Source organism: Dendrobates tinctorius, unplaced genomic scaffold, assembly GCF_039654945.1.
Source record: "Dendrobates tinctorius isolate UK_male_01 unplaced genomic scaffold, ASM3965494v1 ptg000321l, whole genome shotgun sequence".
Classification (NCBI taxonomy): Eukaryota; Metazoa; Chordata; class Amphibia; order Anura; family Dendrobatidae; genus Dendrobates; species Dendrobates tinctorius.
Window position 1 is genome coordinate 2,158,075 of NW_027361988.1, and position 72,089 is coordinate 2,230,163.

The window sequence follows — 72,089 nt, forward strand, 5'->3', positions numbered from 1 at the left end:
CACCAGATTGGGAAGACTAGAGAAAAGAAAAAAATTTATGTGTTTGGATGTAGGCATATTTGTTTGCTGTGTGATGTCTGTGGTACATTGTTTTCTATGTGTTGTGTGTAGTGTGATGTGTTTCTGCGTTTGATGAAAAATTCTTACCAATTGTGAGCCCACTCCAGGTCTGTCCACCCCTTCCTTCTTCTTCTGGGAGCTCCTCTTCAGCTTGTGATTCCTGTTTTGAAATAAAAGCCAATGAATAGACATATATTACAGAGATGATGGATTTTGGAAATAAAAACTTCCCTCAAACGCTGACGATGCGAGGGAGGGCTCCCAGAAGAAGATGTGGTGTCCTCTTGCTGGCCAGACTCCATGGCTGTGGGTGGTGGTGCTGCTGCTGCTGCCAGTGCTGCTGCTGCTGCTGCATCTCTTGGGCGGCTGTTGAATAAAGAGAAACGAAGGGCCAATGAATATCTTGATATTCCATGGCCCTAGTTTTGAGGAATGGGGGATTTGATAATTACCGTCTCTCATCTGCTGGCGGACTCCCCTCCCGTTGTTCGGCATTCTCCCTTTGCTGCTCAATTTGTGGTGGTGGTGGTGCTGCAGTGGTCTCCTGCCTTCTCCTGCGCCTGGTTCCTGTCTTGGGTGGCATGTTGGGTGTGGCTGAGGGTCCCACTGTTATGCTTTTATATATGTGTGCTGTGGGCAGAGCTACTGAGCATGCTCAGACCCAAAAAAACGGATCCGGCCACCGGATCCGGCTTTCGCCGGTTCCGGCGCATTGCGGCGCTCATGGACTTTCATTGTGTGAAAAAGCCGGACCCGCCGGATCCGGTGGGTCCGGCTTTTTCGCCGAAGACAAAAAACGTTACAGTAGCCGTTTTTTCCAGACGCCGGATTGCGACACATTGCCGGATCCGGCGAAAACCGGATGAAACGCATGGCCATCCGGCGCGATCCGGCGCAAATGCAAGTCAATGGGGGGGAAACCGGATCCGGCATTGCATTTCGCCGGATCCGGTTTTTGTCAAAAGAGCCGGATCGCGCCTGACGGCGAAAACCTGATGTGTGAAAGAGGCCTTAGACAATCGTCCCTTCTCTATGTGAAATCTCAGAGAAGATCTTAGTTGTTCCTTCTCGTTATTTGTGGGATCAGCGCTTGTTTTTCTCTGTGCTGCTCTCTGATCGCTGTCTTTCTGCTCCTTACTATATTGTCCATTGCTATTAACACTACATTATTGCCTTTATCGGCTTCTCTAATAACAGGATCTTGGCAGTTTTTATCTCCTTCAGCGCTCGCTGTTCTTTTTTGTTACATTATCTGTTGTTTTTGTACAGCACTGCCTGTGTGTCTTTTACCCCTCTGTAAAAAACATAAAAACAATTAACCCGATCAGTAAACACCGGAAATAGGAAAAATGTGAGAATTGCCAAAATTACGTATTTATGGATGGCACAATTCCACAAAAAATGCTGTAACGAGCGATCACAATTGTACTAATAAAAACGTTATCTCGTCCTGCAGAAAATAATCCATCATACAGCTCCACCGGAGGAAAATAACAATGTTACGGGTCTCGGGAAATGGAGAAACTGCTCCAAAAATGTTTCTTTCCAAACCTCAGATTTTTTTTCTCCACTAAAAGAATAATAAAAACTGGACATGTTCAGTGTCACCGTAATCATAGTGATGAGGAGAATCATATTACACGGTCAATTTTACCACAAAATGTACAAAACCAATAGGGGGCGACTGGAGAAAGATCTGGTCACAATTAGAGACTAAATGGATCCGGCAATTAAATCCCTGAATCCCAATGGTGTAGATGAAGTTCTCAGCTTCTCCCCTTTCCTATAGGGGGTTTGGTGGAATTCGTTCTCTGCACTCTTTATTACATAGAACAGTTTTCTCTGATCTCAATGTGTCTTATTTGTTTCTTATTTCCCCATAATACACCGGTCACAAGATCGCCGATCTGCACTTTACTCTCCGATGGTGACGATCCTCTAGACATCCGGACAGTCAGGAGCATTGGATCCCATCTGTGTCTCCCCACTATTCTAACAATGGACGCTCTCTCCGCGATCATTTCCTCCTCTATACGGTTATTACGGGGAATGACGCTGTGATGACTTCTCTTCTGGGAGAGACACAGATCACAGGTGACTAATATTGCAGTGTGAAGAGAAACTTATATTTCCGGTATTTTTCTGCCCTTACATTGTGGGTTATGAGGTGTTTGGGGCTTGTTTTTTGTTCCGCCCTTTTCCCTTTGTTGTTATCTTTCCAGTTGGTAATTGGGATTCTAATATAAGCCCATATATCCCGGGAAGTGTCAGGTGCTGGGATCTCATTATATTATTAATAACAATTTCATTCCCGATTATTCCCGTCATTTATTGCTCGTTACATTCTCTCTATAAAATAACAGATTCCTCTTTGTTACACGTCCTAATACTGATCATTTATATCTCTATATTGTAGAGGAAACATTTCTAGGAGTGTATACACTTCACCACAAACACTTTCCATAGATTTTATTATCATCACTGTTATTAAGCTGCTTTTCTCTTTATATCTTTACCATATCACTGTTTATTCTCTTTTCTTACCCGTTGCACAGTTGCACTCTCACTGGTCACTTGGTGGGGTCACATTTGGCTCTTTTCACCTGCATTGTTTTGTTTCCAGACCCCCCTCACTATCACTTTACCTGACTGATCGCTACCAGATAGCTCTATGCAGCATTATTCATCTTGGTCTTACCAACAGGCTTTCATCCTGATCCTCCTGCTTCACTGGGGAAGATGTGACCAGGGAACAGCCCCAATTCCTTTAGGAACACCCCCACTTTACCCCAGAGTTACTCCCCTTGCCTGGATTAGTGCAGGACCTTGGTGTGTTGGAAACACTTATCCGTACCCTCTGAGGAAGCTGACGTGGCGAAACGCCCGTAAGAGGGAATAGTGGTGAATCTGCCATCTTTCTCTGTACACTCCCGGCATGTCGCCTGTAGGATCTGTAATCCCCATCTCTTGTTAGGATGGCTCCTCCTTTACACTATATGGGCTGTGCTGTATTCCTGGGATATCCCATATAGCACTGGCTGCACTTTATATCTCCTATTTGTATTCCAGGGATGTAATGCGCGGTCAGCTCTTTATTCTCTCACTATTTAGGCTAAGTGCACACGTACCGGAACTCTCGCGGAAATTACCGCGAGAATTCCGGAATTCCATTCCGCAGGAAAATCGCATTTTAAATTCCCGCGATTTTCCCGCTGAAAAACTAGCATTTTGCAAGCGTACAGTCATGGCCAAAAATATTGACACCCCTGCAATTCTGTCAGATAATACTCAGTTTCTTCCTGAAAATGATTGCAAACACAAATTCTTTGGTATTATTATCTTCATTTAATTTGTCTTAAATGAAAAACCACAAAAAGAATTGTCCTAAAGCCAAATTGGATATAATTCCACACCAAACATAAAAAAGAGGGTGGACAAAAGTATTGGCACTGTTCGAAAAATCATGTGATGCTTCTCTAATTTGTGTAATTACCAGCACCTGTAACTTACCTGTGGCACCTAACAGGTGTTGGCAATAACTAAATCACACTTGCAGCCTTTTGACATGGATTAAAGTTGACTCAACCTCTGTCCTGTGTCCTTGTGTGTACCACATTGAGCATGGAGAAAAGAAAGAAGACCAAAGAACTGTCTGTGGACTTGAGAAACCAAATTGTGAGGAAGCATGAGCAATATCAAGGCTACAAGTCCATCTCCAAAGACCAGAATGTTCCTGTGTCTACCGTGTGCAGTGTTATCAAGAAGTGTAAAGCCCATGGCACTGTGGCTAACCTCCCTAGATGTGGACGGAAAAGAAAATTTGACAAGAGATTTCAATGCAAGATTGTGCGGATGTTGGATAAAGAACCTCGACTAACATCCAAACAAGTTCAAGCTGCCCTGCAGTCCGAGGGTACAACAGTGTCAACCCGTACTATCCGTCGGCGTCTGATTGAAAAGGGACTGTATGGTAGGAGACCCAGGAAGACCCCACTTCTTACCCCGAGACATAAAAAAGCCAGGCTGGAGTTTGCCAAAACTCACCTGAAAAAGCCTAAAACGTTTTGGAAGAATGTTCTCTGGTCAGATGAGACAAAAGTAGAGCTTTTTGGGCAAAGGCATTAACATAGAGTTTACAGGAGAAAAAAAGAGGCATTCAAAGAAAAGAACACGGTCCCTACAGTCAAACATGGCGGAGGTTCCCTGATGTTTTGGGGTTGCTTTGCTGCCTCCGACACTGGACTGCTTGACCGTGTGCATGGCGTTATGACGTCTGAAGACTACCAACAAATTTTGCAGCATAATGTAGGGCCCAGTGTGAAAAAGCTGGGTCTCCCTCAGAGGTCATGGGTCTTTCAGCAGGACAATGACCCAAAACACACTTCAAAAAGCACTAGATAATGGTTTGAGAGAAAGCACTGGAAACTTCTAAGGTGGCCAGCAATGAGTCCAGACCTGAATCCCATAGAACACCTGTGGAGAGATCTAAAAATGGCAGTTTGGAGAAGGCACCCTTCAAATATCAGGGACCTGGAGCAGTTTGCCAAAGAAGAATGGTCTAAAATTTCAGCAGAGCATTGTAAGAAACTCATTGATGGTTACCGGAAGCGGTTGGTCGCAGTTATTTTGGCTAAAGGTTGTGCAACCAAGTATTAGGCTGAGGGTGCCAATACTTTTGTCTGGCCCATTTTTGGATTTCTGTGTGAAATGATCAATGTTTTGCTTTTTGCTTCATTCTCTTTTGTGTTTTTCATTTAAGACAAATTAAATGAAGATAATAATTCCAAAGAATTTGTGTTTGCAATTATTTTCAGGAAGAAACTGAGTATTATCTGACAGAATTGCAGGGGTGTCAATACTTTTGGCCACAACTGTATTTAGCTTGCAAAATGCTAGCGTTTTCCAAGCGATCTGGAGCATCGCTTGGAGAACTGATTGACAAGTTGGTCACACTCATCAAACAGTGTTTGACGAGTGTGACCAACTTTTTACTACTGAGGCTGCCTATGCAGCATCAGTAGTAAAAGATAGAATGTAAAAAAAAATAAAAAAATGGTGTTATTCTTACCTTCTGACGTCCCACGCATCCGTTCCCAGTAATCCTTTGTGAAAATGCCCGCGATGGCGTCCGTTCTCGCAGGATCGCGATGTCTCGCGGTAATTCGCGATGACGTCGCGCGAATTACCGCGAGACTTCGCGATCCCGCGAGAACGGATGCCATCGCGGGCATTTTCGCAAAGGATTACTGGGACCGGGAGCGTGGAGAGAGGCGGGAATGCTGCGCGGGACGCCGGAAGGTAACATAGTAACATAGTTATTAAGGTTGAAGGGAGACTTTAAGTCCATCTAGTTCAACCCATATCCTATCCTAACTTGCCCTAACATGTTGATCCAGAGGAAGGCAAAAAAACCCCATGTGGCAACAGTAAGCTTCACATTGGGGAAAAAATTCCTTCCCGACTCCACATACGGCAATCAGACTAGCTCCCTGGATCAACGCAATATTAAGGAGACTAGTGTATATACCCTGTAATATTATACTTTCCAAGAAAGGCATCCAGACCCTTCCTAAATTTTAGTAGGGAATCACTCATTACAACATCATATGGCAGAGAGTTCCATAGTCTCACTGCTCTTACAGTAAAGAATCCGCGTCTGTGAGTATGCTTAAACCTTCTTTCCTCCAGACGTAGAGGATGCCCCCTTGTCCCCGTCACAGGTCTAAAAGTAAAAAGATCATTAGAAAGGTCTTTGTATTGTCCCCGCATATATTTATACATTGTAATAAGATCACCCCTAAGCCTTCGATTCTCCAAACTAAATAACCCCAAATGTAATAACCTGTCTTGGTATTGCAGACCCCCCAGTTCCCTAATAACCTTGGTCGCTCTTCTCTGCACCCATTCCAGTTCAGCTATGTCTTTCTTATACACCGGAGACCAGAACTGTACACAGTATTCTAAGTGTGGTCACACTAGTGACTTATATAGAGGTAAAATTATGTTCTCCTCATGAGCATCTATGCCTCTTTTAATGCATCCCATTATTTTATTTGCCTTTGCAGCAGCTGCCTGACACTGGCCACTAAAATGTGAGTTTGTCGTCCACCCATACACCCAGGTCTTTTTCAGTGACTGTTTTGCCCAGTGTTTTACAATTAAGCACATAATTATACAACTTGTTCGTTCTACCCAAGTGCATGACCTTACATTTATCCCCATTAAAGCTCATTTGCCATTTATCAGCCCAAGCTTCTAGTTTACATAAATCCTCCTGTAATATAAAATTGTCCTCCTCTGTATTAATTACCCTGCAGAGTTTAGTGTCATCTGCAAATATTGAAATTCTACTCTCTATGCCCCCTACAAGGTCATTAATAAATACGTTAAAAAGAAGCGGGCCCAAAACTGACCCCTGTGGTACCCCACTGCTAACCGTGACCCAGTCCGAGTGTGCTCCATTAATAACCACCCTTTGTTTCCTATCCCTGAGCCAGCTCTTAACCCACCTACACATATTTTCCCCTATCCCCATTGTTCTCATTTTATGTATCAACCTGTTATCAAGAATAACAATATTTTTTATTTTAAATTCTATTTTTTACAGGGATATGGTACCCACAGCTCGGAGGACAGTCTCCTCTCCTCCGGACCGTGGGTACCATCCGCAATTGTTCTGCTTACTTTCCGCATGGTGCGCACAGCCACATGCGGGAAGTAAGCGGAACAATGCATTCCTATGGGTGCGGGATCGCCGCGATTCCGCAAATTAATGAGCATGCTGCGTTTTTTACTGTGAAGCGATTCCGCCGCGGTAAAAACCGCAGCATTAGCACAGCATTGCGGAATCCCATAGGAATGCATGGGATGCTTATTTTTCGCGTTTTCGCGGCAAAATCGCGCGGTTAAAACCGCCGCGGAAACGCGAAAAAAACGCCACGTGTGAACTCAGCCTTATACCCTTTGCTCTGTGTCCTCTCATTATATAAGCTATTCATCTGTAAGTGCACAGGATCTATTCCCCTTATACTCTGATATCCAGTGATAGATCTACAATCCGGTTACATATATCTATGTATGGATTTATCTTACACTCAATAAATACGGAGCACTTATCTCATCCCCACCTTGATAGTGACGCTCTCTTAGGATACATGTTACTCTATGATGGCACTTCTGCACATAGCCACTAGATGGAGCTACAACATTTGACATTTGCCTGAATTTTTATATCTACACATGGTTTACACAAATTATATTTTCTTGTCTTAACTCTATACTATTTACCATTAGAAGCTGTGTATTTCTGTAATTATTTGTATGTATACATGATTGACTACTAATTCTTTCTCTGTAAAAACAATCCCCTTTAACCCCTTTCTGACATCGGGTGTAAATGTGCTTCCTCCCTTTGATGTGGGCTCCGGTGGTGAGCCCACGTTTCCGGCACATGTCAGCTGTTTTGAACAGCTGCCATTTGCCCCTAACAGCCTCTGACAGCCGCATTTAATGCGCACTTCCAGCAAGCACTGGAAATCCCACCCATCGGTGACCCCGTCACATGATCATGGGTCACCGATGGGTTGGCATGATAACCAGAGGTCTCCAGCAGACCTCTATGCTTGTCACTGCCGGAATGCTATGAGCGTCGCCCGCTAGCCAAAACCACATGGACCAGGGATCATCCTGCCGAACTCCCGCTCTCCTTTTAACATGGGCAAAACGCTACTCAGACAACACAGGGTGAGGGTAACACAGTGTGGGCAATGCTTTATTCTACCACAGAACAGGCAGATAACACATAGAACAGTCCCAGCACAGCACCCAAGATGGGGCACATTACAGAGTCTCACCCTCCACTGACCCGCCGGGATAATAGCTGCTGTGACTACAGATCTTCCAGGGTCACTACCCAGCTGTGGCACAGACACAGAGAGGAGGTAATGACAAGCGTAGGAAGATGACAGTCCATACAAGACCAGCTGAACCGAGGATCACAATCTGGCTTCATCATCCAGGGTCGGTTACTCCACCTGTGGCACGCACACACGAGGTAACAATAAGTGTAGGAAGATGACAGTCCATTGAGTCCATACAAGGTACAAGGCCAGTTGATCCAAAGATCACAACCTGGCTTCTCCAAATGTATCCATGATTCAGTGATGGTCAATGGAGCAGATCTGTATTCTTCCAACCGAGGCTGAAAACCCCTAGGTTGTTTCCTATAGAATGATAGATCCGTGTCTCTTGTGATGATGTTATGGCTGCTGTCCTGTCTCTTGTCCTTTGGATGTATAGATGTCTTGGCAGAATCTCTCTGGCTGTTTCTCTCTCTCTCAGTCTCTTTATACAGAGGCATGTAACCTATTTTTAGACTTAACAAGTGTCCCTCATTCAGTATTTACATAAAGGGTAAGAATGGAGATGAGATTATTATAGCATTACTTGATTATTTAAACTATTTGCATAGTTTTTCCCTCTCTGCTTTAGAAGTCAACAAACTGGCTCCATAATACAATGTATAATTAGCATATCAGCAATCATCACTAGTGATCAAGGATAAGCGCACAATAAAGTCAATATTACCGGCTTACACAAACAAGTCTGTTTTCCTGACCAACCAGAAATCAACACTTAAATTTAAAGCCAACATACAGATAACATTCTATTATTCTCCGTTTGCTAAAAATAGTCGTTTGGTTAATTAAGATACAATGCTGTATGTCTTCACAATGCCAAAAGTAAAAACAAAAAGTTTTTAAAAATATAAAAGTTCAAATCACCCCCCTTTCGCCCCTTTCAAAATAAAACAATAAAAAATCAAACATACACATATTTGTTATAGCCGCGTTCAGAATCGCCCGATCTATCAATATAAAAAAGAATTAACCCGATCGCTAAATGGCGTAACGAGAAAAAATGTCAAAACGCCAGAATCACTTTTTTTGGTCGCCGCAACATTGCATTGAAGTACAATAAAGGACGACCATTTGATCGTATCTGCACCAAAATGGTCTCCATTAATAACGTCAGCTCGGCACACAAAAAATAAGCTTTCACCCAACCCGAGATCATGAAAAATGGAGACGTGACGGGTATCGGAAAATGGTGCAATTCTTTTATACTTTACCTAATAAAGAGGAGTTATTTTTACTGATACAGTGGGTATGGAAAGTATTCAGACCCCTTTAAATTTTTCACTCTTTGTTTCATTGCAGCCATTTGGTAAATTCAAATTCATACTATCTATTCCTGACACTGGAGGGGCTTATAAACTTCAGAAGTATATAGTTTGAGGTCTGGGATCTGCCAATATGTGGCTAGTTTTCTGACTGTTCTGAATAACATGATACATGATTTTAGGTTTTTTTTTTTTCTGTTTAGTCTCGCTTGAATAAAGGTCAATATTAAATAGTCTCCTGATGAGTCGCCTTTGGTGAGGACGATGAAACCCGTAGAAATGAGAGGCTTGGAGAGTGAGTGTGTAAATGTCACCTCACCCTATATACTGAGATGTGGGGTACATGTTTTTTCTATTAGTCACCTACTGACTAACCTTCAGGGGGTGAATTATGGGTATAGTTTTATATTTGCAATTAATAAGGTTTAGTTTTTTCCTTTCGTCAGCAAACATGAGGAATGACAAGAGACAACCCATTTAAGAAAATTCCATTTTGGTTAAAACTATTCCAACATTATGAATATAAAAAAGTCTTCTCCCCTATGTGACATCTCTGATGTTTATTAACAGTTGATTTCCAAGTAAAATATTTCCCACATTAAGAAAATGAAAAAGGCTTCTCCTCTATGTGACTGCTCTGATGTCTAACAAGAAGTGCTTTCTGGTTAAAATATTTCCCACATTCTGAACTGGAAGAAGACTTCTCCCCTGTGTGAGTTCTCTGGTGGGTAAGAAAACGTGATTTCTGTGCAAAATATTTCCCACATTTTAAACATGAAAAAGGCTTCTCTCCTGTGTGGATTCTGTGGTGCTTAACACAATCTGATTTCTGTATAAAACATTTCCCACATTCTGAACAGGGAAAAGGCTTCTCCCCTGTGTGAATTCTCTGGTGATTAACACAAGCTGATTTATTGTTAAAACATTTCCCACATTCTGAACAGGAAAAAGGCTTCTCCCCTGTGTGAATTCTCTGGTGGGCAACAAAATGTGCTTTCTGTGCAAAATATTTCCCACATTCTGTACAAGAAAAGGGTTTCTCCCCTGTGTGAGTTCTCTGGTGCTTAACACAATTTGATTTCATGTTAAAACATTTCCCACATTCTGAACATGAAAAAAGTTTCTCCCCTGTGTGAGTTCTGTGGTGCTTAACACAATTTGATTTATTGTTAAAACATTTTCCACATTCTGAACAGGAAAAAGGCTTCTCCCCTGTGTGAGTTCTATGGTGATTAACCAAATCTGATTTCTTGTTAAAACATTTCCCACATTCTGAACATGAAAAAGGCTTCTCCCCTTTGTGAGTTCTCTGGTGCTTAACACAATTTGATTTCTTGTTAAAACATTTCCCACATTCGGAACATGAAAAAGGCTTCTCCCCTGTGTGATCTCTCTGGTGCGTAACACAATCTGATTTTTTGTTAAAACATTTCCCACATTCTGAACAGGGAAAAGGCTTCTCCCCTGTGTGAGTTCTCTTGTGGGTAAGAAAATGTGATTTCTGTCCAAAACATTTCCCACATTCTGAACATGAAAAAGGCTTCTCCCCTGTGTGAGTTCTCTGGTGAATAACACATTGTGATTTCTGGTTAAAACATTTCCCACATTCTGAACATGAAAAAGGCTTCTCCCCTGTGTGAGTTCTCTGGTGGTTAACAAAATGTGATTTCCGTGCAAAATATTTCCCACATTCTGAACAGGAAAAAGGCTTCTCCCCTGTGTGAATTCTCTGATGTGTAACAAAATGTGATTTATGTGCAAAACATTTCCCACATTCTGAACAGGAAAAAGGTTTCTCCCCTGTGTGAATTCTCTGGTGGGCAACAAAATGAGATTTCTTGTTAAAACATTTCCCACATTCTGAACATGAAAATGGCTTCTTTGCTTTAGGAGCAGTTTGCTTTTTATTGCCTCTTTTGTGACTTTGATTTTCCTTAGTAGTCAGTAATGAATCAGAAGATGGGACCTGTTTCATAGGGTCAGATGACAGATCTTTGCTGTGAATGGATGATGATATATCTGGAGTAACAGCAATCACTTCAGCTGTATCTTGTAGGATCTCAAGATCATCAGATTTCAAAATTGAAGATGTCAGTTGTCCCTCTGATCTCCTGGTATAGTCATCTGCTAAGATAAAAACAATTATTTTTTAATAAAATATCCTTGAGTTTTATATTTTTGAACATTTCTACTTAAACTGTCCATAAAAATGGCAAGCTATGTAAAAAAACTTTAATTATTTACCAAGACAATGGATGGATATTGGATGAACCAGTGGTGTGCGGTGTTCAACTGTTTGTTCATTCTGCCTCCCAAATATCGAATAGAAAGAAACCAATCAATGTTATGTAGGCGAAAATAATACCAATTCTCATCTCACAAAAAACAAGTCCCCACTCAGGTCCATCATCTATCAGTGGAAAAACAGAGGTTCCCACACTATTAGTGGCTCAAAGGCTGTTGAAAAGCAACAAGGTTTCTATAAACCAATCCAGCAAAATCCGCTCTCACTTCGGAGTCTTGCAGTGTGCGCAAACAACATTTAGGATCCCTGTATTTAGCAATATTATAGTGAGAAGAACCCACTTAATTTTTGGTGTGTGTCTCCTGGAGCACAATCTGGGCACTATGTGCTGGGTAATAAAATGGCAGATGTGTAATTTTCACTCTCCAACATCCACTGCGTGTTAATTTCTGGAACGTGACTGTGGAGTCAAAATATTCACTCCTCCTAAGGATTATAACCCTCAGTGAATTAATTTATAACATGGAATCACTTTATGGGGATTTCGACTATTCTGGTTTTCTGTCATTTAGTTATATTAGGGCTTCTGCATATGGTGTGTCCAATCTCATCTGGGATCTGTTCCTGCTGTCCAGCTGGAGTAATCTGCTCCCTACTTCAGCCAATTGGAAAGTACCACACCCTACTAAAGCGCAAAGCACATGGCCGGAATCTGCCAGATACAGCGCTGTTCTCCTCTGGTTCAGTCCTCAGTGCTCAGCTTGTGGCTTGTGTATTTGTTTCCTCCTGTGACCATGGCCCGTTTACTGACTACTCTTGTGTCTTCTGATTCTGTCCTTCTGGTTCTGACCCAGCTACCTGACTATTCTTCTTGCCATCTAACACCACAGAATAGCAGGTAACACCATGGTCCAAGCCTAGGGGTCCCAGTGTAAGTCCAGATCCATGTAATTGTGTTAAAGGGCGATGAGCAAGGCAATCCTTGGGATATGGACAGCAGAGAAGATAGAGCCAAGCATGTTCATGGTGGACATCTTTTGAGCTGCCAGGTGACCATGAACAGTGCTCCCAATACATTGTGTCTGCAAACTATTCCAGCTAGATCTGCATTCAAATAGCTAAATGGCGCTCCTTCCCTTCTGAACACTGCCATGTGCCCAGACAGTAGTGTACAACCGTATGTAGGGTATAGTGCGAAGCTGGAAATAATTTGTAAGATCCATTTGTTTTCTATTATCCTTTGTGAAGAATTCCAAACTTACCACCACATAAAGTGACACACGTCAGATATTAATAATGGGGCCTGATTAGGAACTACTGAAATGATCAAACTCCACAGTCTCCATCAGTAATAAATGAGTAACTAGTGGTGAAACCTCTCTGGGGTAATTAGAGTATGGGTCTCGGAGACTTCACAATCTAAACTATCGTAAGCTCCAATATTTTCTGTCAGATGAGTTTCAAGAAGAAATATTAGGCATTTAAAGAGAACTGTGTATAAGGCCGGTTTCACACGTCCTGATATTTCCGGTACCGGAGACGTCCATGTGTGCAATACTTGTGGTACCCGTGTGACAACCATGTGCAGCATCAGTACCACATGGACGGCCGGCAGGGAAGAAGCGCTATAGTAAGCCCTGTTTCCCGGTGGCCGGTGCTGAAGACGCTCTCATCATTCTCCTCTGCTCTGCCGGCAGGGTGAATGATGAGAGTTATATTAAAGTCAGAATGATGACAGCAGGTGGGGGCTTTTGGGACTATTACTCCCTTCAACCTACACCTGCTGCTACTAAGAACAGTGGCAGCAGGAGCGGATGATGGGAGTATTCCTCACCCACTGCCTGCACTATAACTAAGTAAATGAATGAAAAAAACGGCATGGGTTCCCCTGTATTTTCTATAACCAGTCTGGCAAAACTCACAACTGGGGGCTGCAACCCTCATCTGTCAGCTTCAGCAAGGCTGGTTATCAAGAAAAGAGGGGTCCCCACAGTTTTTTTTATTTAATAATTTAAGAAAACGGCCTGGGGTCCCCTCCATTTTTGACAACCAGCCTTGCTAAAGCTGACATCTGGGGGCTGGTATTCTCAGGCTTGTAAGGGGCCATGGATATTAACCCCCCCAGCCTAAAAATAGCAGCACGCAGCTGCCCAGAATAGCCACATCTATTAGATGCTCCAATTCTGGTGCTTTGCCTGGCTCTTCCCACTTGTCCTATAGTGGTGGCAAATGGGGTTCATATTTGTGGGGTTGATGTTACCCTTGTATTGTCATGTGACATCAAGCCCACGGCTTAGTAATGGAGAGATGTCTATAAGACACCTATCCATTTCTAATACTATAGTTATATGGTAAATACACAGCCATAATAAACTCTTTTATTAGAAATAAAGCAAAACGCAGTTTTCGTTTTTTTATTTAAAAATAACCCACAGAATTCTCACGGTGATCTGCTGTGAAGTCACTAAGCTTAAACTGTGGTGACCTCATCACTGACTTTTTCCCATGGTCCTGAGGTCACTGCAGTTCAGCCTGGTTGGAAACCTCAATGTCACTGCTGGTCAATGATGTTGCGCTTACAGCAGCTCATTCACCAGTGGTTCTCAACCTGGACGGTCGCATCTTGGCACCAAACAGGTTGAAAACTAATTATCCCCCAGATAAAGATTACGGCGTGGGACAGAGCGACAGAAAGGTATGGTATATTGTTGTTTTTTATTTTTATTACAGGAGAACGAGCTCTTTGGTGGAAATAGGCGTTAGGTGAGTATAACGGTGTTTGTTGTTTTTAAATAAAAAAGGAAAACTGTTTTATTTTATTTCTAATAAAAGGCTTTATTCTGGCTGTGTCTTTATTTACCATGTAACTATGGGGTTAGTAATGGATAGACACCTTTCCATTACTAAGCCATGGGCTTGATGTCACCTGACAATACAAAGGTGACATCAACCACACAAATATGAACCCCACTTGCCACCACTACAGGGCAAGTGGGAAGAGCCGGGCAAAGTGTCGGAATTGGTGCATCTAATAGATTTGTCTTTTTCGGGCAGCTGCGGGCTGGTTATTGTTTGATCTGTATTTGTAGTTTTCAGTTAATGAGATTCTCGTGCTTCGGGGTGGGTTTGTGGGAGTGGCTGTGGGCGGGTCTTATGTGGTGCTCTACGTACATATTCATCTATATTGGCTTATGACCCTGATCCTTCAGTGACCTGCCCCCTATTTTACATAAAAAACTACATCCAGAAAAATGTCACCGGCAATGGCATCTATAAGTAAGAGATATTACTGAACAGGCGCTGCCAGTGTCATTTGCACATTTTTTGTCTAAGCCTCACAATAGCCACAATATTATAGGCATTATCACCAATAATATCAATGCTATTATATGTATTATGTAATAATGGGGGGCAGGTCAGTGAGGGATCAGTGATCTGTCATAAGCCAATACAGATGAATATGTAATCAGCGCACCACATAAAGCCCCGCCCACAGCCCCACCCCAGTGCCCCACCCACAGCCCCGCCCCAGAGCACGAGAATTTCATGAACTGAAAACTACAAATACAGATTAAACAACAACCACAAGACGGATTTCATCACCAGGTATCATTGTAATCAGTATAACGGCGCTGACCTGACAGTGTCTGTAGGTTACTGAGCACAATCCTGCTGACAGGTTCCCTTTAAATTTAGATCTTAGACATTTGGAAGAGGCGATGGAGAGATTTTTTTCAAGACTATCACGGAGTTACAGACTCACATTAGGCAGGAAGGCCGATCCCACCACAATCAAACTATCATACAGAAGGAACAGGTTAAAAAAAAAAAGACATAGAATAAAAAATGTTACATCCCCAACATCAACGTATGTACAAGGGGAGAACACTAAACTGGAGCTGCACTCATTTATGGTGGACCATTGGAGCCACTATGAGTCCTGACCAGAAGAGTAGAGAAAGACACTATTATTAACCCCTTCATGACCAAGCCTATTTTGACCTTAATGACCAGGACATTTTTTGCAATTCTGACCAATGTCCCTTTATGAGGTAATAACTCTGGACCGCTTCAATGGATCCTAGCGATTCTGAGAATATTTTTTCATGACATATTGGGCTTCATGTTAGTGGTAAATTTAGGTTGATAATTTTTGCGTTTATTTGTGAAAAAATCAGAAATTTGGGGGAAATTTTAAAAATTTCACAATTTTCAAAATTTGAATTTTTATTCTGTAAAACCAGAGAGTTATGTGACACAAAATAGTTACTAAATAACATTTACCACATGTCTGCTTTACATCAGCACTATTTTGGAAACAAAATTTTTTTTTGTTAGGAAGTTATAAGGGTTAAAAGTTGAGCAGTGATTTCTTATTTTTACAACAAAATTTACAAAACCATTTTTTTAGGGACCACCTCACATTTGAAGTCACTTTGAGGGGTCTATATGGCAGAAAATACCCAAAAGTGACACCATTCTAAAAACTGCACCCCTCAAGCTACTCAATACTACATTCAAGAAGATTATTAACCCTTCAGGTGTGTCACAGTGACTGAAGCAACATGGAAGGAAAAAATGGACATTTTAATTTTCCAACAAAAATTTTCTTTTAGCATCAATTTTTTCATTTTTACATGGGCAAAAGGATAAAATGGATCTTAAATTTTGTTGGGAAATTTCTCCTGAGTACACCGATACCTCATATGTGGTCATAAACCACAGTTTGGGTGCACAACAGGGCTCAGAAGGGAAGGAGCGCCATTTGACTTTTTGAATGGAAAATATGCTGGAATATTTAGCGGTTGCCATGTCGCGTTTGGAGAGCCCCTGTGTGCCTAAGCAATGGAGCTCCCCCACAAGTGACCCCATTTTGGAAACTAGACCCCCGAAGGAACTTATCTAGATGTGTGGTGAGCACCTTGAACCCCCAAGTGCTTCACAGAAGTTTATAACGCAAAGCTGTGAAAATAAAAAATCATTTTTTTCCCTCAAAAAATGATTTTTTAGCTTGCAATTTTTTATTTTCACAAGGGTAACAGGAGAAATTGGACCCCAAAATTTGTTGTCCAGTTTGTCCTGAGTACGCTGGTACCCCATATGTGGGGGGAACCATTGTTTGGGCACACATCAGGGCTCGGAATGGAAGTAGTGATGTTTTGAAATGCAGACTTTCAAGGAATGGTCTGCAGTCGTCGTTACATATGCCCCTGATGTGCCTAAACAGTAGAAACCCCCCACAAGTAACCCCATTTTGGAAACTAGACCTTCCAAGGAACTTATCTAGATGTCTGGTGAGCACTTTGAACCCCCAAGTGCTTCACAAAAGTTTATAACGCAGAGACGTGAAAATAAAAAAACATTTTTTTCCACAAAAATAATTTTTTAGCCCCCAATTTTTTATTTTCCCAAGGGTAACAAGAGAAATTAGACCCCCAAAGTTGTTCTGAAATTTTTCCGGAGTACGCTGTTACCTCATATGTTGGGGTAAACCACTGTTTGGGCACACGTCAGGGCTTGGAAGGGAGGGAGCACCGTTTGACTTTTTGAACGCAAAATTGGCTGGAATCAATGTTAGCACCATGTCGCGTTTGGAGACCCCCTGATGTGCCTAAACAGTGGAAACCCCTCAATTCTAACTCCAACCCTAACCCCAACACACCCCTAACCCCAACACATCCCTAACCCTAATCCCAACCCTAACCATAACCCTAACCTCAACACACCCCTAACCCTAATCCCAAAACTGACGATAACCCTAACCACAAGTCTAACCCTAATCCCATCCCTAACCCCAACAAACCCCTAACTCTAATCTTAACCCTAATTCCAACCCTAACCCTAATTCCAACCCAAACCTTAACCCTAATTCCACCCTAACCCTAATTCCATCCTAACCCTAACCCTAATTCCAACCCTAACCCTAATTCCACAATAATCTTAATTCCATCCCTAACCAGAATTCTAACCCTAATTCCAACCTTAACTGTTGTGAGCTCATCTGTTCATTCACCTTTTGTGTCCGAGGATCTCCCTCTTCTGGTGAAGGAAGGTAGTGAGGCTGATTTGGATGAAAGAAACCAAACACCTGATCAGGTGGATTGTGACTGGGTAACAGGAACTTCAGACTGGATATAAGGCAGCCGACGCCCTTCTGAGTGGCTGGTGATTTTCTCTGCTGGATTCTTGGAGACCAGTCTGATTCCTGCTTCCCAAAGATAAGTTTTTGCTCTGCTATTGAACTTATTAGTTTTGGTTCTGTTTACCTTGTTTTTTGAGTTCAGCCATCCCTGGCCGGGGGTGTGCTGGATTCTTAATCCTTGATCAGTGTTCTCTTTTGCTCTGCTTTCAGAATATTCTGAGTGCTGATATAGGGTTTGAAGTCTAGTGACTTCAGGGTCCTTTTTGCTTATCAGTTGTGTTGGTAATATTTTTAGCAGGGTTTTGTCGGATTGCAGACAGCAGCTTTTCTGTCCTGTCCTTTTTAGTTAGCTTGGGCCCCATCGTTTGCTCAACCTATCTTTCTATCTGTGTTAGTGTTTTCATCTTGTTTCACCGTCATTATATGTTGGGGGCTGCCTATTGCTTTGGGGTCTGCTCTGGGGCAGTCAGTTTTTCCCTTTTCTCTCTTTAGGCTTATTTAGATCTCCGGCTGTGACGAGGTGTCTAGGATCACCGTAGGAACACTCCACGGCTACTGCTAGTTGTGTGATAGGATTAGGGGTCTGCAATCCGCTAGTTTCCAACCTCTCTGATTTTCTGGGCTGAGCTTGTGTTTTGTTTTTTCCTCCTCGGTGACTCAATCATAACACCTAACCCTAATTCCAACCCTAACCCTAATTCCACTCTAACCCTAACCCTAATTCCAACCCTAGCCCTAACTCCACCCTAACCCTAATTCCACCCTAACCCTAATGGAAAAATGAAAATAAAAATGTTTTCTTTATTTTATTATTTGTTTCTACCTATGGGCGTATAGAGGGGGGGGTTTATTTACGTTTTATTTTATTTTGATCACTGTGAGAGTTTATCACAGTGATCAAAATGAATGAATCGAATCTGCAGCCGGCAGATTTGAGCGGGCGCACTGCGCATGCGCCCACCATTTTCCAAGATGGCGGCACCCATGATCCGGGACCGCGGGACATCGGGAGCAACAGCGGCACTCGGAAGGTACCGGGGGTTGGGAGGGGATGTGATCGGACTGCGGGGGGAACGGAGGGAAGGCGGGGGGAGCAGATGATGACAGCGGAGGCAGATCTGTCATTCAGTGGCGTGGGGGCAGATCGCCGGTGTGGGGGGGTCGGATCGGTGTCTCCAAGCATGCCCGATGCTACTGCAGCATCAGCCATGGCTGGATTTGTAATATTTCATCAAATTTCATTGATGAAATATTATTATCGCTCTGATTGGCTGTTTCACTTTTAACATCCAATCAGAGCGATCATAGCCACATGGGGGCGAAGCCACCCCCCCTGTGGTGAAGTACAAAGCTCCCTGTGTGTGCGGGTGTGACGACTCCTGGAGTGGACCCTCTGGGTCATGGCACCAACCCTCCCAGGGCGAGCTGGCCTAGTGAGAACCACCCCCTATACAGGGAGTGTCAGGAGCAAGCCCCAGGGGATAAGATACCACGACTGCTGGCACCAGGCGGCCGGTTCACAGGAGACACGAGTGAGTGTGTCTGAAGGAAGGTGCAGGATACTAGGGAATACCAGCTGGATACATGGGTGTGCGCTAAATACAGGATAGTGCAAGACGGGTACAAGTGGGCACAAATGACGTGCAGCGACCAGTACGTCCGGATGTGAGCAAAACAGGACGCGTGCCAGAAACACGACAGAGTACTGAATTGAGCAACAGACGTGCCAAGAGGCGTAACAGAGCACAGGGACAGAGTGAGTGCCCGGAGGCACGGCTGAGCATGAAACAGAGCACAGGATCAGAGTGTGTGCCAAGAGGCACGACTGAGCATGAGACAAAGCAAAGTGAAAGTTCAGAACGTGTGCCAGGAGGCACAATAGAGTACAAAGCAGAGCAGAGGACCTGAATACAGCGCACAGCCAGGCAGGGACACAACCGACTAGGCCAGGAAGCACAACAATAATCAGGGACCTCCCATAGGGAGAGGTAGCCTGATATAGCACATGACCAGTACAGCTTCCGGGTCAGGTCCTAATGCCTGATAGCACATGACCACTACAGCTTCCGGGTCAGATCCTCCTTTACCATAGAGAGGACCGACCTGGAGACAGACCAGACAGGAGCGCGCACGCACAAGCGCGACATGGAGGGAGTGGAAACCTGGGTATGAGAAGTGCGCGTGCTCAGCCGACGGGGCCCCCTGAGCGGCCGCAGTGAGCGCGGCATGACAGCGGATAGGGTGACCTTTCAGTGACCCCGGTCACTCGACCCGCAGGAGGGCAATTATTTCATGACGCCACATAGGCGTCACTGGTCATATTGGCACGGCTTTTCATGATGCCTATGTGGCATCATTGGTCGGGAAGGGATTAAAGAGAAATGAATATTCAAGGCCCTCCAAGCCCATGGGCGTGGAATGCAGTGAATATTCATTTCTCTTTAGCAGTGGGAACAGGAGTTAGCCGCAGCCACCGGCTCCAGCCTCCTGTGACCCGCTGCTCCGCCAGAGCCGGTACATCCGAACTATAAGATGCACCCCCCATTTCCCTCCAGATTTTTGAAGGAAAAAAGTGTGTCTTTAGTCCAAAAAATATGGTAGTTTTAATACAAATTGAAAAGTCAGGATAAAGGGAAACTCTGCTGTTATTGTACAGAAATTCACACTTGGCCTCACTGCACATTTACTATTGTCGATTTTAAAAGGGAAGTTTGGCCAGAAAGACTGGACCTGGTCTTGTAGGGACCATGAGACATTCAGCAGCACAGAAGGGAGAGAAGAGTCATCCGATAAGATCTCAGGGATCTAGGAAGCCAACAGCATCATTACCCTCCGCTTTCTCTTACAGGCCCAGCATAATATTTTTCTTCAAGTGATTTTCTAACCTGTCAGCACATTCTACGTACGCTGTCATTTGGCTTTATAGTTTACAGATCTGGGCAGGTAACGGTCAGCGTCTCCTCAACCCAGGGAGTAGGTGGCTCCTCCAGGTTGTAAGGTCTATAGAAAAGGGCTTTCAATGCCCAAAGTCATTTGCAGTTTTGGTGGAGGAGAATGTTGTGGTCTAGAGGCAAAATGGTGATCATGGTAATACGGCCGGACTACACCACCGATAAAGCAGCCACAGCCGGTGACTGAGAGGAATCTGTGACGTCTCTGCATTCAGTGGTTACTACTCACCTGGGTAGTCATATGTGGCACTCTCCTCTTTACACCACTCATCATCTCTCACATATGTCTCTGTAGTATTAATATGGGTCAGATCTTCACCCTGAAACAAATATTGTAAAAGTCACCAACAGATGGAGAAGTCCCATCTATGATCAGCTCTAATCCTGCCATCTCCACTGTTCTCATCACACAAGTATAAAACATATAATACTGGTGGTTAAAACAAGACTGAGCACAAGACCTTCACAGCCGTCTACACATCAAAGGGGAGATCTCCTGACACCTTCTCTCCATCTACCTGATGATCCTGAGGAGCACTGGGATCTTCTTGTTTACAGTCCTGTGGAAGAAGAGGATGGGGACATCTCTCTGGTGTTGTCCTCTTACTGGATAGATCTGGAGGAAACACATACAGGGACTAAATTCATTCTCTACATACAGATAATTATAGGCCGTGTGTATTTAGTCCTGTCTATTACCTGGTGATGTGAGGGGCTGGGGAACCTTCATTATGACATTCTTGTACAGATCTCTGTGTCCTTCTAAATACTCCCACTCCTCCATGGAGAAATAGACGGCGACATCCTGGCACCTTATAGGAACCTGACACATACAATGATACCGTCATCCCCTGATCCCTTCATAGCGTTACTGTATAATGTCCCAGCATTCCCAGCAGTGTCACCTCTCCAGTCAGCAGCTCAATCATCTTGTAGGTGAGGTCTAGGATCTTCTGGTCATTGATGTCCACATGGATCTGGGGGTGAGGTAGAGGCCCTGTGATTGGGCTCAGGGGTCTTCTCCATCCCTCAGACATAGGGTCCTGACAGCGATCACTAGAGGTCTTCATCACCACTGTGTAATCCTGGTAATGGAGAGACACATTAATAAATCTCACTACAGACATTTCCAGAGTCTTCTCCAGTTCTGTCCATCTGTTATTCCCATAGATAAGAATGATGTAATGTGACGTCATCAGAATCTCTCACCTCTCCAGTGAGACGGAAGAGGATCTCTAGGGTGATATGTAACATCCTCTCCACCATCTTGTCTCTGTCCATATCCATCCTTGATGGGTAAATCAGGAAAATTCTCTTTTGTAGAAGATCTTCACTGAGAGGATCCGATATTGTAGAGACCTGAATGAGAAGATGATGAGCCAATGTAACATCATAAGAATCCTGTGTAATAATACAATTACTGGCGATAATAAGGGAAACATATGAGATTTATTATTTTACAGTGTTTAGTTTTGTTCCCTGACATCCCCCCAGTTCCATCACTCTCATTCCCTTCTTTTGAGGTCCATACCATCAGACTCTTCCGTCCCTTCTCCCTCACAGTAGCGGTCATATACCGGCCTCCAGGCTCACCCACGTCTGTTGTGAGTACATTTGCCCCTTCACCTGTGATGTCTGATGAACTCCCTCTGCTGGTGAAGGGAAGTAGTGAAATTGATTTGGATGGGAAGAACCTGTCATCTGAACAGGTGCAGTGTGATTGGACATCCGGAATCTCTGAGTGGATATAAGGCAGCCGACGCCCTGCAGGGTTGCTGGTGATCCTTTCTGCTCTGAGCTCTGGCATCCAGTTTAGTTCCTGTCTACTAAAAGCTAAGTTTTTGCCCTGATATTATTCCATGAGATTTTGTCTGGTTTACTTAGTGTTTGCGTTCAGCCAGCCCTTGCTGGGACTGGCTGAATTCCATTTTTGTCTCTGATCAGTTGATCTCTTTGCTCTGGTTTTCAGAATATACCTGAGTGCTGATAAAGAGTTTTTGAAGTCTAGCGACTTCAGGGCCTTTTTTCCTATCAGACTGTTGGGACATTTTTGGTAGGGTTTTTGCGGATTGCAGCCAGCATCTTTTCTGTCCTTTCCCATCTAGTTAGTTGGGCCCCATCGTTTGCTCAGCCTGTCTTTCTGTCTGCGTTTGTATTTTCATCTGTTTTTCACCGACAATACATGTTGGGGGCTGTCTATTGCTTTGGGGTCTGCTCTGGGGCAGTTTAGATTTCCTCTTTCTTTCTTTAGGCTTATTTAGCTCTCCGGCTGTGACGAGTGGTCTAGGACCACCGTAGGAACCCCCCACGGCTACTGTTAGTTGTGGTGAATAGGATCAGGGGTCTGCAATCCGCTAGTTACCAACTTCTCAGGTTTTCTGGACTTAGCTTGTATTTTTGTTTTCTCCTCCTCCGGTGACTCATTCATAACAGAATCACCAGCCATACCGCAGATTCTAGGGTACTCAATAGCAGGAAAAAATTGTTTAAAAAAAAAAAAGTGTCAGAATTTTTTTTTTGTGTAGATTTTTTCCTCTATTTCTCTGAGGCCGTAGAGGGATTTTTTTCTTAATGGTGATTAAGCAATTGTCTGATTGTGTGGAGCAGCTCGCTGCTGAAGTGCGGGGAATTTCCGCCTATCTTGCTCATTCACATGCTGCTGAACCAAAGATCCCTACTCCTGATGTGTTTTTTGGGGATCGGTCTAAATTTTTGAATTTTAAGAATAATTGTAAATTATTTCTTGCCTTGAAGCCTAACTCATCGGGGAGCTCTGCGCAGCAGGTTAAAATTGTCATCTCTTTGCTGCGCGGCGATCCCCAGGATTGGGCGTTTTCTTTGACACCTGATGATCCTATTCTGGCTAATGTGGACGCATTTTTGTTGTATGATGAACCTAATGCTATTGATCAAGCTGAAAAGGCCCTGTTGGCATTGAGCCAGGGTCAGGATTCTGCAGAGTTGTACTGTCAAAAATTCCGAAAGTGGGCGGTCCCTACTACCTGGAATGATGGTGCCTTGGCGGCTCTCTTTCGGAAGGGTTTGTCAGAAACCGTAAAAGATACTATGGTGGGATTTCCTGTTCCCTCTGGTCTTGACGATTCTATGTCATTAGCCATATAGGTTGATCGGCGTTTACGTGAACGCAAAACTACACGAGAGGTGTTGCCACCTGCTGAACAAATGTCTGAACCTATGCAATGTGATGGAGTTTTGTCTCGGGCGCAACGTCAGGAGTTCAGAAGGCGTAATAAGCTGTGTTTTTTCTGTGGAGATGCCTCTCATATTATTTCTGTCTGCCCTAAACGAGAGAAACGTTTTGCACACACATTTGCTGTGGGTGGTGTTCAACCTAAGTTTCTTCTGGCAGTTACTTTGATCTGCTCCCTGTCCACATTTTCCGCTAAGGCTTTTGTGGATTCGGGAGCGGCTCTGAACCTGATGGACTAGGATTTTGCTAAACGTTGTGGGTTTCCTATGACACCTCTGCGGACGCCTATCCCTTTGAGGGGTATTGATGCTACTCCTTTGGCGAAGATTAAACCTCAGTATTGGACCCAGGGGGTAATGCGGGTCGCCCCAGACCATCAAGAAAATTGCAGCTTATTGGTGTTGCATAATTTGCATGATACCATTGTTCTGGGTTTTCCCTGGTTGCAAATCCATAATCCAGTTTTGGATTGGAAATCTGTGTCTGTGGTGAGTTGGGGTTGTCGGTGTGCCCTTAGTGACGCTCCTGTTTTCTCCACCTCTCCCTAGTCGCATGATGTTCCTGACTATTTGGCTGATTTTTATGATGTATTTAGTGAGAATGAGTCTGCGTCTTTGCCTCCTCATAGGAGTTATGACTGTGCAATTGAGCTGAGCCCTGGGTGTAAATTTCCCAAGGGTCGTCTTTTCAATTTATCTGTACCAGAGCACGAGTCTATGCGATCCTATATTAAGGAGTCATTGGAGAAGGGTCATATTAGGCCATCCTCTTCACCCTTAGGTGCTGGGTTTTTTTCGTGGCCAAGAAAGATGGTTCATTAAGGCCTTGTATTGACTATCGTTCCCTCAACAAGATTACTGTTAAATATCAGTATCCGTTACCCCTGATTTCTGATCTATTCTCCAGAGTTAAAGGTGCAGCTGGTTTACCAAGCTTGACCTCAAGGGGGCGTATAATCTTATTCGCATTAAGCATGGGGATGAATGGAAGATGGCATTTAATACTCCGGAGGGACATTTTGAGTACCTGTTGATGCCTTTTGGGCTCACTAATGCCCCTTCTGTCTTCCAGTGCTTCATGAATGATATTTTCTCCCCATCCGAACGTAACTATGATGTGGGGAATCGGGAACTGTTGGCCATGAAATGGGCATTTGAGGAGTGGAGACATTGGTTGGAGGGAGCTAGACATCAAGTCGTGGTCCTTACTGACCACAAGAATTTGATTTACCTTGAATCGGCCAAACACTTGAATCCTAGACAGGCTAGGTGGGCCTTGTTTTTCACACGTTTTGATTTTGTGGTCTCTTTTCTTCCGGGCACTAAGAATGTCAAGGCAGACGCCCTCTCTAGGAGTTTCCTTGCTGATTCTCCTGTTGTGACTAAGCCTGCTACCATCTTAGGTGAGGGGGTAGTTCTTTCTGCCATCTCGCCCGATTTAAGACGTGCTCTGGAAGAGTTTCAGGAGGACAAACCTGAGCGTTGTCCCATTGGAAAATTGTATGTTCCAGACCAGTGGAGGAAGAGAGTAATGTCTGAAATTCATTGCTCTGCATTGGCTGGTCATCCAGGTATTTTTGGTACTAGAGATTTGGTGAGTCGGTCTTTTTGGTGGCCCGCCTTGTCTCGTGATGTCAGGAATTTTGTGCAGTCCTGTGGGACTTGCTCCCGGTCTAAACTTTGTTCTCACTCTAGTGGGTTGTTGATGCCTTTGCCGGTGCCCAGGAGGCCATGGACCCATATTTAAGTGGATTTTACCTCTGATATGCCTGTCTCTCAGAGAATGACTTATTTGGGTGATTTGTGATAGATTCTCTAAGATGGTCCATCTTGTACCACTCCCTAAGTTGCCATCTTCCTCAGAGTTGGTGCCCTTGTTTTTGCAACAGGTGGTTCGCTTGCATGGGATTCCTGAGAACATTGTGTCTGACAGAGGAGTTCAGTTTGTTTCTAGATTTTGGAGGACTTTCTGTTCCAAGCTGGGTATTCAGTTGTCCTTCTCCTCTGCGTTTCATCCTCAGACCAATGGGCAGACGGAGAGAACAAACCAGACTTTGGAGCCTTATTTGAGATGTTTTATTTCTGCTGATCAGGATGATTGGGTTTCATTTTTGCCCTTGGCCAAATTTGCTTTAAATAATAGAGCTAGTTCTGCCACTTTGATGTCACCTTTTTTTTTGTAACTTTGGGTTTCATCCTCGATTCTCTTCAGGGCAGGTGGAGTCTTCTGCCTGCCCAGGTGTTGACACTGTGGTGGAGAGAATGCACCAGATCTGGGACCAAGTGGTGGATAAGTTGTCTCTCTCACAGGAAAAGGCCCAGCGGTTTTCCAACCGGCATAGGACCATTGGTCCCCGGTTTAAGGTGGGTGATATGGTTTGGTTGTCATCAAAGAATATCTCTATGAAGGTGGCTTCTCCAAAGTTTAAACCTAGATTTATTGGACCTTACAAGATCTTGGAGATTCTTAATCCGGTCTCTTTTCGTTTGGCTCTTCCTGTTACATTCAAGATCCATAACGTGTTTCATAAGTCTCTGTTGAAGAGGTTTGTTGAGCCATTAGTTCCTGTGGTGGCACCTCCTGACCCTGTATTGGTTGAAGGTAATGTGGAATATGAGGTTGAGAAGATACTGTATTCTCGTCTGGCTAGACGGAGACTCCAGTATTTGGTTAAGTGGAAGGGTTATGGCCAGGAGGATAATTCTTGGGTCCCTGCATCCGATATTCATGCCGAAAGATTGGTTCGTGCTTTTCATTGGGCCCATCCTGATCGCCCTGGTGGCGTGGATGAGGGTTCGGTGACCCCTCCTCAAGGGGGAGGTACTGTTGTGAGTTCATTTTCCCCTTCACCTGTGATGTCTGATGAATTCCCTCTGCTGGTGAAGGGAAGTAGTGAAATTGAGTTGGATGGGAAGAACCTGTCATCTGAACAGGTGGAGTGTGATTGGACATCCAGAATCTCTGAGTGAATATAAGGCAGCCAACGCCCTGCAGGGTTGCTGGTGATCCTTTCTGCTCTGAGTTCTGGCATCCAGTTTAGTTCCTGTCTACTAAAAGCTAAGTTTTTGCCCTGCTATTATTCCATGAAATTTTGTCTGGTTTACTTAGTGTTTGCGTTCAGCCAGCCCTTGCTGGGACTGGCTGAATTCCATTTTTGTCTCTGATCAGTTGATCTATTTGCTCTGTTTTCAGAATATACCTGAGTGCTGATATAGAGTTTTTGAAGTCTAGTGACTTCAGGGCCTTTTTTCCTATCAGACTGTTGGGACATTTTTGGTAGGTTTTTTGCAGATTGCAGCCAGCATCTTTTCTGTCCTTTCCTATCTAGTTAGTTGGGCCCCATCATTTGCTCAGCCTGTCTTTCTGTCTGCGTTTGTATTTTCATCTGTTTTTCACCGACAATACATGTTGGGGGCTGTCTATTGCTTTGGGGTCTGCTCTGGGGAAGTTTAGATTTCCCCTTTCTTTCTTTAGGCTTATTTTGCTCTCCGGCTGTGACGAGGGGTCTAGGACCACCGTAGGAACCCCCCACGGCTACTGTTAGTTGTGGTGAATAGGATCAGGGGTCTGCAATCCGCTAGTTACCAACTTCTCCGGTTTTCTGGACTTAGCTTGTATTTTTGTTTTCTCCTCCTCCGGTGACTCATTCATAACACACGTCCTTGACCACTTTTCAGCCTGTCTGCCGCACTTCATGTCCTCAGAACTACCAACTCTTATCCTGGGAGACTTCAACATCCCCATTAACAGCCCTACTTCCACATCTGCATCCCAGCTTCTATCACTAACCACCTCTCTCGGCCTCTCACAGCGCTCAACCTCTGAGACACACAAAGACGGTAACACCCTTGACCTGGTCTTTGTCCGGCTTTGCTCAATCTCCTACCTAAATAACTCACCACTTCCCCTCTCTGACCACAATATTCTCTCCTTCACGCTCACAAATCCTCGCCCACCCCAGCACACTCCTACCTATCAAACATTCAGAAATCTACAAGCCATTAACCCTCAGACACTTTCAGACTCCCTACAATCTTCCCTATCCCAATCTCCTCTTTTTCCTGTCCTAATCTGGCTGTTCATCACTACAACACACTCTTACAACCACCCTTGACCAGGTAGCGCCCCTCACCCTCAAAACCTCCAAACACAGAGTAAAACAGCCCTGGCTCACACCGCAAACTCAATTTCTCCAGCGATGCTCTAGGAGTGCTGAACGCTGACGGAGAAAAACCTGCACACCAGAAGACTTCATCCACTTCAAATTTATGTTAAGAACCTATAACGCTGCCCTTCACCTCGCCAAACAGACCTACTTCACCACCCTGATCTCCTCACTAGCCAACAACCCCAAGAAACTTTTTGACACTTTTCACTCCCTCCTCTGGCCAAAAGCACAAGCCCCTATCACAGACATTTGTGCTGATGACCTGGCCTCCCATTTTATAGAGAAAATAGATAATATCCGTCAGGACATCCGCTCCCAACCACCAAGTGCTGTGACTCCCATCCCTAATTGCATTTCCCCTGGCTCACTTTCCACATTTGATCCCATCACAGAAGAAGAAGTCTCCAGACTCCTCTCTTCTTCTAGCCCAACTACATGCACTACCGACCCCATTCCCTCACAACTCCTCCAGTCTCTCTCTCCAGTCATCACAACTCACCTAACTACAATCTTTAATCTCTCCCTCTCCTCAGGCATTTTCCCATCCTCCTTCAAACACTCTATCATTCTTCCATTATTAAAGAAACCTGCTCTCGACCCATGATGCACAAACAACTACAGACCAGTCTCCAATCTCCCCTTCATCTCTAAACTCTTGGAGCAACTAGTCTACTGCTGCCTTACCCGTTACCTCTCCCCTCACTCCCTCCTAGACCCTTCACAGTCTGGCTTCCGACCCCTACATTCGACTGAAACTGCACTCATCAAAGTGACCAATGACTTTCTGACAGCAAAATGTAACGGTGAACACTCTCTGCTCATTCTTCTTGACCTTTCTGCAGCTTTCGACACTGTTGACCACCGTTTCCTACTCCATAGGCTCCAGTCACTAGGCATTAAGGAAATCTCTCTCTCCTGGTTCTCTTCCTATCTCTCTGACCGCTCCTTCAGTGTTTTGTTTGCTGGCTCCACGTTATCTCCTCTTCCTCTCGCTGTCGGGGTACCTCAGGGCTCAGTCCTTGGCCCCCTTCTCTTCTCTCTCTACACGGCCCCAATTGGACAGACCATCAGCAGATTTGGCTTTCAGTACCATCTTTATGCTGATGATACACAACTATATACGTCATCCCCTGACCTTACCCCCGCTGTACAACAGAATGCCAGTGACAGACTGTCCGCAGTCTCCAACATCATGTCCGCTCTCTATCTGAAACTTAACCTCTCAAAACCTGAACTTCTTCTGCTCCCGCCATCTACTAACCTCCCTAAATCTGTCATTTCCCTCTCCGTGGGTGGCACCATAATAACACCCCGGCAGCAGGCGCACTGTCTGGGTGTTATGTTTGACACCAACCTCTCCTTCACATCCCATATACAATCTCTTGCCCGCTCTTGCCACTTACACCTAAAGAACATCTCTAGAATCCGCCCTTTTCTCACCAGGGAAACAAAAAAAACCCTCATTGTCACTCTGATCCATTCCCGCCTGGACTACTGCAATGCCCTATTAATTGGCCTCCCCGCTACTCGACTTTCCCCTCTCCAGTCCATACTTAATGCAGCAGCCAGGGTCATCTATCTGGCTAATCGGTACTCGGACGCGTCCGCTCTTCGCCAGTCCTTACATTGGCTGCCCATTCATTATAGGGTCCAATTCAAAGTACTTGTTCTCACCCACAAAGCTCTCCACAGTGCGGCACCCCCCTACATCTCCTCCCTCATTTCCGTCTATCGGGCTAGCCGACCGCTGCGCTCTGCAAAAGACTTTCAACTAACCTCTGCACTAATCCGCGCCTCCCACTCCCGACTCCAAGAATTCTCCAGCGCTGCGCCAATACTCTGGAATGCTCTACCCCAAGAAATTAGGACTATCCACAATTTGCACAGTTTTAAGCCCTCTCTCAAAACACATCTATTCAGAGCAGCCTATCACGTTCACTAATCAAAGTCATTTTATGTGCAAGTGTGAATATGTAGCCCATTCACTATCTCTGTCCCCCACCTTCTCAAGATGGCTGGACCATCATTGTAAATACATCATTGTAAATACACACCTGTACTTTGTATCTCCCCCACCTCATTGTAGATTGTAAGCTCTCACCAGCAGGGGCGGCTGATTTTACTTTAATTATTGTATTGTTAACATTGTTACTTATGACTTGTGTTTTGAAACTGTTAAACTGTAAAGCACTGCAGAATATTTTGGCGCTACATAAATAAAGATTATTATTATTATTTTATCTACTAATAAAACCTATATATTTAGGCCACAGACAACAAGCAGTTTCCTCCTCGGAGTCGGCAGCTGAACACGTTCCTCATAGACTCATCTTCCATAACGCTAATTCTCGTCTCATTACCGACACTGGAATCGGCATTAGCAATACTGCAGGAGAGATTCATTACATGCGACATGAGAAATAACTCCTTCATGATGAGGACGACATCTTCATCTTCTACTGCGGCTCTAGAGACAGATTTGGCCAGAGTCGGTCACTGCCTCCATCCCCACCGGCCGTCTATATGAAGGTTTCCCATCTTCCCCGCACTGGAATCTTCTCTCACGTTAGATCTCAGCTCTGAGTCACACACAGAAGTTTGAGGCTTTTAGAAAAGATTTTTTGTTTCCACAAACACAACGGACAGAAATGATCTGATCCCAAAGTCTCCATGTACAGTGATTTATGGGGATTATTTCTGGCCTTAGGCTTTCCTATATTACAAGAAAAACTCCAGAAAAAGCCGATATTAAAATGTTTCTAAAGAAAATTGGCTCCAACAATTCTTGTAAGAAGAAAAAAATAACAAAAAAGCAGAAGACACATTTTATAATTTTTGACATGTTAAACATTTATTAAAAAGAAATTAACTCTTTTTTGCCCCAGAACAAAGATGTACACCGCAGGGACGGCACAGGAGGGGCTGCAACAAAAACCCTGAAAAGCAAACATGACATCTAAGAAGGTGTGACAGAGTTTGGCTGAATGCCCCCCGCCTCCAAGTACTCGATAGTATGGGGCGGCCTAGTTACTCCGATACTTACATGCCTAATAATGGGGTCTGGGCTGCAATGTATGAAGGTCTATTAGGCCGGGCCAGAGGCAGCGTCCAATAAGTTACCTTATAACACCCCCATACACATTAGGCTAAAGTTACATGAAAGCACTGACTTCGGGGGATTGGCCGACCATATAATGTATTTGGGGGCCTCCCGACAGATGATGTCAGGGCAGAGAAGGATCTGACATCCTGAATTTCAGAGGATTATCCGTCTGTTCTTCCTGTAGATAATCCTCCTCTAGAGGAGTCTGGAGGCGACTCTCTCATACAGACCACAGGAAAGCTGGAATATTTGTGTGTATGGGGGAGTCGGGAGAGATCACTGTCTGCCAAATGACTGTTCAGCCAACTCTGATCTCATGTGTATGGGGCCGTTAGTATTATGTGGCGACCCTGAGGGTTCAGTCGCCACAGAGGTACTGCACCTCCTCCTGAGGTGTGGTACCCCACTATCCAGGTAAGGTGGAGACACCTGACCACACTCCAACACCGGCACCCCCACACCACAAAGTAGTGTAGCAAAGCACCCTTTGGTGGCTCCCTGCTTGGAACACGAAACGTGCTGGGAGGCGGGTGGAGTTTAGTTTGCACTCAAAAGAGCGGGAAGAGTTTAGGATTTGGTCAGTCTGACAGAGTCAGAGGAGGAGAGAAGATCCCCGGAGTGGGATGGATGGAAGGAAGTGCTGCAGCCGACCTCAGTGACCTGGGTCCGCTGGCACAGGAAAGAGACATTATAGAAAGCCTGAATCTCCATGAGAAGGAAAGGATTGTACGGAACGTAAGGAGAGGAGGACTAAGGATTAGGGTTAGAGGAGAAGCCTTCCCAAGTTCACAGCGCAAGGCCGGGGTCCGGTCCCCGAGGTTGTATGGATACTAATGGTCCTGCAGCAGACACCGGCGGAATAGTAGTTGTCACCACTTTATTCCTACCCAAGACTTGCATCGTGAGTGAGCCGGGACTAGGTAGTAAGGAGTCCCCGAAGCAGGCTACTAGCTGTCTGCCGTACAAGTAGAGTTCATAGGAACATCTGACAGGAGGAACTCCAGTGTAACTCAGTACTGTGAGTACTTCACTATAGGCGCAACAAGGGAGACATTCAGAAAAGGCATATGTTGGCGGAGTGTTGGAAAGGAGTACTTCATCTTGCCTGGAAGTTGGCTGAGCTCCTGACCCAGAGGACAGCACGGATGCAGGCCCTTGTACCACAACAGACTGTGAGTAAAGCTTTGGAACTACATTCCCTGGTGTCCTCCACTTATTCCTGCGTCCACCTGCTCAGCACTGCTACATCCCTCGCGCCTGACACTGCACCATCTACGTGTCACTTCACCTACACTGCCCTTGGACTACAGCCCTGCCTGTTGAGGGCTATTACATCATTGCTGCACCACACCATCTGTCCCAGAGGATCTGTCTGCAGCGTCGGCTTAACATCTTCATTGCCGAACACCACAGGTGGCGTCACGAATAGTGTTGAGCGATACCATCCGATATACAGAAATATTGGATCGGATTGGATCGGCCCGATACCCAAAAAAGTATCGGTATCGCCGATTCCGATACCGGAAGTCCCATTCAAGTCAATGGGACATAAATATCGGAATTAAAAAAGCCCCTTTCTTTCCTTGTACATCCAGTTCGGGAGGGGGCAAGAGTGTGGGCGGTGCGTGGGCAGACACTGTGCGTGTCTGTGTGTGCGGGCGGGGTCTGTATGGGCCTCTTGGGGGTCTGTACGGGCCTGATGGGGGTCTGTGCGGCCTTCCGGCGGTCTGTGCGGGCCTCTCGGGGGTCTGTACAGGTCTGATGGGGGTCTGTGCGGGCCTTCCGGCGGTCTGTGCGGGCCTCTCGGGGGTCTGTACGGGCCTTCCGGCGGTCTGTGCGGGCCTGCCGGGGGTCTGTGCGGGCCTGCCGGGGGTTGTGAGTATGTGCAGGCATCGTCCGATGGGACTACAAGTCCCATCGGGCTATGACTGCTACAATGACAGTGATTGACACATTAGCCAATGATGGGACAGTAGTAGTCCCATCATCCGGCTAATGTGTTGAAGGTAAAAAATAAAAAACATACATACTACATACATACTACAGACATACTACATATATACAACATTCATACAACATACATACATACATACTTCATATATACTACATTAATACAACATACATACATACATACTACATACTACATGCATACTTCATATATACTACATTAATACAACATACAGACATACTACATGCATACTACATATATACAACATTCATACAACATACATACTACATACATACTTCATATATACTACATTCATACAACATACATACATACTACATATATACAACATTTATACATACTACATACATACTACATATATACAACATTCATACAACATACATACTACATACATACTTCATATATACTACATTCATACAACATACATACATACTACATATATACAACATTTATACATACTACATACATACTACATGCATACTTCATATACCGTATACTGCATTCATACAACATACATACATACTACATACATACTTCATATATACTACATTCACACAACATATATACTACATACATACTTCATATATACTACATTCATACAACATACATACATATATACAACATTCATACAACATACATACATACTACATACTTCATATATACTACATTCATACAACATAGATACATACTACATACATACTACATATATACAACATTCATACAACATACATACATACTACATGCATACATACTACATACATACAACATACATACTACATTCATACAACATACATACATAGTACATACTACATACATACTACATACAATACATTCATACAATACATACATACTACATTCATATAACATACTACATACATACTACATACATACAACATGCAACATATATACTACATACATACTACATACAATACATTCATACAATACATACATACTACATTCATACAACATACTACATACATACAACATGCTACAGACATACATACAACATACATACATACAACATACATACATACTACATTCATACAACATACATACATACAACATGCTACAGACATACAACATACATACTACATACAATACATTCATACAATACATACATATAGACATACAGTACATATAACATAGAGTACATACTCACCATCACTTGTCACTTTGTTCCCCGAAGCCAGTGTCATCTATGGAAAAAATTAGAAAATAACAAACAAGCGATATACTCCCTGATCCGCAGAAATCCACGAGGGTCCCACGCCGATTTCCTGTGGAGAACAGCAGCATCAGCTGATGCGACCGCTCTCCAGGGGGCTCCAGGAATCCAATGACGGGAGGTAGGTACCGTCCGCACTGTATTCCTCCGCCACTGTAAAAAAAAATAGTCCCTAGTCTCACTTTATGGCAAAAGCTGCGTGGGAACTTTCTCACACAGCAATGCCAAAAGTGAGACTAGGGACTATTTTTTTTACAGTGGCGGAGGAATACAGTGCGGAAGGATACCTACCTCCCGTCATTGGATTATTGAAGCCCCTAGAGAGCGGTCACATCAGCTGATGCTGCTGTTCTCCACGGGAAATCGGCGTGGGACACTCACTCGTGGATTTCTGCGGATCAGGGAGTATATCGCTTGTTTGTTCTTTTCTAATTTTTTCCATAGATGACACTGGCTTTGGGGAACAATGTGACAAGTAATGGTAAGTAAGTACTCTATGTTATATGTACTGTATGTCTATATGTATGTATTGTATGAATGTATTGTATGAAGTATGTATGTTGTATGTCTGTAGCATGTTGTATGTATGTAGTATGTATGTATGTTGTATGAATGTAGTATATATGTAGTATGTATGAATGTATTGTATGTAGTATGTATGTAGTATGTTGTATGTCTGTATCATGTTGTATGTATGTAGTATGTATGTATGTTGTATGAATGTAGTATACATGTAGTATGTATGTATTGTATGAATGTATTGTATGTAGTATGTATGCAGTATGTATGTAGTATTTATGTTGTATGTCTGTAGCATGTATGTAGTATGTATGTATGTTGTATGAATGTAGTATATATGTAGTATGTATGTATTGTATGAATGTATTGTATGTATGTATGTTGCATGTATGTAGTAAGTATGTAGTATGTATGTATGTTGTATGAATGTAGTATATATGTATGCAGTATGTATGTTGTATGAATGTTGTATATATGTAGTATGTATGTTGTATATATGTAGTATGTATGTAATGTATTGTATGTATGTATGTTGTATGTAGTATGTATGTAGTATGTATGCTGTAAGTATGTAGTATGTATGTATGTTGTATGAATGTAGTATATATGTATGTTGTATGAATGTAGTATATATGTAGTATGTATGTAGTATGTATGTTGTATATATGTAGCATGTATGTATTGTATGAATGTATGAATGTATTGTATGTAGTATGTATGTATGTTGTATGAATGAATGTATGTTGTATGAATGTAGTATATATGTATGTAGTATATATGTATGTTGTATGAATGTAGTATATATATAGTATGTATGTACAGTATGTTGTATGAATGCAGTATATATGTAGTATGTATGTTGTATGAATGTAGTATATATGTATGTATGTAGTATGTATGTTGTATGAATGTAGTATGTATGTAGCATGTATGTAGTATATATGTATGTTGTATGAATGTAGTATATATGTAGTATATATGTATGTTGTATGAATGTAGTATATATGTAGCATGTATGTAGTATGTATGTATGTCGTATGAATGTAGTATATATGTAGTATGTATGTATGTTGTATGAATGTAGTATATATGTAGTATGTATGTAGTATATATGTATATTGTATGAATGTAGTATATATTTAGTATGTATGTAGTATGTATGTATATTGTATGAATGTAGTATATATGTAGTATGTATGTAGTATATATGTATGTTGTATGAATGTAGTATATATGTAGTATGCATGTAGTATGTTTTTTTTTTTTTACATTCAACACATTAGCCGGATGATGGGACTACTACTGTCCCATCATTGGCTAATGTGTCAATCACTGTCATTGTAGCAGGCATAGCCCGATGGGACTTGTAGTCCCATCGGACAATGCCTGCACACACACACAACCCCTGGGAGGCCCGCACAGACCACCGGCAGTCTACACAGACCCCCGGCAGCCGGTACAGACCCCCGGCAGGCCCGTACAGTCCCCCGAGAGGCACGTACAGACCCCCGGCAGGCGCGCACGGACCCCATCAGGCCCGTACAGACCCCCGAGAGGCCCGTACAGACCCCCGAGAGGCCCGCACAGACCACCGGAAGGCCCACACAGACCGCGCATCATGATGCGCACAGACCGCGCATCATGATGACATCATTTCAGCAGCCAATCACAGCCACAACAGTGGCTCATTGCATTATGGGGACTTCCAATTCCGGTATCCGATATTGAAAAAATATTGGTACTCGGTATCGGAATTCCGATACAGCAAATATCGGCCGATACCCGATATTTGCAGTATCGGAATGCTCAATACTAGTCACGAATCATTCATTCATAAACTGTAACTATCAGAAGCACACTGAACACATTCCCTCTTTACAATGCGCGCCCAGGGCCACGGGCCAGGTCCCAGCTGCCGTGACATCTCCCATTGAAGCTCATCGGGCCCGGTACTGAGTACCCCGCCAGCCCTGGGAGGGCGACCCAACTACACTGACAGGCAGTGATGATACACGGCACTACAGTAGTACAGGGCATCACCGGAGCCATCAGAGGCTTGTATGTTGTATGATCGCACTGATCAGAGGGGTTTAAAAAAGGTTTAAAGTGGAAAAATATCACAGTTTCAGCAACAAGAAATATCTGTCATCTACCTGATGATGCTGAGGAACACTGGGATCTTCTTGGTTACAGTCCTGTGGAAGAAGAGGACGGGGACATCTCTCTGGTGTTGTGCTCTTACTGGATAGATCTGGAGGAAACACATACAGGGACTGAATTCATTCTCTACATACAGATAATTATAGGCCGTGTGTATTTAGTCCTGTCTATTACCTGGTGATGTGAGGGGCTGGGGAACCTCCATTATGACGTTCTTGTACAGATCTCTGTGTCCTTCTAAATACTCCCACTCCTCCATGGAGAAATAGACAGCGACATCCTGACACCTTATAGGAACCTGACACATACAATGATACCGTCATCCCCCCGATCCCTTCATAGTGTTACTGTATAATGTCCCAGCATTCCCAGCAGTGTCACCTCTCCAGTCAGCAGCTCAGTCATCTTGTAGGTGAGTTCTAGGATCTTCTGGTCATTGATGTCCTCATGGATCAGGGGGTGAGGTGGAGGCCCCGTGATTGGGCTCAGGGGTCTCCCACATCCCTCAGACACAGGGTCCTGACAGCGATCACTAGAGGTCTTCTTCACCACTGTGTAATCCTGGTTATGGAGAGACATTAATAAATCTCACTCCAGACATTTCCAGAGTCCTCACCTCTCCAGTTCTGTCCATCTGTTATTCCCATAGATAAGAATGATGTAATGTGACGTCATCAGAATCTCTCACCTCTCCAGTGAGACGGAAGAGGATCTCTAGGGTGAGGGGTAACATCCTCTCCACCATCTTGTCTCTGTCCATATCCATCCTTGATGGGGAAATCAGGAAAATTCTCTTCTGTAGAAGATCTTCACTGAGAGGATCCGATATTGTAGAGACCTGAATGAGAAGAAGATGATCCGATGTAACACCATAAGAATCCTGTGTAATAATACAATTACTGGAGATAATAAGGGAAACATATGAGGAGATTTATTATCTTACAGGGTTTAGTTTTCTCCCCTGACATCTACTAATAAAACCTATATATTTAGGCCACAGACAACAAGCAGTTTCCTCCTCGGAGTCGGCAGCTGAACACGTTCCTCATAGACTCATCTTCCATAACGCTAATTCTCGTCTCATTACCGACACTGGAATCGGCATTAGCAATACTGCAGGAGATATTCATTACACGCGACATGAGAATTAACTCCTTCATGATGAGGACGACATCTTCATCTTCTACTGCGGCTCTAGAGACAGATTTGGCCAGAGTCGGTCACTGCCTCCATTCTCCACCGGCCGTCTATATGAAGGTTTCCCGTCTTCCCCGCACTGGAATCTTCTATCACGTTAGATCTCAGCTCTGAGTCACACACAGAAGTTTGAGGCTTTTAGAGAAGATTTTTAGTTTCCACAATCAGCGCGGACAGAAATGATCTGATCCCAAAGTCTCCATGTACAGTGATTTATGGGGATTATTTCTGGCCTTAGGCTTTCCTATATTACAAGAAAAACTCCAGAAAAAGCCGATACTAAAATGTTTAAAATTAATTTGCAAAGGATCATTCAGTTGAGTGCCAAGTTATTTTATTATTCACTCTGGTCTGCGTAACCTACTTGTGCACCTTGTGGTTGTGCCACGCTATATTTGACACAGGGCCAGAGGCAGCGTCCAATAAGTTACCTTATAATGCCCCATACACATTACACTAAAGTTCCATGAAAGCTCTGATTTCGGGGGGTCTGACCGACCATATCATGTATTTGGGGGACTCCAGACAGATGATGTCAGGGCAGAGAAGGATCTGGCATCCTGAATTTCAGAGGATAATCCGTTTGCTCTTCCTGTAGATAATCCTCCTCTAGAGGAGTCTGGAGGCGACTCTCTCATACAGACCACAGGAAAGCTGGAATATTTGTGTGTATGGGGGAGTCGGGAGAGATCGCCGTCTGCCAAATGACCGCTCAGCCAACTCTGATCTCATGTGTATGGGGCCGTTAGTATTACACTGACAGGCAGTGATGATACACAGCACTACAGTAGTACAGGGCATCACCGGAGCCATCAGAGGCTTGTATGTTGTATGATCGCACTGATCAGAGGGGTTTAAAAAAGGTTTAAAGTGGAAAAAAATCACAGTTTCAGCAACAAGAAATATCCATCACTATATGGAAAGCAGAGTCACTGCACAATGTTAGTTACGTCACGTCCATAACTACTTTATTATACTCTATTATCCTGTACACAGTGGTGTAGATAGAAATCACAGGTCCCACAGCAATAGCTGGAATTGGACCCTCCAACGCAAAGAAAAAAAAAATCTCTCTATCTATATACACTGTTCAAAAAAATAAAGGGAACACTTAAATAACAGAATATAACTCCAAGTAAATCAAACTTCTGTGAAACCAAACTGTCCACTTAGGAAGCAACACTGACTGACAATCAATTTCACATGCTGTTGTGCAAATGGAATAGACAACAGATGGAAATTATTGGCAATTATCAAGACACCCTCAATAAAGGAGTGGTTCTGCAGGTGGGGACCACAGACCATATCTCAGTACCAATGCTTTCTGGCTGATGTTTTGGTCACTTTTGAATGTTGGTTGTGCTTTCATACTCGTGGTAGCATGAGACGGACTCTATAACCCACACAAGTGGCTCAGGTAGTGCAGCTCATCCAGGATGGCACATCAATGCGAGCTGTGACAAGAAAGTTTGCTGTGTCTGTCAGCATAGTGTCCAGAGGCTGGAGGCACTACCAGGAGACAGGCCAGTACACCAGGAGATGTGGAGGGGGCCGTATGAGGGCAACAACCCAGCAGCAGGACCTCTACCTCTGCATTTGTGGAAGGAGGAACAGGAGGAGCACTGCCAGAGCCCTGCAAAATGATCTTCAGCAGGCGACAAATGTTCATGTGTCTGCACAAACGGTTAGAAACCGACTCCATGAGGATGGTCTGAGGGACCGACGTCCACAGATGGGGGTTGTGCTCACAGTTCAACACCGTACAGGACGCTTGGCATTTGGCACAGAACACCAAGATTGGGAAATTCGCCACTGGTGCCCTGTGCTCTTCACAGATGGAAGCAGGTTCACACTGAGCACATGTGACAGCCGTGACAGAGTCTGGAGACGCCGTGGAGAGCGATCTGCTGCCTGCAACATCCTTCAGCATGACCGGTTTGGCAGTGGTCAGTAATGGTGCGGGGTGGCATTTCTTTGGAGGCCACACGATGTTGGGCTGTGAGCACAACCCCCATGGAGACACAATTGTGCTTTACCTGGAGATAAATTCCCAGTGGGGGCAATTTCCAAAATGCAATAACTTAAGTGGGGAATTCAGCTCTTTTCGCACTTAAGGGATCTGTATATGGAGTCTACAAACTACAGTGGGGGAAATAAGGATTTGTTACGCTGACAATTTTGGGGCTAAAGTCACATTTTTGTTAGGAAAAAAGTAGAATTGTCATTTTTTCCTTCCACATTGCTTAAATTCCTGTCACACTGTCCAAATTCAGATATTGTCCTGTCAGAAAGGAGAATACAGGGAGCGAAAGGGTTAATAGGACTCACAGGAGGAACCGGCCCAAAAAGCAGAAGATCCAGGAGTGTCCGCCACATATATGACTGCTCTGTGCACAGGACCTGTGATGAGGTCACAGGAGGGGAGGAGTCAGGGGTCACATGATCAGGGGCCTCAGTGTGTGCAGGACTCAGTGTGCTGGAGCTCTCCCGATAATCAGCTGCGTGTGTCGCGCTGTGTGATAGTCACAGCACCTGCATGGAGGGCGACACATGCAGCTGATTATCGGGAACGCTCCAGGGATCCGGGGTCCCGATGCAGCTATTCGGTAAGCGATATTAGCCAATAACAACTTCTCCGACGATATTCGCTCATCTCTAGTAATAACAGCTCAAAGAAATTCACCAAACTTTTCATTAAGTTTAATAGAGAGACCCTATTAAATATTGAGCACCAGCGGGATGAAGCATTGACAGTGGCATGTAAAAGTGTGGGCGCCCCGGGTCAAAATGACTGTTATTGTGAGCAGTAGTAAGATGAAGATGAAATGATCTCTAAAAGGCCGAACCTCTAAGATGACACATGGCCTTTGTATTTTAGGCAAAAATAATAATTATAAAATATATATATATAGAGAGACATATTTTACAATTTCATAAATGCAAAAAAGAAAAAGGGGCGATGCAAAACTATGGGCACCCTTGGAGATTTGTGCACTGAGATAATTTTGACCAAGATTTCACAACTCAATTAGCTTGTTAGGGTTATGGTGAGATCACATTGTGACCAGGAGCTACAGTCTGAGGAAAGGGCTAAAAAGCCTTCACTACACCCCTGTACAGCTGTATAATGAGGCCCAGGCTTTATAGTGAAGGGACAGGAGGGAGGGCCTGTGCCCAGGAGCTACAGTCTGAGGAAAGGGCTAAAAAGCCTTCACTAGATCCCTGTACAGCTGTATAATGAGGCCCAGGCTTTATAGTGAAGGGACAGGAGTGAGGGCCTGTGCCCAGGAACTATAGTCTGAGGAAAGGGCTAAAAAGCCTTCACTAGACCCCTGTACAGCTGTATAATGAGGCCCAGGCTTTATAGTGAAGGGACAGGAGTGAGGGCCTGTGCCCAGGAGCTACAGTCTGAGGAAAGGGCTAAAAAGCCTTCACTAGACCCCTGTACAGCTGTATAATGAGACTCAGGCTTTATAGTGAAGGGACAGGAGTGAGGGCCTGTTCCCAGGAGCTACAGTCTGAGGAAAGGGCTAAAAAGCTTTCACTAGACCCCTGTACAGCTGTATAATGAGGCCCAGGCTTTATAGTGAAGGGACAGGAGTGAGGGCCTGTTCCCAGGAGCTACAGTCTGAGGAAAGGGCTAAAAAGCCTTCACTAGACCCCGTTACAGCTGTAAAATGAGACCCAGGCTTTATAGTGAAGGGACAGGAGTGAGGGCCTGTTCCCAGGAGCTACAGTCTAAGGAAAGGGCTAAAAAGCCTTCATTAGACCCCTGTACAGCTGTATAATGAGACCCAGGCTTTAGAGTGAAGGGACAAGAGTGAGGGTCTGTGCCGAGGAGCTACAGTCTGAGGAAAGGGCTAAAAAGCCTTCACTAGACCCCTGTACAGCTGTATAATGAGGCCCAGGCTTTATAGTGAAGGGACAGGAGTGAGGGTCTGTGCCCAGGAGCTACAGTCTGAGAAAAGGGCTAAAAAGCCTTCACTAGATCCCTGTACAGCTGTATAATGAGGCCCAGGCTTTATAGTGAAGGGACAGGAGTGAGGGCCTGTTCCCAGGAGCTACAGTCTGAGGAAAGGGCTAAAAAGCCTTCACTAGACCCCTGCACAGCTGCATAATGAGACCCAGGCTTTATAGTGAAGGGACAGGATTGAGGGCCTGATCCCAAGAGCTACAGACTGAGGAAAGGGCTAAAAAGCCTTCACTAGATCCCTGTACAGCTGTATAATGAGGCCCAGGCTTTATAGTGAAAGGACAGGAGTGAAGGCCTGTTCCCAGGAGCTACAGTCTGAGGAAAGGGCTAAAAAGCCTTCACTAGACCCCTGCACAGCTGCATAATGAGACCCAGGCTTTATAGTGAAGGGACAGGAGTGAGGGCCTGTGCCCAGGAGCTACAGTCTGAGGAAAGAGCTAAAAAGCCTTCACTAGACCCCTGTACAGCTGTATAATGAGGCCCAGCCTTTATAGTGAAGGGACAGGAGTGAGGGCCTGTGCCCAGGAGCTACAGTCTGAGGAAAGAGCTAAAAAGCCTTCACTAGACCCCTGTACAGCTGTATAATGAGGGACAGGCTTTATAGTGAAAGGACAGGAGTGAGGACCTGTGCCCAGGAGCTACAATCTGAGGAAAGGGCTAAAAAGCCTTCATTAGACCCCTGTAAAGCTGTATAATGAGGCCCAGGCTTTATAGTGAAAGGACAGGAGGGCCTGATCCCAGGAGCTACAGTCTGAGGAAAGGGCTTAAAAGCCTTCATTAGACCCCTGTACAGCTGTATAATGAGGCAGAGGCTTTATAGTGAAAGGACAGGAGTGAGGGTCTGATCCCAGGAGCTACAGTCTGAGGAAAGAGCTAAAAAGTCTTCACTAGACCCCTGTACAGCTGTATAATGAGGCCCAGGCTTTATAGTGAAGGGACAGGAGTGAGGGCCTGTGCCCAGGAGCTACAGTCTGAGGAAAGGGCTAAAAAGCCTTCACTAGACCACTGTACAGCTGTATAATGAGGCCCAGGCTTTATAGTGAAGGGACAGGAGTGAGGGCCTGTGCCCAGGAGCTATAGTCTGAGGAAAGGGCTAAAAAGCCTTCACTAGACCCCTGTACAGCTGTATAATGAGGCCCAGGCTTTATAGTGAAGGGACAGGAGTGAGGGCCTGTGCCCAGGAGCTACAGTCTGAGGAAAGGGCTAAAAAGCCTTCACTAGACCCCTGTACAGCTGTATAATGAGGCCCAGGCTTTATAGTGAAGGGACAGGAGTGAGGGCCTGTGCCCAGGAGCTACAGTCTGAGGAAAGGGCTAAAAAGCCTTCACTAGACCCCTGTACAGCTGTATAATGAGGGACAGGCTTTATAGTGAAAGGACAGGAGTGAGGACCTGTTCCCAGGAGCTACAGTCTGAGGAAAGGGCTAAAAAGCCTTCATTAGACCCCTGTACAGCTGTATAATGAGGCCCAGGCTTTATAGTGAAAGGACAGGAGTGAGGGCCTGATCCCAGGAGCTACAGTCTGAGGAAAGGGCTAAAAAGCCTTCATTAGACCCCTGTACAGCTGTATAATGAGGCCCAGGCTTTATAGTGAAGGGACAGGAGTGAGGGCCTGTGCCAAGGAGCTACAGTCTGAGGAAAGGGCTAAAAAGCCTTCATTAGACCCATGTACAGCTGTATAATGAGGCCCAGGCTTTATAGTGAAAGGACAGGAGTGAGGGCCTGATCCCAGGAGCTACAGTCTGAGGAAAGGGCTTAAAAGCCTTCATTAGACCCCTGTACAGCTGTATAATGAGGCAGAGGCTTTATAGTGAAAGGACAGGAGCGAGGGTCTGATCCCAGGAGCTACAGTCTGAGGAAAGGGCTAAAAAGCCTTCACTAGACCCCTGTGCAGCTGTATAATGAGGCCCAGGCTTTATAGTGAAGGGACAGGAGTGAGGGCCTGTGCCCAGGAGCTAGTCTGAGTAAAGGGCTAAAAAGCCTTCACTAGACCCCTGTACAGCTGTATAATGAGACTCAGGCTTTATAGTGAAGGGACAGGAGTGAGGGCCTGTTCTCAGGAGCTACAGTCTGAGGAAAGGGCTAAAAAGCCTTCACTAGACCCCTGTACAGCTGTATAATGAAGCCAAGGCTTTATAGTGAAAGGCCAGGAGTGAGGGTCTGTTCCCAGGAGCTACAGTCTGAGGAAAGAGCTAAAAAGTCTTCACTAGACCCCTGTACAGCTGTATAATGAGGCCCAGGCTTTACAGTGAAGGGACAGGAGTGAGGGCCTGTGCCCAGGAGCTACAGTCTGAGGAAAGGGCTAAAAAGCCTTCACTAGACCCCTGTACAGTTGTATAATGAGGCCCAGGCTTTATAGTGAAGGGACAGGAGTGAGGGCCTGTTCCCAGGAGCTACAGTCTGAGGAAAGGGCTAGAAAGCCTTCACTAGACCCCTGTACAGCTGTATAATGAGGCCCAGGCTTTATAGTGAAGGGACAGGAGTGAGGGCCTGTGCCCAGGAGCTACAGTCTGAGGAAAGGGCTAAAAAGCCTTCACTAGACCCCTGTACAGCTGTATAATGAGGCCCAGGCTTTATAGTGAAGGGACAGGAGTGAGGGCCTGTGCCCAGGAGCTACAGTCTGAGGAAAGGGCTAAAAAGCCTTCACTAGACCCCTGTACAGCTGTATAATGAGGCCCAGGCTTTATAGTGAAAGGACAGGAGTGAGGGCCTGTTACCAGGAGCTAGTGTGAGGAAAGGGCTAAAAAGCCTTCATTAGACCCCTGTACAGCTGTATAATGAGGCCCAGGCTTTATAGTGAAGGGACAGGAGTGAGGGCCTGATCCCAGGAGCTACAGTCTGAGGAAAGGGCTAAAAAGCCTTCATTAGACCCCTGTACAGCTGTATAATGAGGCAGAGGATTTATAGTGAAAGGACAGGAGTGAGGGCCTGTTCCCAGGAGCTACAGACTGAGGAAATGGCTAAAAAGCCTTCACTAGACCCCTGTACAGCTGTATAATGAGGCCCAGGCTTTATAGTGAAGGGACAGGAGTGAGGGCCTGTTCCCAGGAGCTACAGACTGAGGAAATGGCTAAAAAGCCTTCACTAGACCACTGTACAGCTGTATAATGAGGCCCAGGCTTTATAGTGAAGGGACAGGAGTGAGGGCCTGATCCCAGGAGCTACAGTCTGAGGAAAGTTCAAACAAGCCTTCACTAGACCCCTGTGCAGTTGTATAATGAGGCCCAGGCTTTATAGTGAAGGGACAGGAGTGAGGGCCTGTGCCCAGGAGCAACAGACTGAGGAAAGGGCTAAAAAGCCTTCACTAGACCCCTGTACAGCTGTATAATGAGGCCCAGGCTTTATAGTGAAGGGACAGGAGTGAGGGCCTGTGCCCAGGAGCTACAGACTGAGGAAAGGGATAAAAAGCCTTCACTAGACCCCTGTACAGCTGTATAATGAGACCCAGGCTTTATAGTGAAGGGACAGGAGTGAGGGCCTGTTCCCAGGAGCTACAGACTGAGGAAAGGGATAAAAAGCCTTCACTAGACCCCTGTACAGCTGTATAATGAGACCCAGGCTTTATACAGAAGGGACAGGAATGAGGGCCTGTTCCCAGGAGCTACAGTCTGAGGAAAGTGCTAAAAAGCCTTCACTAGACCCCTGTACAGCTGTATAATGAGGCCCAGGCTTTATAGTGAAGGGACAGGAGTGAGGGCCTGTTCCCAGGAGCTACAGTCTGAGGAAAGAGCTAAAAAGCCTTCACTAGACCCCTGTACAGCTGTATAATGAGGCCCAGGCTTTATAGTGAAGGGACAGGAGTGAGGGCCTGTGCCCAGGAGCTACAGACTGAGGAAAGGGCTAAAAAGCTTTCACTAGACCCCTGTACAGCTGTATAACGAGGCCCAGGCTTTATAGTGAAGGGACAGGAGTGAGGGCCTGTACCCAGGAGCTACAGTCTGAGGAAAGAGCTAAAAAGCCGTCACTAGACCCCTGTACAGCTGAATAATGAGGCCCAGGCTTTATAGTGAAGGGACAGGAGTGAGGGTCTGTTCCCAGGAGCTACAGTCTGAGGAAAGGGCTAAAAAGCCTTCACTAGACCCCTGTACAGTTGTATAATGAGACCCAAGCTTTATAGTGAAGGGACAGGAGTGAGGGCCTGTGCCCAGGAGCTACAGTCTGAGGAAAGAGCTAAAAAGCCTTCACTAGACCCCTGTACAGCTGTATAATGAGGCCCAGGCTTTATAGTGAAGGGACAGGAGTGAGGGTCTGTTCCCAGGAGCTACAGTCTGAGGAAAGGGCTAAAAGCCTTCAATAGACCCCTGTACAGCTGTATAATGAGGCCCAGGCTTTATAGTGAAGGGACAGGAGTGAGGGCCTGTACCCAGGAGCTACAGTCTGAGGAAAGGGCAAAAAAGCCTTCACTAGACACCTGTACAGCTGTATAATGAGGCCCAGGCTTTATAGTGAAGGGACAGGAGTGAGGGTCTGTTCCCAGGAGCTACAGTCTGAGGAAAGGGCTGAAAAGCCTTCACTAGACCCCTGCACAGCTGAATAATGAGGCCCAGGCTTTATAGTGAAGGGACAGGAGTGAGGGTCTGTTCCCAGGAGCTACAGTCTGAGGAAAGGGCTAAAAAGCCTTCACTAGACCCCTGTACAGTTGTATAATGAGACCCAAGCTTTATAGTGAAGGGACAGGAGTGAGGGCCTGTGCCCAGGAGCTACAGTCTGAGGAAAGAGCTAAAAAGCCTTCACTAGACCCCTGTACAGCTGTATAATGAGGCCCAGGCTTTATAGTGAAGGGACAGGAGTGAGGGTCTGTTCCCAGGAGCTACAGTCTGAGGAAAGGGCTAAAAGCCTTCAATAGACCCCTGTACAGCTGTATAATGAGGCCCAGGCTTTATAGTGAAGGGACAGGAGTGAGGGCCTGTACCCAGGAGCTACAGTCTGAGGAAAGGGCAAAAAAGCCTTCACTAGACACCTGTACAGCTGTATAATGAGGCCCAGGCTTTATAGTGAAGGGACAGGAGTGAGGGTCTGTTCCCAGGAGCTACAGTCTGAGGAAAGGGCTGAAAAGCCTTCACTAGACCCCTGCACAGCTGTATAATGAGGCCCAGGCTTTATAGTGAAGGGACAGGAGTGAGGGCCTGTGCCCAGGAGCTACAGTCTGAGGAAAGGGCTAAAAAGCCTTCACTAGACCTCTGTACAGCTGTATAATGAGGCCCAGGATTTATAGTGAAGGGTCAGGAGTGAGGGCCTGTTCCCAGGAGTTACAGACCGAGGAAAGGGCTAAAAAGCCTTCACTAGACCCCTGTACAGCTGTATAATAAAACCCAGGCTTTATACAGAAGGGACGGGAGTGAGGGCCTGTTCCCAGGAGCTACAGTCTGAGGAAAGGGCTAAAAGCCTTCACTAGACCCCTGTACAGCTGTATAATGAGGCCCAGGCTTCATAGTGAAGGGACAGGAGTGAGGGTCTGTTCCCAGGAGCTACAGTCTGAGGAAAGGGATAAAAGCCTTCACTAGACCCCTGTACAGCTGTATAATGAGGCCCAGGCTTTATAGTGAAGGGACAGGAGTGAGGGCCTGTACCGAAAAGCTACAGTCGGAGGAAAGGGCTAAAAAGCCTTCACTAGACACCTGTACAGCTGTATAATGAGGCCCAGGCTTTATAGTGAAGGGACAGGAGTGAGGGTCTGTTCCCAGGAGTTACAGACCGAGGAAAGGGCTAAAAAGCCTTCACTAGACCCCTGTACAGCTGTATAATGAGACCCAGGATTTATAGTGAAGGGTCAGGAGTGAGGGACAGTTCCCAGGAGCTACAGTCTGAGGAAAGGGCTAAAAAGCCTTCACTAGACCCCTGCACAGCTGTATAATGAGGCCCAGGCTTTATAGTGAGGGGACAGGAGTGAGGGTCTGATCCCAGGAGCTACAGTCTCGGGAAAGGGCTAAAAAGCCTTCACTAGACCCCTGTACAGCTGTAAAATGAGACCCAGGCTTTATACAGAAGGGACAGGAGTGAGGGCCTGTTCCCAGGAGCTACAGACCGAGGAAAGGGCTAAAAAGCCTTCACTAGACCCCTGTACAGCTGTATAATGAGGCCCAGGCTTTATAGTGAAGGGACAGGAGTGAGGGCCTGTGCCCAGGAGCTACAGTCTGAGGAAAGGGCTAAAAAGCCTTCACTAGACCCCTGTACAGCTGTATAATGAGGCCCAGGCTTTATAGTGAAGGGACAGGAGTGAGGGCCTGTTCCCAGGAGCTACAGTCTGAGGAAAGAGCTAAAAAGCCTTCACTAGACCCCTGTACAGCTGTATAATGAGGCCCAGGCTTTATAGTGAAGGGACAGGAGTGAGGGCCTGTGCCCAGGAGCTACAGTCTGAGGAAAGAGCTAAAAAGCCTTCACTAGACCCCTGTACAGCTGTATAATGAGGCCCAGGCTTTATAGTGAAGGGACAGGAGTGAGGGTCTGTTCCCAGGAGCTACAGTCTGAGGAAAGGGCTAAAAGCCTTCACTAGACCCCTGTACAGCTGTATAATGAGGCCCAGGCTTTATAGTGAAGGGACAGGAGTGAGGGCCTGTACCCAGGAGCTACAGTCTGAGGAAAGGGCAAAAAAGCCTTCACTAGACCCCTGTACAGCTGTATAATGAGGCCCAGGCTTTATAGGAGTGAGGGTCTGTTCCCAGGAGCTACAGTCTGAGGAAAGGGCTAAAAGCCTTCACTAGACCCCTGTACAGCTGTATAATGAGACCCAGGCTTTATAGTGAAGGGACAGGAGTGAAGGTCTGTTCCCAGGAGCTACAGTCTGAGGAAAGGGCTAAAAAGCCTTCACTAGACCCCTGTACAGCTGTATAATGAGGCCCAGGCTTTATAGTGAAGGGACAGGAGTGAGGGCGTGTTCCCAGGAGCTACAGTCTGAGTAAAGGGCTAAAAAGCCTTCACTAGACCCCTGTACAGCTGTATAATGAGGCCCAGGCTTTATACAGAAGGGACAGGAGTGAGGGCCTGTTCCCAGGAGCTACAGACCGAGGAAAGGGCTAAAAAGCCTTCAATAGACCCCTGTACAGCTGTATAATGAGGCCCATGCTTTATAGTGAAGGGACTAGAGTGAGGGCCTGTGCCCAGGAGCTACAGTCTGAGGAAAGGGCTAAAAAGCCTTCACTAGACCCCTGTACAGCTATATAATGAGGCCTAGGCTTTATAGTGAAGGGACAGGAGTGAGGGCCTGTTCCCAGGAGCTACAGTCTGAGGAAAGGGCTAAAAAGCCTTCACTGGACCCCTGTACAGCTGTATAATGAGGCCTAGGCTTTATAGTGAAGGGACAGGAATGAGGGCCTGTGCCCAGGAGCTACAGTCTGAGGAAAGAGCTAAAAAGCCTTCACTAGACCCCTGTACAGCTGTATAATGAGGCCCAGGCTTTATAGTGAAGGGACAGGAGTGAGGGCCTGTGCCCAGGAGCTACAGTCTGAGGAAAGAGCTAAAAAGCCTTCACTAGACCCCTGTACAGCTGTATAATGAGGCCCAGGCTTTATAGTGAAGGGACAGGAGTGAGGGCCTGTACCCAGGAGCTACAGTCTGAGGAAAGGGCAAAAAAGCCTTCACTAGACCCCTGTACAGCTGTATAATGAGGCCCAGGCTTTATACAGAAGGGACAGGAGTGAGGGCCTGTTCCCAGGAGCTACAGTCTGAGGAAAGGGCTAAAAAGCCTTCACTAGACCCCTGTACAGCTGTATAATGAGGCCCAGGCTTTATAGTGAAGGGACAGGAGTGAGGGCCTGTTCCCAGGAGCTACAGTCTGAGGAAAGGGCAAAAAAGCCTTCACTAGACCCCTGTACAGCTGTATAATGAGGCCCAGGCTTTATACAGAAGGGACAGGAGTGAGGGCCTGTTCCCAGGAGCTACAGTCTGAGGAAAGGGCTAAAAAGCCTTCACTAGACCCCTGTACAGCTGTATAATGAGGCCCAGGCTTTATACAGAAGGGACAGGAGTGAGGGCCTGTTCCCAGGAGCTACAGTCTGAGGAAAGGGCTAAAAAGCCTTAACTAGACCCCTGTACAGCTGTATAATGAGGCCCAGGCTTTATAGTGAAGGGACAGGAGTGAGGGCCTGTGCCCAGGAGCTACAGTCTGAGGAAAGGGCTAAAAAGCCTTCACTAGACCCCTGCACAGCTGTATAATGAGGCCCAGGCTTTATAGTGAGGGGACAGGAGTGAGGGTCTGATCCCAGGAGCTACAGTCTCGGGAAAGGGCTAAAAAGCCTTCACTAGACCCCTGTACAGCTGTATAATGAGACCCAGGCTTTATACAGAAGGGACAGGAGTGAGGGCCTGCTCCCAGGAGCTACAGACCGAGGAAAGGGCTAAAAAGCCTTCACTAGACCACTGTACAGCTGTATAATGAGGCCCAGGCTTTATACAGAAGGGACAGGAGTGAGGGCCTGTTCCCAGGAGCTACAGACCGAGGAAAGGGCTAAAAAGCCTTCAATAGACCCTTGTACAGCTGTATAATGAGGCCCATGCTTTATAGTGAAGGGACTAGAGTGAGGGCCTGTGCCCAGGAGCTACAGTCTGAGGAAAGGGCTAAAAAGCCTTCACTAGACCCCTGTACAGCTGTATAATGAGGCCCAGGCTTTATAGTGAAAGGACAGGAGTGAGGGCCTGTTCCCAGGAGCTACAGTCTGAGGAAAGGGCTAAAAAGCCTTCACTAGACCCCTGTACAGCTGTATAAAGAGGCCCAGGCTTTATAGTGAAGGGACAGGAGTGAGGGCCTGTGCCCAAGAGCTACAGTCTGAGGAAAGAGCTAAAAAGCCTTCACTAGACCCCTGTACAGCTGTATAATGAGGCCCAGGCTTTATAGTGAAGGGACAGGAGTGAGGGCCTGTGCCCAGGAGCTACAGTCTGAGGAAAGAGCTAAAAAGCCTTCACTAGACCCCTGTACAGCTGTATAATGAGGCCCAGGCTTTATAGTGAAGGGACAGGAGTGAGGGCCTGTACCCAGGAGCTACAGTCTGAGGAAAGGGCAAAAAAGCCTTCACTAGACCCCTGTACAGCTGTATAATGAGGCCCAGGCTTTATATAGAAGGGACAGGAGTGAGGGCCTGTTCCCAGGAGCTACAGTCTAAGGAAAGGGCTAAAAAGCCTTCACTAGACCCCTGTACAGCTGTATAATGAGGCCCAGGCTTTATAGTGAAGGGACAGGAGTGAGGGCCTGTTCCCAGGAGCTACAGTCTGAGGAAAGGGCAAAAAAGCCTTCACTAGACCCCTGTACAGCTGTATAATGAGGCCCAGGCTTTATACAGAAGGGACAGGAGTGAGGGCCTGTTCCCAGGAGCTACAGTCTGAGGAAAGGGCTAAAAAGCCTTCACTAGACCCCTGTACAGCTGTATAATGAGGCCCAGGCTTTATAGTGAAGGGACAGGAGTGAGGGCCTGTTCCCAGGAGCTACAGTCTGAGGAAAGGGCTAAAAAGCCTTCACTAGACCCCTGTACAGCTGTATAATGAGACCCAGGATTAATAGTGAAGGGTCAGGAGTGAGGGACATTTCCCAGGAGCTACAGTCTGAGGAAAGGGCTAAAAAGCCTTCTCTAGACCCCTGCACAGCTGTATAATGAGGCCCAGGCTTTATAGTGAGGGGACAGGAGTGAGGGTCTGATCCCAGGAGCTACAGTCTCGGGAAAGGGCTAAAAAGCCTTCACTAGACCCCTGTACAGCTGTATAATGAGACCCAGGCTTTATACAGAAGGGACAGGAGTGAGGGCCTGTTCCCAGGAGCTACAGACCGAGGAAAGGGCTAAAAAGCCTTCACTAGACCCCTGTACAGCTGTATAATGAGGCCCAGGCTTTATAGTGAAGGGACAGGAGTGAGGGCCTGTGCCCAGGAGCTACAGTCTGAGGAAAGGGCTAAAAAGCCTTCAATAGATCCCTGTACAGCTGTATAATGAGGCCCATGCTTTATAGTGAAGGGACTAGAGTGAGGGCCTGTGCCCAGGAGCTACAGTCTGAGGAAAGGGCTAAAAAGCCTTCACTAGACCCCTGTACAGCTGTATAATGAGGCCCAGGCTTTATAGTGAAGGGACAGGAGTGAGGGCCTGTTCCCAGGAGCTACAGTCTGAGGAAAGAGCTAAAAAGCCTTCACTAGACCCCTGTACAGCTGTATAATGAGGCCCAGGCTTTATAGTGAAGGGACAGGAGTGAGGGCCTGTGCCCAGGAGCTACAGTCTGAGGAAAGAGCTAAAAAGCCTTCACTAGACCCCTGTACAGCTGTATAATGAGGCCCAGGCTTTATAGTGAAGGGACAGTAGTGAGGGTCTGTTCCCAGGAGCTACAGTCTGAGGAAAGGGCTAAAAGCCTTCACTAGACCCCTGTACAGCTGTATAATGAGGCCCAGGCTTTATAGTGAAGGGACAGGAGTGAGGGCCTGTACCCAGGAGCTACAGTCTGATGAAAGGGCAAAAAAGCCTTCACTAGACCCCTGTACAGCTGTATAATGAGGCCCAGGCTTTATAGGAGTGAGGGTCTGTTCCCAGGAGCTACAGTCTGAGGAAAGGGCTGAAAAGCCTTCACTAGACCCCTGCACAGCTGTATAATGAGGCCCAGGCTTTATAGTGAAGGGACAGGAGTGAGGGCCTGTTCCCAGGAGCTACAGACCGAGGAAAGGGCTAAAAAGCCTTCACTAGACCCCTGTACAGCTGTATAATGAGACCCAGGCTTTATAGTGAAGGGACAGGAGTGAGGGCCTGTTCCCAGGAGCTACAGTCTGAGGAAAGGGCTAAAAAGCCTTCACTAGACCCCTGTACAGCTGTATAATGAGGCCCAGGCTTTATCGTGAAGGGACAGGAGTGAGGGCGTGTTCCCAGGAGCTACAGTCTGTTGAAAGGGCTAAAAAGCCTTCACTAGACCCCTGTACAGCTGTATAATGAGGCCCAGGCTTTATACAGAAGGGACAGGAGTGAGGGCCTGTTCCCAGGAGCTACAGACCGAGGAAAGGGCTAAAAAGCCTTCACTAGTCCCCTGTACAGCTGTATAATGAGGCCCATGATTTATAGTGAAGGCACTAGAGTGAGGGCCTGTGCCCAGGAGCTACAGTCTGAGGAAAGGGCTAAAAAGCCTTCACTAGACCCCTGTACAGCTGTATAATGAGGCCCAGGCTTTATAGTGAAGGGACAGGAGTGAGGGCCTGTGCCCAGGAGCTACAGTCTGAGGAAAGAGCTAAAATGCCTTCACTAGACCCCTGTACAGCTGTATAATGAGGCCCAGGCTTTATAGTGAAGGGACATGAGTGAGGGCCTGTGCCCAGGAGCTACAGTCTGAGGAAAGAGCTAAAAAGCCTTCACTAGACCCCTGTACAGCTGTATAATGAGGCCCAGGCTTTATAGTGAAGGGACAGGAGTGAGCGCCTGTACCCAGGAGCTACAGTCTGAGGAAAGGGCAAAAAAGCCTTCACTAGACCCCTGTACAGCTGTATAATGAGGCCCAGGCTTTATAGTGAAGGGACAGGAGTGAGGGCCTGTACCCAGGAGCTACAGTCTGAGGAAAGAGCTAAAAAGCCTTCACTAGACCCCTGTACAGCTGTATAATGAGGCCCAGGCTTTATACAGAAGGGACAGGAGTGAGGGTCTGATCCCAGGAGCTACAGTCTGAGGAAAGGGCTAAAAAGCCTTCACTAGACCCCTGTACAGCTGTATAATGAGGCCCAGGCTTTATAGTGAAGGGACAGGAGTGAGGGCCTGTGCCCAGGAGCTACAGTCTGAGGAAAGGACTAAAAAGCCTTCACTAGACCCCTGTACAGCTGTATAATGAGGCCCAGGCTTTATAGTGAAGGGACAGGAGTGAGGGCCTGTGCCCAGGAGCTACAGTCTGAGGAAAGGGCTAAAAAGCCTTCACTAGACCCCTGTACAGCTGTATAATGAGGCCCAGGCTTTATAGTGAAGGGACAGGAGTGAGGGCCTGTTCCCAGGAGCTACAGACTGAGGAAAGGACTAAAAAGCCTTCACTAGACCCCTGTACAGCTGTATAATGAGGCCCAGGCTTTATAGTGAAGGGACAGGAGGGAGAAAAGTGGGGAAAGGAGACAGAAGAGTCGGACTGCCCATCACTAACCTGCAGAGCCGCACTCCACATATATGGCTGCTCTGTGCGCACAGGACCTGTGATGAGGTCACAGGAGGGGAGGAGTCAGGGGTCACATGATCAGGGGCCTCAGTGTGTGCAGGACTCTGCTGTGCTGGTTGTCATGGTGCTGGATGAGGGGAAGTTTCTGTGTGGGGTCAGGAGGGGTTTACAGGGTGGATGTAGCAGAGCCGCGTGTGTACGAGGTGTACGGAGCGGAGCCATGTGTGTACGAGGTGTACGGAGCGGAGCCATGTGTGTACGAGGTGTACGGAGCGGAGCCGTGTGTGTACGAGGTGTACGGAGCGGAGCCGTGTGTATACGAGGTGTACGGAGCGGAGCCGTGTGTGTACAAGGTGTACGGAGCGGAGCCGTGTGTGTACGAGGTGTACGGAGCGGAGCCGTGTGTATACGAGGTGTACGGAGCGGAGCCGTGTGTGTACGAGGTGTACGGAGCGGAGCCGTGTGTGTACGAGGTGTACGGCGCGGAGCCGTGTGTGTACGAGGTGTACGGAGCGGAGCCGTGTGTGTACGAGGTGTACGGAGCGGAGCCGTGTGTATAGGAGGTGTACGGAGAGGAGCCGTGTGTGTACGAGGTGTACGGAGAGTAGCCGTGTGTGTACGAGGTGTACGGAGCGGAGCAGTGTGTGTACGAGGTGTACGGAGCGGAGCCGTGTGTGTACGAGGTGTACGGAGCGGAGCCGTGTGTGTACGAGGTGTACGGAGCGGAGCCGTGTGTGTACGAGGTGTACGGAGCGGAGCCGTGTGTGTACGAGGTGTACGGAGAGGAGCCGTGTGTACGAGGTGTACGGAGCAGAGCCCTGTGTGTACGAGGTGTACGGAGCGGAGCCGTGTGTGTACAAGGTGTACAGAGCGGAGCCGTGTGTGTACGAAGTGTACGGAGCGGAGCCGCATGTGTAAGAGGTGTACGGAGCGGAGCCGTGTGTGTACGAGGTGTACTGAGCGGAGCCGTGTGTATACGGAGCGGAGCCGCGTGTGTATGAGGTGTACGGAGCGGAGCCGTGTGTGTACGAGGTGTACGGAGAGGAGCCGTGTGTACGAGGTGTACGGAGCGGAGCCCTGTGTGTACGAGGTGTATGGAGCGGAGCTGTGTGTGTACAAGGTGTACGGAGCGGAGCCGTGTGTGTACAAGGTGTACGGAGCGGAGCCGTGTGTGTACGAGGTGTACGGAGCGGAGCCGCATGTGTACGAGGTGTACGGAGCGGAGCCGCATGTGTAAGAGGAGTAAGGAGCGGAGCCGCATGTGTAAGAGGAGTAAGGAGCGGAGCCATGTGTACGAGGTGTACGGAGCGGAGCCGCGTGTGTACGAGGTGTACGGAGCGGAGCCGCGTGTGTACGAGGTGTACGGAGCGGAGCCGCGTGTGTACGAGGTGTACGGAGCGGAGCCGCGTGTGTACGAGGTGTACGGAGACGAGCCGCGTGTGTACGAGGTGTACGGAGCCGAGCCGCGTGTGTACGAGGTGTACGGAGCCGAGCCGCGTGTGTACGAGGTGTACGGAGCAGAGCCGCGTGTGTACGAGGTGCACGGAGCGGAGCCGCGTGTGTACGAGGTGTACGGAGCCGAGCCGCGTGTGTACGAGGTGTACGGAGCCGAGCCGCGTGTGTACGAGGTGTACGGAGCCGAGCCTTGTGTGTACGAGGTGTACGGAGCAGAGCCACGTGTGTACGAGGTATACGGAGCGGAGCCGCATGTGTACAGTACGAGGTGTACGGAGCGGAGCCGCATGTGATCGCCGTGTTCACAATTGTGCATGTCACATTTGTGTTTTTAATCCGTTTTTTTCCTTGCTTTGCATGGTTTGGGAGACCCCACCCCTCTCTTGTGTGACGTGCACATAAGAGCTGTCTCAGACCACAAGCCCATACTAGGGAGTGGCCTGTCTGAATCCTGTTCATATTAGACACTGTTCACATGTTCAGGTTTTTAATACATTAGATAGGGACTGCTTCAATAGGAGTTACTGTTGTGAGCTCATTTTCTCATTCACCTTTGATGTCCAATGAACTCCCTCTGCTGGTGAAAGGAGGTGGTGAAACTGATTTGGATGGGAGAAACCTGTCACCTGAACAGGGGGATTGCGATTGGACATCTGGAATCTCTGAGTGGATATAAGGCAGCCGACGCCCTGTAGGGTTGCTGGTGATTTCTCCACTCTGAGCTCTGGCCTCCAGTTCAGTTCCTGTCTTCTAAAGCTAAGTTTTGCTCTGTTATTGTTCCATGAGATTTTGTCTGATTTGCTTAGTTTTGTGTTCTGCCAGCCCCGGCTGGGGCTCTGTTGAATTTCCATTTTTGTCCCTGATCGGTTAAATCTCTTTTGCTCTGTCTTCAGAATATATCGGAGTGCTGACATAGGGATTTTGAAGTCTAGTGACTTCAGGGCCGTTTTTCCTATCAGACGTGTTGGGACATTTTTGGTAGGGTTTTTTCTGTCCTTTCCTATCTAGTTAGTTGGGCCCCATCGTTTGCTCTGCCTGTCTTTCTGTCTGTGTTTGTGTTTTCATCTGTTTTCACCGACAATACATGTTGGGGGCTGTCTATTGCTTTGGGGTCTGCTCTGGGGCAGTTTAGATTTCCCCTTTCTTTCTTTAGGCTTATTTAATTCTCCGGCTGTGAAGAGGCGTCTAGGACCACCATAGGATCGCTCCACGGCTACTGTTAGTTGTGAATAGGATCAGGGGTCTGCAATCCGCTAGCTACCAACCTCTCTGGTTTTCTGGACTTAGCTTGCATTTTTGTTTTTTCCTCCTCTGGTGACTCAAAATAACAGAATCACCAGCCATACCGCAGATTCTAGGGTACTCAATAGCAGGAAAGAATTGTAAAAAAAAAAAAATAAAAGTCAGAATTGTTTTTTTTTTCTAATGTATATTTTTTCCTCTTTTTCTCTGGGGCCGTAGGAGGAATTTTTTCTTAATGGGGATTAAGCAATTGTCTGATCGTGTGGAGCAGCTCGCTGCTGAAGTGCGGGGAATTTCCGCCTATCTTGCTCATTCACATGCTGCTGAACCAAAGATCCCTACTCCTGATGTGTTTTTTGGGGATCGGTCTAAATTTTTGAAATTTAAGAATAATTGTAAATTATTTCTTGCCTTGAAGCCTAGCTCATCGGGGAGCTCTGTGCAGCAGGTTAAAATTGTCATCTCTTTGCTGCGCGGCGATCCCCAGGATTGGATGTTTTCTTTGACACCTGATGATCCTATTCTAACTAATGTGGATGCATTTTTTCAAGCCTTGGGGTTGTTGTATGATGAACCTAATGCTATTGATCAAGCTGAAAAAGTCCTGTTGGGATTGAGCCAGGGTCAGGATTCTGCAGTTGTACTGTCAAAAATTCCGAAAGTGGGCGGTCCTTACTACCTGGAATGATGGTGCCTTGGCAGCTCTGTTTCGGAAGGGTTTGTCAGAAACCGTAAAAGATACTATGGTGGGATTTCCTGTTCCCTCAGGTCTTGATGATTCTATGTCATTAGCCATTCAGGTTGATCGGCGTTTACGTGAACGTAAAATTACACGAGAAATGTTGCCACCTGTTGAACAAATGTGTGAACCTATGCAATGTGATAGAGTTTTGTCTAGGACGCAACGTCAGGAGTTCAGAAGGCGTAATAAGCTGTGTTTTTTCTGTGGAGATGCCTCTCATAATATTTCTGTCTGCCCTAAATGAGAGAAACGTTTTGCACACACATTTGCTGTGGGTGGTGTACAACCTAAGTTTCTTCTGGCAATTACTCTGATCTGCTCCCTGTCCACATTTTCCGCCAAGGCTTTTGTGGATTCAGGAGCGGTTCTGAACCTGATGGACTTGGATTTTGCTAAACGTTGTGGGTTTCCTATGACACCTCTACGGACGCCTATCCCTTTGAGGGGTATTGATGCTACTCCTTTGTCGAAGAATAAACCTCAGTTTTGGACCCAGGTGGTAATGCGGGTCGCCCCAGACCATCAAGAAAATTGCAGATTTTTGGTGTTGCATAATTTGCATGATACCATTGTTCTGGGATTTCCCTGGTTGCAAATCCATAATCCAGTTTTGGATTGGAAATCTGTGTCTGTGGTGAGTTGGGGTTGTCGGTGTGCCCTTAGTGACACTCCTGTTTTCTCCACCTCTCCCCAGTCGCATGATGTTCCTGACTATTTGGCGGACTTTTATGATGTATTTAGTGAGAATGAGTCTGCGTCTTTGCCTCCTCATAGGAGTTATGACTGTGCAATTGAGCTGAGCCCTGGGTGTAAATTTCCCAAGGGTCGACTTTTCAATTTATCTGTACCCAAGCACGAGGCTATGCGATCTTATATTAAGGAGTCATTGGAGAGGGGTCATATTAGACCATCCTCTTCACTCTTGGGTGCTGTTTTTTTTTTCGTGGCCAAGAAAGATGGTTCATTAAGGCCTTGTATTGACTATCGTTCCCTCAACAAAATTACTGTTAAATATCAGTATCCGTTACCCCTGATTTCTGATCTATTCTCCAGAGTTAAAGGTGCTTGCTGGTTTACCAAGCTTGACCTCAGGGGGGCGTATAATCTTATTCGCATTAAGCATGGGGATGAATGGAAGACGGCGTTTAATACTCCGGAGGGACATTTTGAGTACCTGGTGATGCCTTTTGGGCTCACTAATGCCCCTTCTGTCTTCCAGTGCTTCATGAATTATATTTTCCGGGACTTTGTGGATACATTTTTGATCATCTATCTGGATGATATTTTGATCTTTTCCAGGGATTGGGACTCTCATGTGGAACATGTTCGGACTGTGTTACGGATTTTGAGGGAGAATTCCCTGTATGTTAAGGGGTCGAAATGCCTTTTTGGTGTACAGAGGATTTCATTTTTGGGATTTATTTTGTCTCCATCAACTATTGAAATGGACCTGGCCAAGGTACAGGCCATTTATGATTGGGTTCAGCCCACTTCTTTGAAGGCCCTCCAGAAGTTTTTGGGTTTTGCTAATTTTTATCGTAAATTTATAGCTAATTTTTCTGGTATTGCCAAACCATTGACTGATTTGACTAAGAAGGGTGCTGATGTGCTGAATTGGTCTCCAGAGGCTGTTTCTTCCTTTCAGGAGCTGAAGCGGAGGTTCACTTCTGCTCCGGTTTTGCGGCAACCTGATGTCTCACTCCCGTTTCAGGTAGAGGTGGACGCTTCTGAGATTGGTGCAGGAGCTGTTTTGTCCCAAAAAGATCCGGTAACATCTAAAATGAATCCCTGTGCTTTCTTTTCCCGAAAGTTCTCCCCATCTGAACGCAACTATGATGTGGGGAATCGGGAACTGTTAGCCATAAAATGGGCATTTGAGGAGTGGAGACATTGGTTGGAGGGAGCTAGACATCAAGTCGTGGTCCTGACTGACCACAAGAATTTGATTTACCTTGAGTCGGCCAAACGCTTGAATCCTAGACCGGCTAGGTGGGCCTTGTTTTTCACACGTTTTGATTTTGTGGTCTCTTTTCTTCCGGGCACTAAGAATGTCAAGGCAGACACCCTCTCTAGGAGTTTTTTTGCTGATTCTCCTATTGTGACCAAGCCTGCTACCAACTTAGGTGAGGGGGTAGTTCTTTCTGCCATCTCACCCGATTTGAGACGTGCTCTGAAAGAGTTTCAGGAGGACAAACCTGAGCGTTGTCCCATTGGAAAATTGTATGTTCCTGACCAGTGGAGGAAGAGAGTAATGTCTGAAGTTCATTGCTCCGCATTGGCTGGTCATCCAGGTATTTTTGGTACTAAAGATTTGATGAGTCGGTCTTTTTGGTGGCCCGCCTTATCTCGTGATGTCAGGAATTATGTGCAGTCCTGTGGGACTTGCTCCCGGTCTAAACCTTTTTCTCACTCTAGTGGGTTGTTGATGCCTTTGCCGGTGCCCAGGAGGCCATGGACCCATATTTCAATGGATTTTATTTCTGATCTGCCTGTCTCTCAGAGAATGACTGTTATCTGGGTGATTTGTGGTAGATTCTCTAAGATGGTCCATCTTGTACCACTCCCTAAGTTGCCATCTTCCTCAGAGTTGGTGCCCTTGTTTTCGCAACAGGTGGTTCTCTGGCATGGGATTCCTGAGAACATTGTATCTGACACAGGAGTTCAGTTTGTCTCTAGATTTTGGAGGACTTTTTGTTCCAAGCTGGGAATTCAGTTGTCCTCCTCTGCGTTTCACCCTCAGACCAATGGGCAGACGGAGAGAACAAACCAGACTTTGGAGTCTTATTTGAGATGTTTTATCTCTGCCGATCAGGATGATTGGGTCTCATTTTTGCCCTTGGCCGAATTTGCTTTAAATAATAGAGCTAGTTCTGCCACTTTGATGTCACCTTTTTTTTGTAACTTTGGGTTTCATCCTCGATTCTCTTCAGGGCAGGTGGAGTCTTCTGCCTGCCTAGGTGTTGACACTGTGGTGGAGAGAATGCACCAGATTTGGGACCAAGTGGTGGATAAGTTGTCTCTCTCCCAGGAAAAGGCCCAGCGGTTTTCCAACCGGCATAGGACCATTGGTCCCCGGTTTAAGGTGGGTGATATGGTTTGGTTGTCATCAAAGAATATCTCTATGAAGGTGGCTTCTCCAAAGTTTAAACCTAGATTTATTGGACCTTACAAGATTTTGGAGATTCTTAATCCGGTTTCTTTTTCGATTGGCTCTTCCTGTTACATTTAAGATCCATAACGTGTTTCATAAGTCTCTGTTGAAGATGTTTGTTGAGCCAGTAGTTCCTGTGGTGGCACCTCCTGACCCTGTATTGGTTGAAGGTAATGTGGAATATGAGGTTGAGAAGATACTGGATTATCGTCTGGCTAGACGGAGACTCCAGAATTTGGTTAAGTGGAAGGGTTATGTCCAGGAGGATAATTCTTGGGTCTCTGCATCTGATATTCATGTCGAAAGATTGGTTCTTGCTTTTCATCGGGCCCATCCTAATCGGCCTGGTGGCGTGGATGAGGGTTCGGTGACCCCTCCTCAAGGGGGAGGTACTGTTGTGAGCTCATTTTCTCGTTCACCTTTGATGTCCGATGAACTCCCTCTGCTGGTGAAAGGAGGTGGTGAAACTGATTTGGATGGGAGAAACCTGTCACCTGAACAGGTGGATTGCGATTGGACATCCGGAATCTCTGAGTGGATATAAGGCAGCTGACGCCCTATAGGGTTGCTGGTGATTTCTCCGCTCTGAGCTCTGGCCTCCAGTTCAGTTCCTGTCTTCTAAAGCTAAGTTTTGCTCTGTTATTGTTCCATAAGATTTTGTCTGATTTGCTTAGTTTTGTGTTCTGCCAGCCCCGACTGGGGCCCTGCTGAATTTCCATTTTTGTCCCTGATTGGTTAAATCTCTTTTGCTCTGTCTTCAGAATATATCGGAGTGCTGATATAGGGATTTTGAAGTCTAGTGACTTCAGGGCCGTTTTTCCTATCAGACATGTTGAGACATTTTTGGTAGGGTTTTGCAGATTGCAGCCAGCATCTTTTCTGTCCTTTCCTATCTAGTTAGTTGGGCCCCATAGTTTGCTCTGCCTTTCTATCTGTGTTTGTGTTTTCATCTGTTTTCACCGACAATACATGTTGGGGGCTGTCTATTGCTTTGGGGTCTGCTCTGGGGCAGTTTAGATTTCCCCTTTCTTTCTTTAGGCTTATTTAGTTCTCTGGCTGTGAAGAGGCGTCTAGGACCACCGTAGGAACGCTCCACGGCTACTGTTAGTTGTTGTGAATAGGATCAGGGGTCTGCAATCCGCTAGCTACCAACCTCTCTGGTTTTCTGGACTTAGCTTGCATTTTTGTTTTTTCCTCCTCCGGTGACTCATTCATAACAGGTTACCTTGACGTGGTGGAGCAGCTTGATGTACATTTTTTTGCACAAAAAAAAGTATCAACTAAATACCCTGTATTTGTTATCCAGCACTTGCTGATTACTGCCATTTTTTATTGCAGCGTATTTTTGCAAATCTGTCATTCTGTGTTTTCTTGTTGTATCTCAGTGGGTGGTGTGAGCATTGTCTGATCAACGTGTTCACAATTGTGCATGTCACATTTGTATTTTTAATCCGTATTTTCCTTGCTTTGCATGGTTTGGGAAACCCCACCCCTCTCTTGTGTGACGTGCACATAAGAGCTGTCTCAGACCACAAGCCCATATTAGGGAGCGGCCTGTCTGAATCCTGTTCATATTAGACACTGTTCACATGTTCAGGTTTTTAATACATTAGATAGGCACTGCTTCGATAGGGGTTACCTTGACGTGGTGGAGCAGCTTGATGTACATTTTTTTGCGCAAAAAAAGTATCAACTAATACCCTGTATTTGTTATCCAGCACTTGCTGATTACTGCCATTTTTTATTGCAGAGTATTTTTTCAAATCTGTCATTCTGTGTTTTCTTGTTGTATCTCAGTTAGTGGGTGGTGTGAGCATTGTCTGATCGACGTGTTCACAATTGTGCATGTCACATTTGTGTTTTTAATCCGTTTTTTTCCTTGCTTTGCATTGTTTGGGAGACTCCACCCCTCTCTTGTGTGATGTGCACATAAGAGTTGTCTCAGACCACAAGCCCATACTAGGGAGGGGCCTGTCTGAATCCTGTTCATATTCGACACTGTTCACATGTTCAGGTTTTTAATACATTAGATAGGGACTGCTTCGATAGGGGTTACCTTGACGTGGTGGAGCCGCTTGATGTACATTTAAGTATCAACTAAATACCCTGTATTTGTTATCCAGCACTTGCTGATTACTGCCATTTTTTATTGCAGAGTATTTTTGCAAATCTGTCATTCTGTGTTTTCTTGTTTTATCTCAGTTAGTGGGTGGTGTGAGTATTGTCTGATCGACGTGTTCACAATTGTGCATGTCACATTTGTGTTTTTAATCTGCTTTTTTCCTTGCTTTGCATGGTTTGGGAGACCCCACCCCTCTCTTGTGTGACGTGCAAATAAGAGCTGTCTCAGGCCACAAGCCCATATTAGGGAGTGGCCTGTCTGAATCCTTTTCATATTAGACACTGTTCACATGTTCAGATTTTTAATGCATTAGATAGGGACTGCTTCGATAGGGGTTACCTTGACGTGGTGGAGCAGCTTGATGTACTTTTTTTGCGCAGAAAAAGTATCAATTATATACCCTGTATTTGTTATCCAGCACTTGCTGATTACTGCCATTTTTTATTGCAGAGTATTTTTGCAAATCTGTCATTCTGTGTTTTCTTGTTTTATCTCAGTTAGTGGGTGGTGTGAGTATTGTCTGATCGACGTGTTCACAATTGTGCATGTCACATTTGTGTTTTTAATCTGCTTTTTTCCTTGCTTTGCATGGTTTGGGGGACCCCACCCCTCTCTTGTGTGACGTGCAAATAAGAGCTGTCTCAGGCCACAAGCCCATACTAGGGAGGGGCCTGTCTGAATCCTGTTCATATTCGACACTGTTCACATGTTCAGGTTTTTAATACATTAGATAGGGACTGCTTCGATAGGGGTTACCTTGACGTGGTGGAGCCGCTTGATGTACATTTAAGTATCAACTAAATACCCTGTATTTGTTATCCAGCACTTGCTGATTACTGCCATTTTTATTGCAGAGTATTTTTGCAAATCTGTCATTCTGTGTTTTCTTGTTTTATCTCAGTTAGTGGGTGGTGTGAGTATTGTCTGATCGACGTGTTCACAATTGTGCATGTCACATTTGTGTTTTTAATCTGCTTTTTTCCTTGCTTTGCATGGTTTGGGAGACCCCACCCCTCTCTTGTGTGACGTGCAAATAAGAGCTGTCTCAGGCCACAAGCCCATATTAGGGAGTGGCCTGTCTGAATCCTTTTCATATTAGACACTGTTCACATGTTCAGATTTTTAATGCATTAGATAGGGACTGCTTCGATAGGGGTTACCTTGACGTGGTGGAGCAGCTTGATGTACTTTTTTTGCGCAGAAAAAGTATCAATTATATACCCTGTATTTGTTATCCAGCACTTGCTGATTACTGCCATTTTTTATTGCAGAGTATTTTTGCAAATCTGTCATTCTGTGTTTTCTTGTTATACCTTGTAATGAGCCAACTGTAAGACAAAACCTGGAAAAAAATCAACTCCGTGGAACAGAAAAGGGATCTGGTCTGATATGGAATTTAGGTTATTTATGAAAGAGGAAGAAATTGAGGATTTAAAGGACCAAGCAAGAATCTCTTGGAGGACAGACTGCAAACAACAGGCAGCATTCATCGGACATCCAGAGACCTGAGCATCCAAAGGTAGGACCATCCTGCAACCCCAAACAACCTATAGACGTCTTACAAATTAGCCCTCTTAGAAATAAGGATTATAATTACTATATAACCACAAAAATGGAAAACCCAAATTTACACAGCGTACACAGAGGCGTCTGCGACCGAAGCTGGGGGTATATGGGTGTATACAGAGCACACCTCGTACACACACTGCTCTGTTCTGTACACCTCGTACACACGTGGCTCCGCTCCGTACACCTCACACACGCGGCTCCACTCCATACACCTTGTACACATGCGGCTTCGCTCCGTACACCTCGTACACACAGGGCTCCGCTCCGTACACCTCGTAGACACACGGCTCCGCTCCGTACACCTCGTACACACGCGGCTCCGCTCCGTACACCTCGTACACACGCGGCTCCGCTCCGTACACCTCGTACACACAGGGCTCCGCTCCGTACACCTCGTACACACGCGGCTCCGCTCCGTACACCTCGTACACACGCGGCTCCGCTCCGTACACCTCGTACACACGCGGCTCCGCTCCGTACACCTCGTACACACGCGGCTCCGCTCCGTACACCTCGTACACACGCGGCTCCGCTCCGTACACCTCATACACACACGGCTCCGCTCCGTACACCTCGTACACACACGGCTCCGCTCCTTACACCTCGTACACACTCGGCTCCGCTCCGTACACCTCGTACACACGCGGCTCCGCTCCGTACACCTCATACACGCGCGGCTCCGCTCCGTACACCTCGTACACACGCGGCTCCGCTCCGTACACCTCGTACACACGCGGCTCCGCTCCGTACACCTCGTACACACGCGGCTCCGCTCCGTACACCTCGTACACACGCGGCTCCGCTCCGTACACCTCATACACACACGGCTCCGCTCCGTACACCTCGTACACACACGGCTCCGCTCCTTACACCTCGTACACACTCGGCTCCGCTCCGTACACCTCGTACACACGCGGCTCCGCTCCGTACACCTCATACACACGCGGCTCCGCTCCGTACACCTCGTACACACGCGGCTCCGCTCCGTACACCTCGTACACACTCGGCTCCGCTCCGTACACCTCGTACACACACGGCTCCGCTCCTTACACCTCGTACACACTCGGCTCCGCTCCGTACACCTCGTACACACACGGCTCCGCTCCTTACACCTCGTACACACACGGCTCCGCTCTGTACACCTCGTACACACACGGCTCCGCTCCGTACACCTCGTACACACACGGCTCTGCTACATCCACCCTGTAAACCCCTCCTGACCCCACACAGAAACTTCCCCTCATCCAGCACCATGACAACCAGCACAGCAGAGTCCTGCCCACACTGAGGCCCCTGATCATGTGACCCCTGACTCCTCCCCTCCTGTGACCTCATCACAGGTCCTGTGTGCACAGAGCAGCTGTAGAAATCTCGGGGGTCTCACCAGACTTCGCTCTTTTCTTGCAGGGGCCGCAGTGGATTTCATCCTGGATCCATAGAGCTGAATAGAGGAGCGATGTTCCTTCACTCTGATGGTAAATGATGGTGACGTTTGTCCAACGTCCACGTTACCGAGTAAATCCCCCCAGGACTGCAGCCGGTAAAGACCCCGATATCCACAGGTGTCCCCTCTAATTGGGGGAAAGGGATAGAAAAGCCTCTTATCCCGAGGGGAAACCCTGTACATGGAGACATCGGCCTCAGATCTCTCCTGTCCTGTTCTTCCAGAAAAGCCTCAAACTTCTGTGTGTGACTCAGAGCTGAGATCTAACGGGAGAGAAGATTCCAGTGCGGGGAAGACGGGAAACCTTCATATAGACGGCCGGTGGGGATGGAGGCAGTGACCGACTCTGGCCACATCTGTCTCTAGAGCCGCAGTAGAAGATGAAGATGTCGTCCTCATCATGAAGGAGTTATTTCTCATGTCGCGTGTAATGAATATCTCCTGCAGTATTGCTAATGCCGATTCCAGTGTCGGTAATGAGACGAGAATTAGCGTTATGGAAGATGAGTCTATGAGGAACGTGTTCAGCTGCCGACTCCGAGGAGGAAACTGCTTGTTGTCTGTGGCCTAAATATATAGGTTTTATTAGTAGATGTCAGGGAAGAAAACTAAACCCTGTAAGATAATAAATCTCCTCATATGTTTCCCTTATTATCTCCAGTAATTGTATTATTACACAGGATTCTTATGATGTTACATCGGATCATCTTCTTCTCATTCAGGTCTCTACAATATCGGATCCTCTCAGTGAAGATCTTCTACAGAAGAGAATTTTCCTGATTTACCCATCAAGGATGGATATGGACAGAGACAAGATGGCGGAGAGGATGTTACACCTCACCCTAGAGATCCTCTTCCATCTCACTGGAGAGGTGAGAGATTCTGATGACGTCACATTACATCATTCTTATCTATGGGAATAACAGATGGACAGAACTGGAGAGGTGAGGACTCTGGAAATGTCTGTAGTGAGATTTATTAATGTGTCTCTCCATAACCAGGATTACACAGTGGTGAGGAAGACCTCTAGTGATCGCTGTCAGGACCCTGTGTCTGAGGGATGGGGAAGACCCCTGAGCCCAATCACGGGGCCTCCATCTCACCCCCTGATCCATGAGGACATCAATGACCAGAAGATCCTAGACCTCATCTACAAGATGATTGAGCTGCTGACTGGAGAGGTGACACTGCTGGGAATGCTGGGACATTATACAGTAACACTATGAAGGGATCGGGGGGATGACGGTATCATTGTATGTGTCAGGTTCCTATAAGGTGTCAGGATGTCGCTGTCTATTTCTACATGGAGGAGTGGGAGTATTTAGAAGGACACAACGATCTCTACAAGAACGTCATAATGGAGGTTCCCCAGCCCCTCACATCACCAGGTAATAGACAGGACTAAATACACACGGCCTATAATTATCTGTATGTAGAGAATGAATTCAGTCCCTGTATGTGTTTCCTCCAGATCTATCCAGTAAGAGGACAACACCAGAGAGATGTCCCCGTCCTCTTCTTCCACAGGACTGTAAACAAGAAGATCCCAGTGCTCCTCAGGATCATCAGGTAGATGGAGAGAAGGTGTCAGGAGATCTCCCCTGTGATGTGTAGACGGCTGTGAAGGTCTTGTGCTCAGTCTTGTTTTATCCACCAGTATTCTGTGTTTTATACTTGTGTAATGAGAACGGTGGAGATGGCAGGATTAGAGCTGATCATAGATGGGACTTCTCCATCTGTCGGTGACTTTTACAATATTTGTTTCAGGGTGAAGATCTGACTCCTATTAATCCTACAGAGACATATGTGAGGGATGATGAGCGGTGTAAAGAGGAGATTCCCACATATGACTACCCAGGTGAGTAGGAACCACTGAATGCAGAGAAGTCACAGATTCCTCTCAGTCACCGGCTGTGGCTGCTTTATCGGTGGTGTAGTCCGGCCGTATTACCATGATCACCATTTTGCCTCTAGATCACAACATTCTCCTCCACCCAAAACTGTTCAAATGACTTTGATACAGGAAAGATATATATCTTTGTACTGTGTTAGCCAGTAGAATATTCAGAATTGAGAGTCCTCAGTGGTTGATACCTTTTAATGGCTAACTGAAAAGGTGGTAACACATTGCAAGCTTTCGAGACTACTCAGGTCTCTTCATCAGGCTAGACTAATACAACATCTGAAAAATCACATATTTATACACAAAACAACACAGAAATAACGCAATAGATAAGACAAGTAACATTTAGCAGAATTGTCATTATGGCAGAGGTATAAACATAAATATTGGAACAGTTTATAGATTAGGAGTGTGAAGGTTTTATTGCCCTCTGATTGGGGTCTGGTTCTGTGTTGTGTGATGACCCCAGAAGTTCTGAAGAGCAAATTCCTTAATTGATGTAAAAAGACATAAATCCATGTGACACATTCATTCCTGCACTGAGTGTGTCAAACGTTGTCATAAATTTATACTCCCAGACCCTCCTGTCTCTCTGAGAGTTGAAGTTACCTTTTAATACAAGTAATTTAATGTCCATCGTGCTATGACCGAGGATATAAAAATGTTTTGCCACAGGTAGATCCCTTCTTTTTTCTCTTATTGTGTGGCGATGAGAAGTCTCCCTCACATGCAGACCCCAGTTGGACATTTAGTACAAATAATTAAGTACACCCCATTAGATGTAATGCAGGTGAGAGTACCTGGGATCTTGTAGTCCTGATGTGAGGTGGGGATCTTTATCTTGCCCGTGGTTATTATAAATGGACAGGTTTTACATTTTTTCTGGTTGCAAGGAAAGGTTCCTGCAGCTGCTGGAGAGGACAGGGAGCTTCTGACAATGATGCTTCTTAGATTTGGGGGCTGCCTAAAACACAGCAGTGGGGGGTCTGGAAACATGGATTGTAATCGGGCATCTTTTTGTAGTAAAGGTTGTAATTTCCGTGCCGCTCCCTTTAGCACCTCCAGATTTGGGTTGTAGGTGACCACTAGAGGCTCCCGGTTATTCTCTTCTTTAGCTTTGTAATGTGGCAGGTGATTCCTTGACATTCTGGTGGCTCTTGTAATTTGGTTTTCAATTGTTCTTGGATGGTAGCCCTGACTCAAAAAGGTCTTTCTGAGGCGACCAAGGTGTTTGTCTCAATCCATGGGGTTGGAACATGCGTTATATGTTATATCTGTTATATGTTGTTAACGTATGATATTCCGATCACGCTCAGTAATGCAATACAATGAGTGCGTGGAAGACATTGGACTGCACGCTGATGACATAATGGAGAAGCATTTGTTTTCCATCTTTGCCTCAGTGTTCTCTGATTTTCTCATCCTAGACAATCGGACCACACTGTGCTGACACTCGGGTCAGATCCTGATCCAAGTGTCAGCTGTACAGTATAATTGGCCGATTCTCTCAGATCAGAGGATACATATGGCCGTCTGCATTGGCCCTTAGAAATCCATGTAGCCGCACGCTCCGGTCCGAGTGCCGGGGGCAGTGCCGGGTGTTGTTTCTCGCATCACACACCCTAGTGTGACCCCGGCCTTAGAATGATTCATGTACTGAGCGTTTGCCGGGTGCTGTAGCCTAGTGTTTGTAACTAGGGTATGCTAATTATGCAAATTGTCTCTTCAGAGAGGAAGAGGACTAGAACTCTAGTGCCACCTATTGGAGGTAGCAATCCTAGAAGTCAAGGTTGACCCTTTAATGAGCCTTGTCAAATGACGTAGGATAAAAGCCAAGCCAGAATCTCAATTCGCAGACACTGTGTTTCGGGGTACTGCCCCTCATCAGTGCAAAGTGTGAGATCTGGTTTGGCTGTGAGAGAGGCGTCTGACCGATATCCAAGAAGTATCATTTCTCCTTGCGGAGAACTAGGGTATGTGCACACAGTTTTATTTCAGGGGGCAGAGCTGCTTCAGGAAAGTGTCTCCGGTCTTTTACCTGAAGGCGCCATGTCTTTTGTGCCACCGGTGTCTTTTCTCAATAGTTTCTATTATAGTTGCAGGTGACAGAATGTGCTACTTGTATTAATGGCCTCAGTTTCCAAGCACTGAAGCATTATTTAAATAATTTAAAAAACAGTGTTGGGACCCCTTTATTCTTGATAACCAGCCTTGCTGAAGCTGACAGCTGAGGGTTGCAGCCCCCAGTTGTGAGTTTTCCAGACTGGTTATAGGAAATACAGGGGAATCCTCGCCAGTTTTTTCAGTCATTTACTTAGTTATAGCACAGGTGTCAGGTGAGGAATACTCCCATCATCCGCTCCTGCAGTCACTGTTCTTAGCAGCAGGTGTAGGATGATGGGAGTAATAGTCCCAAAAGCCCCCACCTGCTGTCATCATTCTGACTTTAATATAACTCTCATCATTCTCCCCACCGGCAGAGCAGGGGAGAATGATGAGAGCACCTTCAGCACCCGCCACCGGGGAACAGCGATTAATGTAGCGCTTCTTCCCTGCCAGCCGTCCATGTAGTACTGATGCTGCACACAGGCGGCACACGGTTGTCACACGTGTGCCACGAATATTACACACATGGACATCTCCGGTACCGGAAATATCAGGACGTGTGAAACCGGCCTTATACACAGTTCTCTTTAAATGCCTAATATTTCTTCTTGAAACTCATCTGACAGAAAATATTGGAGCTTAGGATAGTATAGATTGTGAAGTCTCCGAGACCCATACTCTAATTACCCCAGAGAGGTTTCACCACTAGCTACTCATTTATTACTGATGGAGACTGTGGAGTTTGATCATTTCAGTAGTTCCTAATCAGGCCCCATTATTAATATCTGACGTGTGTCACTTTATGTGGTGGTAAGTTTGGAATTCTGCACAAAGGATAATAGAAAACAAATGGATCTTACAAATTATTTCCCAGCTTCGCACTATACCCTACATACGGTTGTACACTACTGTCTGGGCACATGGCAGTGTTCAGAAGGGAAGGAGCGCCATTTAGCTATTTGAATGCAGATCTAGCTGGAATAGTTTGCAGACACAATGTATTCGTGGTCAACTGGCAGCTCAAAAGATGTCCTCCATGAACATGCTTGGCGCTATCTTCTCTGCTTTCCATATCCCAAGGATTGCCTTGCTCATCGCCCTTTAACACAATTACATGGAATCTGGTCTTACACTGGGACCCCTAGGCTTGGACCATGGTGTTACCTGCTATTCTGTGGTGTTAGATGGCAAGAAGAATAGTCAGGTAGCTGGGTCAGAACCAGAAGGACACAATACAGAATCAGAAGACACAAGAGTAGTCAGTAAACGGGCCACGGTCACAGCAGGAAACAAATACACAAGTCACAAGCTGAGCACAGAGGACTGAACCAGAGGAGAACAGCGCTGTATCTGGCAGATTCCGGCCATGTGCTTTGCGCTTTAGTAGGGTGTGGTACTTTCCAATTGGCTGAAGTAGGGAGCAGATTACTCCAGCTGGACAGCAGGAACAGATCCCAGATGAGATTGGACACACCATATGCAGAAGCCCTAATATAACTAAATGACAGAAAACCAGAACAGTCGAAATCCCCATAAAGTGATTCCATGTTATTAATTAATTCACTGAGGGTTATAATCCTTAGGAGGAGTGAATATTTTGACTCCACAGCCACTTTCTGGAAATTAACACGCAGTGGATGTTGGAGAGTGAAAATTACACATTTGCCATTTTATTACCCAGCACATAGTGCCCAGATTGTGCTCCAGGAGACACACACCAGATATTAAGTGGATTCTTCTCACTATAATATTGCTAAATACAGGGATCCTAAATGTTGTTTGCGCACACTGCAAGACTCCGAAGTGAGAGCGGATTTTGCTGGATTGGTTTATAGAAACCTTGTTGCTTTTCAGCAGCCTTTGAGCCACTAATAGTGTGGGAACCTCTGTTTTTCCACTGACAGATGATGGACCTGAGTGGGGACTTGTTTTTTGTGAGATGAGAATTGGTATTATTTTCACCTACATAACATTGATTGGTTTCGTTTTATTCTATATTTGGAGGCAGAATGAACAAACAGTTGAACACCGCACACTACTGGCTCATCCAACAAGGTTTTCTATTAGACTGTGAACTGTCATTGTCTTGGTAAATAATTATAGTTTTTTACATAAACTGTTCATAAAAATGGCAAGCTAAGTAGAAATGTTCAAAAATATAAAACTCAATA

General features: G+C 46.0%; 2 protein-coding genes across 2 annotated transcripts in view; one reads left to right on the forward strand and one right to left on the reverse strand.

Moving 5' to 3' along the window:
• Positions 1-9,782: 9,782 nt before the first annotated feature.
• LOC141073965 (uncharacterized) lies at positions 9,783-37,238 on the reverse strand. Its single transcript, XM_073561494.1, has 8 exons — positions 37,106-37,238; positions 36,925-37,022; positions 21,789-21,938; positions 21,485-21,664; positions 21,279-21,402; positions 21,098-21,195; positions 20,809-20,899; positions 9,783-11,365 (listed from the first exon to the last, which is right to left on the reverse strand). Exons 1-8 carry the CDS (start codon positions 37,236-37,238, stop codon positions 9,840-9,842), a joined length of 2,400 nt encoding a protein of 799 aa, XP_073417595.1. The 3' UTR covers positions 9,783-9,839.
• A 30,144-nt stretch (positions 37,239-67,382) lies between these two features.
• LOC141073993 (uncharacterized) overlaps positions 67,383-72,089 on the forward strand; it is a 6,720-nt gene continuing 2,013 nt past the window's right edge. Inside the window, exons 1-2 of the mRNA XM_073561516.1 lie at positions 67,383-67,478; positions 67,677-67,767. The gene's annotated coding sequence lies outside the window, so the exon portion shown is untranslated. The remainder of the gene's footprint in view (positions 67,479-67,676; positions 67,768-72,089) is intronic.

Coding starts and splice junctions, on each gene's coding strand:
- LOC141073965 (XM_073561494.1), bottom strand. CDS start 37,238: ATGTGTCAGGTTCCTATAAGGTGTCAGGATGTCGCTGTCTATTTCTCC. Junction 21,665..21,788: donor TCTTCCGTCTCACTGGAGAG/GTGAGAGATTCT, acceptor CTCCATTACCAG/GATTACACAGTGGTGATGAA. Junction 21,196..21,278: donor CCAGCCCCTCACATCACCAG/GTAATAGACAGG, acceptor TGTTTCCTCCAG/ATCTATCCAGTAAGAGGACA.